The following is a 71,643-nucleotide window of genomic DNA, read 5'->3' as shown; positions in this document are numbered from 1 at the left end:
AGAGAGGCAGAGAGACAGAGACAGAGAGACAGAGACAGACAGACAGAAAGAGACAGTGAGTCAGAGAGACAGAGAGAAAGACACACACAGACAGAGACAGAAAGAGACAGACACACAGAAAGAGAGACAGAGAGGCAGAGAGACAGACAGAGACAGAGAGACAGAGACAGAGAGAGGCAGAGAGACAGAGACAGAGAGAGAGGCAGAGAGAGGCAGAGAGACAGAGACAGAGAAAGACAGAGACAGAGAGGCAGAGAGACAGAGGGAGAGACCGAATGAGAGTGAGAAACAGGCAGAGAGACAGAGACAGAGAGATAGAGACAGAGACAGACAGAAAGAGACAGTGAGTCAGAGAGACAGAGCCAGAGAGAAAGACACACACAGAAAGAGACAGACAGAGAGAGGCAGAGAGACAGACACAGACTGACAGAGAGACAGAGACAGAGGGAGAGACAGAGAGACAGACAGAGACAGACAGAGAGCCAGAGAGCCAGATAGAGAGTGAGACAGAGAGAGATGCAGAGAGACACAGAGAGACATAGAGACAGAGAGACAATCAGAGAGACAGAGAAAGTGAGTCAGAGAGACAGAGAGAGAGGCAGAGAGACAGACATAGAGAAACAGGGAGAGGCAGGGAGACAGACAGAGACAGAGAGACAGACAGAGAAAGTGAGTCAGAGACAGACAGAGAGACAGAGAAAGACACAAACAGGGAGAGGCAGAGAGACAGAGACAGAGACAGAGAAGAGAGACAGACGGAGTGAGACAGAGACAGACACAGAGAGGCAGAGAGAGACAGAGAAAGACAGAGAGGCAGAGAGAGACAGACTGAGAGATGCAGAGAGACAGAGAGACAGAGACAGAGAGAGGCAGAGAGAGAGTAAGACAGACAGAAGAGGCAGAGAGAGAGACAGAGAGAGACAGAGAGAGCCAGACATAGAGTGAGACAGAGAGACAGACACAGAGGCAGAGAGACAGAGACAGAGTGAGACAGAGAGAGATGCAGAGAGACAGAGAGACATAGAGACAGAAGAGAGACAGAGACAGAGAGACAGAGAGAGACAGAGAATGTGAGAAAGAATGCAAGACAGAGACAGTGAGACAGAGAGAGATGCAGAGAGACAGAGAGAATGCAAAATAGAGAAGGCGAGACAGAGAGACAGAGAGACAGAGTGAGAGTGAGACAGACACACAGAGAGGCATCAGAGACAGAGAGAGACAGAGTCAGAGAGACAGGGAGAGACAGAGACAGAGACAGAGTGAGACAGAGAGACAGAGAGACAGAGAAAATGAGACAGAGACAGACACAGAGGCAGAGAGAGACACAGAGGCAGAGAAAGAGAGAGTGAGTCAGAGAGAGACAGAGACTGAGAGAGGCAGGGAGACAGAGACAGAGAGAGACAGACAGAGAGACAGAGAGACAGACACAGAGACAGAGTGAGTCAGAGAGAGACAGAGAGGCAGAGAGAGAGAGTCAGACAGACACAGAGAGAGAGGCAGAGAGAGACAGAGAGTGAGTCAGAGAGACAGACATAGAGAGGCAGAGAGACAGAGACAGAGACAGAGAGAGACAGACAGAGAGACAGAGAGAGACACAGAGACAGAGTGAGTCAGAGAGAGAGACAGAGGCAGAGAGGCAGAGAGAGAGAGTGAGTCAGAGAGACAGACAGAGAGAGAGAGGCAGAGAGAGACAGAGAGTGAGTCAGAGAGACAGACATAGAGAGGCAGAGAGACAGAGACAGAGACAGAGAGACAGAGACAGAGAGAGAGGCAGAGAGAGACAGAGAGACAGAAACACAGAGAGGCAGAGAGACAGAGACAGAGATATACAGAGACAGAGAGAGACAGAGAGACAGAGACAGAGACAGACAGAGTGAGTCAGAGAGACAGACACACAGAGAGAGGCAGAGAGACAGAGAGACAGAGAAACAGAGTGAGAGACAGAGAGACAGAGAGGCAGAGAGACAGAGACAGAGAGAGACAGAGACAGAGAGTGAGACAGAGAGAGACACAGAGAGGCAGAGAGACAGAGAGACAGAGAGAGACAGGGAGAGACAGAGTGCGAGAGACAGAGACAGACAGAGAGAGACAGAGTGAGAGTGAGACAGAGAGACAGACACAGAGAGAGGCAGAGAGACAGAGACAGAGAGAGAGACAGAGAGACAGAAAGACAGGGAGAGAGAGAGAGAGAATGAATACTGGGAAAAAGGGAATTAGTCATTAGTCTCTGGCCACACACTCAGCCTGGACCTGAAGGGGAAGTTGCTCAGCATGCCATGCTCTTCATGAACCACCAGAGGCCGCACTAGGCCAACAATTCCACTTCTTGTCCCCTCCAAGGAGGGCTGCAGGCTAAGTAAGCCCTGGGCTGGGATGTAAAATGGACTTTTGGAAGGTTTTCCAGGGTTTGTTTTTCTTTGGTCCTAGCCCAGGCTGTGAAATTAATCTATGAGAAAGTTTTTTCTTTCTTTTTTTCAGAGCGACTGAAGCCTGCTCAGCCCACATGAGACAGGGCCAGAGGGAGGCTGGGCTCTGGGGAGGGGGCCCAGGAGACCTGAGCTGGTGCCTGTAGGGAAGCTTGGACATCTCCAACCCTTCTCTGCATGGCAGGCATCCCTGTAGATATCCCCCAGGGCAAGGGATATCCCTGCTTCTCACCTTCCTCCACAGAGCAGAGAAGACAAGGGCTGGGCTGCTGACCTCCCTGCTCTGTGATGTAACAAGGTGTGTTGTCACACACCTGTGGAAGTAAATGTGGAGACCAGGCATCCTGGAAATCCTCAGATACACATGCGTGTGTGGAGTGAGGACAAGGGTAAAAGTCTTTTCTGTGGCCCTGGGGCCTGGGGCAATGCTTGCCAAAGCCGGCCCCTCCTTTGCCTTCTTCTCTCTTCTCAGCTCACATTTTCTCATATCGCACAGCAGTTGGCAAGATGAAGGATTTCCTAGAGAGGAAGCTGTGGCTTGGTCCTGCTCCTCCCCTGTGGAACAGCCGTGCTTTAGAGAGAAGGTCACTACACTGCTCAGGTACTTCACTGGATCTGATCGGACAGAGAATCAGAGGACAGGGAAAAAAGAAAGATGGCAGGAGAGAAGAAGGGGTGGCTTAGGAGGCAGAGGAGGAGAGAAGTCTCAGGGCATTCCAGAACTTAGACTCTGGGTAATTAAGAGATAGCCCTCGTATTTAAGAGATATCCCGTGGGGTCCTAAGGCTGAGGGTGTGACTAGCAGCATGAAAGTGGAGGTGAGAGGTTCAGCCTGCCTGGCACGCATTAAGGGGAAAAAGATAATACCTGTAAAATTTTATGCTCCATTTGTAGGACTCCACATCTAGACCAGTGCTAATTCTTAGATGAAATGCTGACACACAGAGCAGGGGCTTCATTGTGTTGGGACTGAAGAACTCTTTGGGGAGAAATAAAATCTTGGAAGGAATGCTAGACTACGAAGATCATGTGACTTGGTGCCTTCCCACCATTTTGTTGAAGCACTGCCTGTTGGTGACCTCTGCGTTCTCAGTTCACTGATCTCTTCTCAGTCCTCCACATGTCCTCTTGCTTGGCAGAGTTCGTTTTCTGTTGAAACACTTTCTCCTCTTGGTTTTCAACATAATGTATCTTCCTACCTTTCACCTCATTAACCATTCCTCAGCCTTCTTTGCTGTTCCTGCCTGTCTCTTGAGCTCTAACCATTGGAGCACTGTAGGCTCTGTCCTTGGGCCTCTGTTCCACGTATGCCTACTCCTTCATAGGAATCTTATGTTTTTAAATAGTATCTGATGAAGCCCAAATTTCTGTCTCCAGCCTGAACCCCTTCCTCAAAACCCAGACTCCTATATTCAACAGCCTACTCAACATCTCCATGGGATGACTGATAGGCTTCTAAACTTAACATGCCTGAACTGTCCCGATTCCTGCCCTCCAACCTTTCCTTGTTCCTTCCCTCCTTCTCCCAGTCTCAGCAAATGACAGTGCAAGTTTTCCAGTTGCTCAGGGCAACAACTTGAAGTCTTTACTGACTCCTCTTTCCCATTCCCTTTCCACAGCAGATACTGTTGGCTCTATCTTCAAAACAGATCCACAAATTTAATAATTTCATCATTAGACCCCTTCTCCCACTTTCACCCCAGCTATCACTGGGTTCAAGCTAACGCCATCCCTTGCCTGGATCATTGCAAGGAACTCCTTAACTGGTTTTCCTGCTCCAGCTCTTGCTCCCTTACAATTTATTCTTCAGATAGTAGGCAGGATGATCTATATAAAAATATAAACCAAATCGTGTAATTCTTCTGCTCAAAATCCTCCAATGGATACATTTCAGAGTAAAAGCCAATAACCCTACAATGAACTTCAAGACCTCTACCTGTCTCTATGACCTCACAGCCGGTCACTCTCCTGCGTGTTCTACTTCAGTCTCTTAGTTGGCTTCTTAGTTGAGCAAGTAAATCTATTTCTACTTCAAAGAGTTTCCTTCTGCTTGAAATGCTGTTCCTTCCAAATATCCACATTCCTCTCCTTACTTCTTTTATGTCTCTAATGAAATGCCACTTTCTTAGACATTATTTAACCAGCATATTTAAAATCATTTTTCTTCCTTACCTCTGACACTATCACCTTTATTCTCCTTTACTTTTATGCCACTTATTATCATCTGATATGTTTTTTATATATATATATATATATTTACCTGTTTACTTGCTTATTGTCTGTCTTCCCTCACTAGAATGCAAACTCCATAAGAATGGACTTTATCTGCTTTGTTCATGGTTTTACTCCTGAATTTTAGAAGAGTGCCTTCATTTTGTAGATTTCCAATTAGCATTATTGAATAAATGAAAGAATGACGGTTAAGAGTGCAAGCGCTGTGCAGCTTTTTATGGTGTTTAATCTGATACACGTAGGCCCATAGTTGGGGTCCTTCAGTCTTGGAGACTATGAGGGAGACCTTGCACCCAGGGATAGTGACACCCTGTACAGGGGGGAAGGGCAAACCAGTAGGGAATACAATACAATCCAACCCTACTGGGAGGGGCGGTAGGGGGGAGGTATTGCCGTCACTGTACTGTTGATGCTGGGAAACGTTTTAACATCCGGAGCCTTTGTGGGTGCACATCTGTCTACAGTTACAACTCTGCACTGGATATGAAGGAAAAAAAGTATTTCAGTCTAATCACAAAACAGTACATTCTGAAATATTAAGGCACAATTCCCCACATAAATGATGCATAGGGATAAGAAAGGGGAAAAATTCTGTAGTGTACAATAAAGGAAACCTAACAATGGGGGTTACAAACAGTAAAGATGCATTTTTTTACATTTGAAAGTTTTTAAGTAAGTCTTCCCACTTGATGGGACCTTGTTTTGCATGCTGATGAAGAATCACATAAATGAAACTAATAGAGTTAAAATCAGCTTGCCTACCCACAATAGAAGCAGATTTGTGGAAGTTACAATTTAAGGTACCCCAAAATAAGTTAGAAACAAAGTGAAACAAATTTAAACAATTAAACGCCTCTGAAATGCCAAATGAGTCACTGCTTTTACCTTTGTGGGGTAAGCAGAGAGGGAATGATAAATGGAATTGCTCATATCAAACTGAAGATTGACACCTAAAATTTGCATTAATTCCTAAATGTAGAGGGTATAATTTGATGGCTTACTTCATTATATTTAATTTCTAGGCCAAGACCGTTGTTCTTAATTTGCATTTTAAGGTTCTGGCAGACATTATTCTTAATGTGCGCTTTAAGGTTCTGGCAGGCATTCTGGCTCCTGGTGACTGGAAGTAATTTAAATTAGTGGGAGAGTAGCTTGCATGGCATAGAGTGAGACAGGTATTCATGTACCTATGCTGTGCTAGTTTGTGTTGCAGTTTACCAGTTTGGTATTGCCCTGCACTTAAAATTCCTTTTTAGAGGAATATGGAAGAAGATTTGTGGATATCAATTTTAGGAATATATCTTAGTTTATAGCTAGGCCCTGAAATATATTTTTAGGATCTGCTAGGAGTAAGATTGATGTTGTGTGTAACCTGCACAATGTGGACAGCTGATATACCTGTGCAAACTCTTCGCCTCTGTGCTGTCAGTGTGCTTTCTGCAGGGTTATAAACTACTAGTGATTTTATCAAAACTTCTAGAACTTAAATGGTAAAAAATCTGTAAAAGACTGCTTAAATGTTAGTCAGCACGTAAAAACAATTGAGGAAGTCGAAGACATGATTGCTTTATTTCAATGTTTATTCCCACTCAACATATTACTTTCTAAGATTTCTTTTTTTAATTCAACGCATGATCTTAAAGATATGTTTAAGTTAGTGGATGTAAATGCAGGGTTCCTACACTGTACTGGCTCATGTTGGTGGCCGTTTTTGCCCTAGATACATGCACACAGGCTGCAAGATAAAAGCTACAGAGTGAAAGTTGGTTTGGATCCTCTTCATTTCATTGTTTAACTTTTCTGTTATTTTTCTCTACTTGTATGTATTCCTGTGAATAAATCCTTGTTAAGTTAACCCTTTACTTTTCTTTCCATGTGTATTTTCTTTTTTAAAGTCAATCAATTTGGTTGATACATATAAATAAAATATACAAAGTATGTAGTCAGTGGTATTTGGTATAATCACATAGTTGTGCATTCATCACTGCAATCATTATAGAGCATTATCATTATTTCAATAATAATAAAGACACAACAGATACACAAACAAGAAAATTCTATACTCTCTATCTTTGTGCTTCTCCTGATGTGTACATAGCTGCTATTTCTGGCTGTTCTTGCACGTTATTTATTTATTAAGCAGTTTTACTGAAATATATTCATACACCATATGATATATCCAAAGTGTATAATCAATGGCTTTTAGTATAATCACAATGTTGTGGAGTCACCACCAAAAAACATTTTAGAACAATTTCATTACTCCAAAAAGAAAAACTCCACACCCCTTAGCAGTCCTTCCCTAGCCCTACATAATCACCAATCTAATTTCATATATCTAAATTGATTGATATTTACATTTTATATAAATGGAATCATACAATATGTAGTATTTTGTGTCTGGTTTCTTTCATTTAGCATAATGTTTTTCTTTGGTCTGATATTAATATCTTGAAGTATTAACATACATTTGTTCAGTTTCAAAGAAAAACGGTCTTATGCAATTTTATCCATATTCATATTTCACATGTGGTTTTACTATGCTATACAGTTCCATGTTACAGTTAAAAAATATGCATATTATTGTTTTCTCCCCACATACCCCCCCACCTGAGATGGCTCCCTCATCTGTTTGCTAACTGTTTTGCTTGTTGTCTGCTTGTTGTTTTTGCTTGATGTCTACTCGTTGTTTGCCTGTCTTCTTTAGAGGGCACTGGGAATTAAACCCGGGACCTCCCATGTGGGAGTCAGGCACCCAACTGCCTGAGCCACATCTGCTCCTATATTATATTTTTAAGCTTTCCTTTAAATTTTATACATGACTTTAGACTTTCCCTTTAAACCACTGTCATGCCTACATAATAGTGCTGCTAGTTACAAATATTCTGTTGGTTTTCAACTTTCCAAAGATTAACAACCTCTTTTTCACTAATTCTGCACAAGTTAACCCTTAGCTTTCCATTCTCTAACCTCATTCTATTTTCTGGTGACCCATATTCAAGTTATTAACTCCATGAGATTACACAATATATTTAGCTCACAGTAGCACAATCATACAGTATTTGTCCTTATGTGTCTGGCTTGCTTCATTCAACATAATGTCCTTCAGGACCATCCATGATGTTATATGCTTTACAACTGCATTTCTTCTTACAGCTGCATAATATTCCATCATGTGAATACACCACAGTTTGTTTATCCAGTCATCAGTTGATGGACACCTGCGTTGTTTCTAGCTTTTGGCAATTGTGAATAACGCCGCTATGAACATTGGTGTGCAGATGTCTGTTCGTGTCACTGTTCTCAGTTCTTCTAGGTATATACCAAGTAGTGGTATTACTGGTCACATGGCAAATCTATATTCAACTTCTTTAGGAACTGCCAGACAGTACTCCACAGTGGCTCTACCATTCTGCATTCCCACCAACAGTGGGAATACCAATCAAAATTTCAACAACCTAGTTGTTGAAAAGCATTCCTATCTCTCCACATCCTCTCCAACACTTGTAGTTCTCTATCTTTTTAATAGTGGTCATACTAATAGGTATGAAATGATATCTCATTGTAGCTTTGATTTGTATTTCCCTAATTTTTAGTGATGTTGAACAGTTTTTCATGTTTTTTTTTTTTAAGCCATTTATATTTCTTCTTTGGAGAAATGTCTATTCAAGTCTTTTGTCTATTTTTAAATTGGCTAATTTGTTCTTTTACTGTAGAGTTGTAGCATCTCTTTATATATCATGTATGTTAATTCTTATCAGATATGTGATTTCTAAATATTTTCTCACTTTAAGTTGGCTGCCTTTTCACCCTTTTGACAAAGTCCTGTGAAGAGCAAAAGTGTTTAAGTTTGAGGAGGTCCCATTTATCTATTTTTTTCTTTTGTTGCTTGTACTTTGGGTATAAGATCCAAGATACCTCCACTTACCACTAGGTCTTGAATATATTTCCTACATTTTCTCCTAGTAGTTTTATGGTCCTGGCTTTTATATTTAGGTCTTTGATCCATTTTGAGTTGATTCTTCTGCAGGGAGTGAGATAGGGGTCCTCTTTAATTTTTGATTATGGATATCCAATTCTCCCAGCACTATTTATTGAAGAGACTATTTTGAGTTGATAAGTTAGTCAGGGTTCTCTAGGGAAACAGAATCAGCAAGAGATATCTGTCGATAGTAAGAGATTTTATCAGGGTTTCTCACGTGACCATGAGGATGAACAAGTCCAGGTTCTGCAGGCAGGCTGCAACCAGGGACTCAAATGAAAGTCCAATGAAGGTCCTTGATGAGACCTGGGAGACAATAACTGTCCAAAGATGAGCTGGGAAGTTCTCACTCAATGCTGGAATCACTTCCTCTTTTAAGGCATTCAACTGATTGGATAAAGCATCACTCATTGCTGATGGCAATCTCCCTGACTGATGTAATTGTAATCAGCTATCTATGATTTACCACTGCCGTAAAGTCAATGGTGACTAAAGTCCATAAATGCCCTTATATTACAATTAGCCCAGTACTTGCTTGACCAAACAACTGGGCACGATTAGCTGGCCAAGTTGACACATTAGCCTAACCATTACAGTTGGTAACTTGGATTTGGTAGGTTTATAAAAAATCAATTGGCCATAGAGGTTTTACTTCTGAATTCTCAATTCTATTCCACTGATAGATTTGTCTATCTTTATGCCAATACCATGCTGTTTTGACCACTGTAGCCTTGTAATATGTTTCAAGGTCAGGCAGTGAAATTTTTCCCACATTGTCTTCTTTTTTAGAATGCTTTTGGCTATCCGTGTGCACTTTCCTTTCCAAAAATTTGGTAACTGCCTTTTCTATTTCTGTAAACTAGGTTGTTGAAATTTTGATTGGTATTGCATTGAATCTATAGATCAGTTTGGGTAGGATTGACACTTTCACAATGTTTAGTCTTCCAATCCATGAACACAGAATGTCTTTCCATTTGTTTAGGTCTTCACTGATTTCTTTTAGCATTGTTTTGTAGCTTTCTGCATATAGGTCCTGTACTTCTTTGGTTAAATTGATTTCTAGATTGCCATTGTAAATAGAATTTTCCCCCTGATTTCTTCCTCAGATGTTCAATACTAGTTTACAGAAACATTACTGATTTCTGCTTGCTGATATTGTGTTCTGCCACTTTGCTGAACTTGTTTATTAACTCAAGTAGCCTTGTTACAGACATTCCAGAATTTTCTAAATATAGGATCATGTTTTCTGTAAATAGTGAGATTTTACTTCCTCTTTTCTTATATGGATATCTTTAATTTTTTTCTTGTCTAATTGCTCTAGCTAGAACTTTCAGCACAATGTTGAACAGCAATGGTTAAAGTGGGCATTCTTGTCTTGTTTTCTGATCTTAGAAGGAAAGATTTCAACTATTCTCCATTGAGTATGATGTTGGCTGAGGGTTTTTCATATGGCCCTTTATCGTATGGAGGAATTTTCCTTCAATTTCTGTTTCAAAGTGTTTTTATCAAGAAAGGATGCTAGATTTTGTTGAATGCCTTTTCTGCATTGATTGAGATGATCATGTGGTTTTTTCCCCTTAAAGTTGTTAATGTGGTATTTATGTTGATTGATTTTCTTATGTTGAACTACCCTTTCATACCAGGAATAAATTCCACATGGTCAAGATGTATAAGTCTTTTGATATGCTGTTGGATTCTATCTGCAAGTATTTTGTTGAGAATTTTTGTCTTGATGTTCATTAGAGAGATTGATCTGTAATTTTCCTTTTTTGTAGTATCTTTATCTGACTTTGATGTTGGCTTCATAACATGTGTTTGGTAATTTTCCCTCCTCTTCAATTTTTTGGAAGAGTTTAAACAGGATTTGTGTTAATTATTCCTAAAATGCATGGTAGAATTCACCTATGAAGGCATCTGGTCCTGGATTTTTATTTGTTGGGAGATTTTTTTTGAGGTACTGGGGGCCCAAGATTAAACCTGGGACCTTGTATGTGGGAAGCCCACACTCAACCATGGAGCCACATTGGCTCATCTGAGTTGGTTCCCTCATTTGTTTTGCTTGTTTTTATCTATCTATCTATCTATCTATCTATCTATCTATCTATCTATCTATCTATCTATCTATCTATCTATTCATTTTCAGGATGCACTGGGAACTGAACCTGGGACCTCCCATGTGAGAGGCAGGAGTTCAACTGCTTGAACCACATCTGTTCCCTGTAGGGAGATTTTTGATGACTGATTCAGTCTCTTCAACTGTGATTGGTTTGTTAAGTCCTTGTATTTTTTTGTAGGTCAATATAGGTCGTTTGTGCATTTCTATGACTTTGTCCATTTTATCTAGGTTGTCTAGTTTGTTGGCATACAGTGACTTATAATATTCTCTTCTGAAATTTTTAATTTCTGTGGGATCAGTTGTAACTTCCCCCCTTTCATTTCTTATTTATTTGCATTTCTTCTCTTTTTTTTTTCTTTGTCAGTCTAGCTAAGGTTTTGCCAATTTTATTTATCTTCTCAAAGATAAAAAAAAGCTTCTCAGCTTTTGGTTTAGTTGATTTTCTCTATTTTTGTTCTCAATTTCACTTATTTCTGCTCTAATTCTTACTATTTTTTTCCTTCTGCTTGCTTTGTGAATGATTTGCTGTTCTCTTTCTAGTTTCTCTAGTTCAATTTGATCTTTGATTTTAGCTCTATCTTCTTTTTTAATACAGGCCTTTAGTGCTTTAAATTTCCCTCTTAGCCCTAAATTTGCTGTATTCCATAAGTTTTGATAAGTTGTGTTCTTGTTTTTATTTGTCTTAATATATTTACTAATTTCACTTACAATTTATTCTTTGACAAACTGATTATTTAGGAGTGTGTTGGTTAGCATCCACACATTTGTGATTTTACTTCTTTCCCTCCTATTATTGATTTCCAGTTTCATTCTGTTATGATCTAAGAAGGGGCTTTGTATAATTTCAACTTTTTATATTTATTGAGACTGCCTTGTGACCTAACATATGGTCTATCCTTTAGAAAGATCCATGAACACTTGAGAAGAATGCATAACATGCTGAATTTGGGTGCAGCGTTCTATATATGTCTGTTAGGTCTAACTCGTTTATCGTATTGTTCAAGTTCTCTGTTTTCTTAATATTCTCTCTAGTTGTTCTATCTAATGATGTGAGTGGTGTGTTGACGTCTTCAACTATTATTGTAGAGATATCTATTTCTCCTTTCAGTTTTGCCAGAGTTTGCCTCATGTATTTTGGGACACTCTGGTTAGGTGCATAGATATTTATGAGTGTTATTTCTTCTTGGTAGATTGTCCCTTTTATTATTATGTTATGGCCTTCTTAGAACTTTTTTTGCATTTAAAATCTGCTTTGTCCAATATTAGTATATCTACCCCTACTCTTTTTTGGTTAGTTTGCATGGAGTATCTTTTTCCAACCTTTCACTTTCAACTTGTACTCCTGGGTCTAAGGTAAATCTCTTCTGGGCAGCATATGGATGGCTTAGGTTATTTTGTCCATTCCGTAAGCCTGTATCTTTTGATTGGGGAGTTTAATCCACTTACAGTCAATGATATTACTGTAAATGCATTATTTATTTCCACCATTTTCTTCTTTGGTCTTCATATGTCATATCTTATTTTTGTCTGTTTCTTATTCTTTTGGTTATCCTTTCTGCTATTCTTTCTTCTTTACTCTCCTTCAAGCCTCTCTCTCCTGTTTTTTTCTTACAGGCTGTAAGGCTACCTTTAATATATCCTGAAAAAGTGGATTCTTTTTTATGAATTCTCTTAGTTTCTATTTGTGAGTATTTTAAACTCACTTTCATAGTTGAAGGTCAATTTTGCTGAATAAAGAATTCTTGCCGGCAGTTTTTCCTCTCTCAGTATCCTAATTTTATTATACCTCTAGTTTCTTGCCTCCTTGGTTTCTGATGAGAAACCCACACTACATCTTACTGGGTGTCCCTTTATTAATGGTTTGCTTTTCCCTTGCTGCTTTCAGAATTTTCTCTTTATCTTTGATGTTTGATATTTTGAGTAGTATGTGTCTTGGGGTAGGTCTATTCACATTTATTCTGATAGGATATACTGCACTTCATGGACATGTAAGTTCATTTATTTTTAAAAATTTATTTATTTCTCTCTCCTTCCCCACCTCTCCCCCCCTCACCCCCCAGTTGTCTGCTCTGTGTCCATTTGCTGAGTGTTCTTTGTCTGCTTGTATTCTTGTCAGTGGCACTGGGAAGCTGTGTCTCGTTTTGTTTTTTGTTGCGTCATCTTGCTGCGTCAGCTCTCCATGCGTGGCACCATTCCTGAGCAGGCTGCACTTTTATCATGCTGGGAGGCTCTCCTTATGGCGCATACTCCTTGTGTGTGGGGCTCCTCTATGCGGGGGATACCCCTGCATTGCATGGTACTCCTTGCGTGCATCAGCACTGTGCGTGGGCCAGCTCATCACATGGGTCAGGAGGCTTTGGGTTTGAATCTTGGACCTCCCATGTGGTAGGTGGACACCCTATCCATTGTGCGAAATCAGCTTCCCATAAGTTCATTTCTTTCATGAGAGTTGGGAAATTTTCAGCTATTATTTCCTCAGATATGCTTTCTGCCCCTTTTCCCTTCTGTTCTCTTTCTGGAACTCCTATGACACATATATTGTTGTGCTTTATGTTATCATTCATCTCGCTGGTCCTCTGCTCAAATTTTCCCATTCTTTTCTCTCTTTAAATTCAGCTGTTCTGTCTTCTGTATCACTCACTTATTCTTTCTTCTATCATTTTGAGTCTGCTGATGTATGCTGCTAATGTGTTTTTTTGTTTGTTTTCCCCTCTTTCTGAGATGGCTCTCTTGTCTGTTTTCTTGTTATTTTTGTTAGGTGTTTATGCCCATTGTTTTTGCTTGTTGTTTTTGCTCATTGTTTTCTTTTTCTTCCTTTAGGAGGCACTGGGAACTGAACTTAGGACTTCCCATGTAGGAGGCAGGTGCTCAACTGCCTGAGACACATTTGTTCTCCTCTTGTTTGTTTTTGCTCAATGTCTGCTCATTGTTTGTTTGTCTTCTTTAGGAGGCACTGGGAACCGAAGCCAGGACCTCCCATGTGGGGGTTGGGTGCTCAATTACTTGAGCCACGTCCATTCCCTCTAATGTGGTTTTGATCTCACCTATTGTGTTTTTCATTCCCATGAACTGTTACTTTTCTATTCGGGTTTTCAAATTCTTCTTTGTGCTCACTCATTGTCTTCTTGATGTCCTTTATATCTTAGCCATTTTATCTTTCAATTATTTTGTTTTTGAAAATTAGTGTGAATCTCATTGATTAGTTGTCTTGAATCCTGTGTCTCATCTGGGACTTTGATATATTCCTCTTCCTGGACCATTTCTTCCATTTTCTTAGTATGGCCTGTAATTGTTTGCTGATGTCTAGGCATCTTATTAGATGAATTTACTCATGTTCACTTTCTCTCTCTTTCATAGGGATTTAGTGGCAGGAGCCTGTGTGTTACTGCTGTTCTTTGATTCTTGGTTCAAACTGTTCTTTTTAAAAAAATATTTATTTTTTATTTATTTCTCTCCCCTTCCCCATCCCCCCACTCCTGCCAGTTGTCTACTCTCTGTGTCCATTCGCTGTGTGTTCTTCTGTGTCTGCTTTTGTATTCTTGTCAGTGGCATCCGGAACCTGTGTCTCTTTTTGTTGCATCACCTTGCTGCGTCAGCTCACCATGTGTGTGGCGCCATTCCTGGGCAGGCTGCACTTTTTTCATGCTGGGTGGCTCTCCTTACAGGGTGCACTCCTTGCGTGTGGGGCTCCCCTATGTGGGGGACATCCCTGCATGGCACGGCACTCCTTGTGCGCATCAGCACTGTGCATGGGTCAGCTCACCACATGTGTGAGGAGGCCCTGGCTTTGAACCTTGGACCTCCCATGTGGTAGGTGGATGCCCTATCCATTGGGCCAAGTCCACTTTCCTCAGACTGTTTGTTGTCTTTAGGATTGCCCATGTTAGTTGCTCAGATCTGGGCCCTGGACCCAGCAATGGGTTGCAGACCTGCTTCCAAGGGCTTTGAGGAGGAGGCTGTAAAGGCCAGAAAAAGTGTCTATTTACTTTTAATTTCCTCACATGCACTTCCTTGCCAGCAGATGGTGCTCTTTGGCAGCCCTCTCAGTTCAAAGCCTGGTCAGAGTGTGTTTGCTGCAACATGGACTGGATAATGTGGTGGAGGATCTTGCCTGGAGGCTAAGAGCCTTGTAATATAAACTTTCTCCACGGAATTTCTCCAACCTTTGCTGGCAGCTCCCTTCCTTTTCCCGGGTAGAAGCTAATTCCATTATGCTCTGTGTCCTCAACAACAAGTCCTCTTCAGTAGGGAGGGAGATTGAGGGGGTTGGATCTCTTTAGCCCCTGCTGGCCCCCAAGGCCAACAATGGCACAGTCCCACCTGGCCCGGAAGGGCTCCTGGGACACAGCAGACCAAACCTATGGGCCAAGAGTGGAGTCAACCTTAGACTGTGCCCTTCTCTCCCCTTTCCTGGATCCCTGGGACCCCCTTTGTCTGTAGCCACCGGCCCCTGAGGCCTGAGATCTCAAATTTGTCTGTAGGGTGGGGATGGTGCCAGCAGTTGCAGCTGCTGCTTTTAACTCACCATTTTGCTGTCACGGTTCTTTTCTTGTGTGCCCCTCTCTCTTCTGGATGGTGTCCAGCCTTCCCCTGGTGTCCTAAACTCGAGAACGTTTTTTTCCCACACCGTTTCTGCCTGCCCTCTACTTTTCTGTGAGAGAAGAGAGTCCTGTGTCTTTCTAGTCTGCCATCTTCCTGGAAATTGTATTTTCTCATACGGTGAACGTGAAAACTTTACTGGTACACTTGATCAAGTGTCCATATGAAAGTGCAAGCCTGTATTAATTTGGATTGCCTGAACAGTGTATCCCACAATGGTGAAGGAAAATGCAGAGATTTTTCTTTTTAACTCTACTGGTTAGAGATGATGCCCGCCATTCCACTTTTCAGTGCAGCATGTTTAATATGCAACAGAAATGTTAAGCCATGACAACCTGTTTATATTTTAGTTTGTCACCTTTGTATTGCAGAATAAATACTGAATAAAAATAAAAAAGAGTGCAAGGAGATTGCCTGGACTCAACTCCGCATCTTCTCTTTAACAGTTGTATGACCTTGTGCAAGTTCTTAGCCTCTCTTAGTTTCCTTATCTGTAAAATGAATATAATATTATCTGCTTCATAGGATTGTGATGAAGATGAATAAATTATATTTAAATATCTTAGAGCAGTTCATAGTACATAGATTTGATATATGTCAACTACTATGATGATGATGAAGAGCACAAGATGAGATTACCGGCTGGGGTGCTAGAAATATAAAGGAGGCAGAGTTTGGGAAATCTGGCAGAAGCTGGAGAATGCAGAACATGAGAATGGGATTGGTAAAATCTTAGTGTTGTGGATTGTATTTTCCAAAGCCAGCTACAACAGTTTATAACCTTAACACACTATTCTGGATCCTTTACAGTCCTGTCATGAGATGGGGTGCATGTCCCCTCCCTTTGACCCCAGGTGGACCTTTATGATTGCCTCAAGCAATATGATGATTTCCAAGGCTAGGTTGTAAAAATGCCATGTACTTCCACCTTATTCTCTTGGGATGTTTGTTCTTAGAATGCACCCAACATGCTTTGAGGAAGTCCAAATTATCCATGCAGGGAGACAACATGGAGAGGTGACTCATAGATGTTCCTGCTGACAGCCCAGCTGAGGCCTAGCCACAACCAACAGATGTATGAATGAAGATGCCTCTAGATGACTCCAGCTCCTGTTGAGCCACCCTCCCCCTCCAGGTGAGGCACCAGACTTCATGGTGCAGAGACTAGGTGTCCCTGCTATAACCTAACTGAGTTCCTTACCCATAGAATCTATGGGCATAGTACCATGGTGATTTTATGCCCCTAAATTTTGGGACCATTTGTGGTGCAGCAGTAGCAACTGGAGTACTAAGGTTCAGTGGTCAAGAGACCAACAATGGTGGTGTGGAGTTAAGCACCCCAGAAAAACATGTTCTTAAACTTAATCCATTCCTGTGGGTGTGACCACATGGTAAGTAGGACCTTTTGATGAGGTTACTTCAGTTAAGATGTGGTCCAACTCAATCAGGATGGGGCTTAATCCTATTATTGGAGTCCCTTTATAGGCAGAGTGAAATTCAGATGGGTGAAGGGAAAGTCACAGGAAGCAAGAGCTGAAGGTCAACAGAACATGGAAGAGAAGGGAGAGGCCAGGAAAGGCTGCCAATGTTGCCAAGTGACAGTGGAGCCAAGGACCAAGGATTGCAGCCAACCCCAGAATGCCCATTTTTGGGAAGAAAGCATTGCCTTGATAATGTATTGATTTAGACTTCTCTTTGCTTCAAAGCCATAAACCAATAAAATCCCACTGCTTAAGCTACTACATGGTATTTGCTTGAGTAGGCCAAGGGAACTAAAATACCAGCCAAGAGTGTGGCAATTGATATAGGCAAGAAAAACTAAATCAAGCCAGGTGAGAGAAATCATGTGGGTTGTGAATTATAAAACAGAAGATTTGATACCCTTAGTAGTATATGAAGCCTTAACTGATCAGCAGGGATTTATTGGGAAAATGATGAACGGGACAAATTCTGTAGTAAAGGAAGGATACAGATTGGCAGATGAGAGTGAAGTTGCTCTATATGTAAGGAAGATGTCAATAACCTTAAGTAAAATGTGTAAAATCCCTATGGGAGGAAATCACATTGTCGTGTAATAAAATGTTTGCTGGTTTTATGACAGTATAAACTCATGGAAATTGTCTTAGAAGACCATTTAGACTATCATTGCTAGATGAATAAAACTCATCTATTCATTTTCTTTTAGAATATAGTTGGCATCCTTTATGGAAAGTGTTGAGTGAGTGGATGAGGTGATGAGAAACGAAGCATATTTTTATTATTCAAAATCGAATGAACAAAACAGTGAAATATGAACAAAAAAAATTGGAGACTTGTCTCTACTGTGGATTATGTGACTAATCTGCAAAGTCTGAGTCAGATATGAGATGGGAGAAACTGTGACTTTAATCCAAATAGTACTACTTGAGGAAACAAAGGGTGGAAAATGCTTCATTAGAATGTAAATCAGAGGTGACATTTTTCCCTAAGATTTTGAGATATGAAAATAGATGAGAATAAAAACCAGACCAGATGTTAGCTGTAATTCCTTTAGTAATAGTGTTTACACCCAATTAAATTCAACATCCTTGTGGATAAATGGAGATAACAGATAAAATATGAAAATTGGTTAATGAAAATTTGAAATACTAAAAGGCAATGACCCATAAGAACCCTGGATATTATTTAAAAATTCAAAGGAAGTTCAAGAAATTTGTTCTGGATCAATGCTTCCAGGTACTTAAAATATCCTCCTTGATGATTAACTAGCATAGTCAGAAAGTCTGCTACAGGTTAAATGCATCTTTTAAAACAGATGTTAAGATTGCCTGCATGAAAGAAAAAAGAGAAGTTGTAGAGTAACAAGAGTACAGTGTGAATTAGAAATTAGGTAACTGGAAATACTTAGGGCCACTTAAAATTAACTAAAAAACAAAACAACAACAAAACACCAAACTTTTAATTGCCATGTATCACTAACATGAAAGTGCAGAATTTCTATGTTTATGAAAGATTCCCAGCCCTCCAAGAGTCCCCCATGTGCCTCTTCTTACTCCTCCTACCTGTGGTGGTTTGAAACTATGCAACCCAGAAAGTCACGTTCTGAAAGCTAATCCATTCTTGTACATAAGACCTTTCGATGAGGTTACTTCATTTAAGGGGTGGCTCAAGGTGTATCTTAATCCTTTTACTGGCATCCTTTATAAACAGGATGAATATGGAGAGGAAGAGGGAGAGGCAGAGGGAAGAGAGAGAAGAGAGAAAAAGTCGGGGAAGCGAGAAGCTGAAACCAAGGAAACCTGGAAGAGAAGGGAGAACCAGCAGGCTTTGTGCTTTGTCATGTGCTTTGTCATGTGGCAGAGGAGCCCTGCATTGCCACAGCTGGTTTTCAGGAAGAAAGCTGCCTGATAATGCCTTGATGTAGACATTTTTCTCAGCCTCAAAACTGCATGCTTGTACACCAATAAATTCCCATTGTTAATAGCCAATGCATTTTATGGTATCTGCTTTGAGCAGCTTAGTAAACTAAAATACCACCTCCTCCATCATTATCAAAGGCAACAGCTTTCTTTTTTTTTTTTAAAGATTTATTTTTATTTATTCAATCCCCCCCCCCTTCCCTGGTTGTCTGTTCTCTGTGTTTATTTGCTGCGTCTTGTTTCTTTGTCCGCTTCTGTTGTCGTCAGCGGCACGGGAAGTGTGGGCGGCGCCATTCCTGGGCAGGCTGCACCTTCTTTCGCGCTGGGCGGCTCTTGGGCGGCTCTCCTTACGGGTGCACTCCTTGCGCATGGGGCTCCCCTACGCGGGGGACACCCCTGTGTGGCAGGGCACTCCTTGCGCGCATCAGCACTGCGCATGGACCAGCTCCACACGGGTCAAGGAGGCCCGGGGTTTGAACCGCGGACCTCCCATGTGGTAGACGGACGCCCTAACCACTGGGCCAAGTCCGTTTCCCTTTTAACACTCTAGATTAGTTTTGTCTGTTTCTGAATTTTATGTAAGTGGATTGACAGAACAGATCTTTTAAGTCTGGCTTTTTTCCTCCTCTCAATATTATGTTTCTGCCATTCATCCATGTTATTGTATGTAAAAGTAGTTAATTTTTATTTTTGGGCAGTATCCTTTTATGTGACTATACCACAGTAGGATTTATCCATTCTACTCTTGATAGACATTTGTGTTGTTTCCAAATACCATGTTGCTATGAACATTCTTGTTCATCTTTTAAGATGTAGACATTTTTCTTGGGTGTATTTCTCACAGTGGAATTGAAGGGTCATAGGAAATGTACATTTTCAGTTTCTCAATTGATAGTTAAAGTTGTTGTAGTAACTTACACTCCCTTTAGCAGTGTATGAAAATTCCTGTTGCTCTCCTTGCCAATACTTGGTTTTGTCAATCTTCTTAATTTTGACCATTCTGGTAAGTGTAGTGGTATTGCACTGTGGTTTTAATTATTATTTCCCTGATTACTAATGAAGGTGATTACCTGTCAAGTGTTTATTGGCTATTTGGCTATCTTCTTTTGAGGGTTTCATGTTCAAGTCTATTGTTTGTGTTTTATGGGTTGTTTGGTTTTTAAAATTGATGAACTTGACAATATTTATATATTCTGAATGGGAGTCCTTTGTTGGTACATGTGTTGCAAGGATCTTCTCCCACACTCTGGCTTGTGTTGCCCTTTTCTTTAAGGTATCTATTGATGACTAGAAGTCCTTCTTGTACTCCAATTCATCAATCATTTTTCTTTTAAGGCAACAGTTCCCAATTGGAAATTATTTTGACATCCAGTTAGGGTTGTCAGATAAAATAGAGGATACCCAGTTAAATTTGAATTTGAACAGCAACAATTTTTTTTAGTATAGGTATGTTTCAAATCTTGCATTAAAATTCTATTAATAAATCTGGCAATTTTATCTCCAGGGGTCTTTAGCAATTCTGGAGACAATTTTGGTTGCCACAACTTGCTGAGGGAATTGCTACGACATCTAGTTGGGGAGAGACCAAGGATAATGCCAAACAACCCACAATGCACAGGACAACCCCCCCACAACAAAAGTTTTTCCAGGTTAAAATGTCATTAGTGTGAGGCTGAGAAACTTTGCTTTAAGGTTAGTGCTTTTTTTTTTTTAAAATACTGATGTGTGTATATGTGTGTATGTATATATATATATATTCTTCCATTTTAATCATTTTTAAGTGTGTAATTCAATGGAATTAATTACATTCACAATGTTGTGCCACCATCACCAGCATCAATTAACAAGGCTTTTACCCCAAACAGAAACTCTGTACTCATTAAGCAATAACTCCCCATTCCCCCTTGCCCCAGACCCCTGGTAAACTCTAATCTACTTTCTGCCTCTATGAATTGCTTATTCTAGATATTTCATGTAATTAGAATCATAAAATAGTTGTCCTTTTGTATTTAGCTTATTACATTCAACAATGCTTTCAGGATTCATCCATGTTGTAGCATGTATCAGCTATCATTACTTTTTACAGTGCAATAACCTATTAATGTATATACTAGGTTTCATTTATCCATTCATCTATTGATAGACCCTTGGGTTTCCACTTTTGGCTATTGTGAATAATGTGGCTCTGAACACCAGTGTGTAAGTACCTGAATTCCTACTTTCAGTCCTTTTGGGTATATAAAAGATTAGTGCTTTTTGTGTCCCTTGAACAAACCTTTCTAAACCCCAAGGTAATACAGACATTCTCCTATTACATCATCTAGAAGATATATTGTTTTGCCTTTCACGTGTGGATTGCCTGGAATTGAATTTTGTGTGTATTATGAAAATGGGGTCAAGTTTCATTTTTCCCCATGGATATTCATTTGGCCCAGGAGTACTTATTGAAATGACTGCTCTGCAGTACTTCTTTGCCATAAACCAAGAGTCCATGAATGGATGTATCTGTCCCTGGACTCTGTTCTGTTCCATTGCTCTAACTGATTGTCTTTGTGTGAACACTACACTATACTAATTAAAATAGTTTTAAATACATCTTGAAGTCTGGAAGCATCTTATGTTGGGTCCCTCCAGAAACAGATCCAGAGGCAAAGATTTGAGTTTGTTGGGGATGTGAATCCTGGAAGTATCAAAAGGGGAATGGTGAAGTGAAACGGAAGGAAAGAAGGAAAGAAAACCAGTATACGGTGTATTAATGAGCAGATTGTGCTTGTGGGTAATTGGAGCTCCAACTCACCTGAGCCTTTTGGGAGACCATGCCTAAGAGCTGTTGCACTAGATGGGTGATGAAACTGGGCTATTTATCCAATTCCCCACCCATCATTGTTTGAGGTTACTTGTAGGGGTGTTCACTTCCTAGCACTTCTGGTCTGCCCTGTGTACTGGCAGAGCATGCTCCTGCACCGTGAGCAAGCTCTTTGTGAGAGAATTGTATAGTAGGTGATTGGAATGAGAAATGTTTGGTAGAGGCTTTGATGAGTGCTGAAGGAATATGGGCAGGACTCCAATGGTATCAGCGACTCTCTATCCTTTGAGAGGGCCTGATCCACTCATGCCTCATTAATTTCATTTAATTTTGTTGCTGATTCTTCAAGGCAGTGGTCATTCCAAATTATTATTATTATTATTATTATTTGAGGTACTGGGGCCAGGAATTAAACCTGGAACCTCATGTGTGAGAAGCTGGTGCTCATCCACTGAGCTGCATTGGCTCCCCTGAGTTGTTTTTTTCATTTGTTTGCTTGTTGTTTGTTTTTAGCAGCCATGAGGGACCGAACCTGGGACCTCCCATGTGGGAAGCAGGTGCTCAACTGCTTGAGCCTCATCCCCTCCCTTATTTCAGTATATATTTAAAAAATATACCTCGGAGTGAGGGTTAGTGGAACAAGTCATAGTCCCTGCTGTTACAGTTGGTCCTGAGGTCATTATTGATAGTCACCTTCTTTTATGGCCTATTCTACCTGACCCCACCCCTGCTCCTTGGCAAGCACTTCTGTTGGTGTAGGTTGCTGACACAGTGAGGTAACCCAGACCTTTATCTCTGAGGTTACTGTGCCTTTCTTAGGGTAGGATGGCTGCGATTGCAAATTCATAGTTACCATAGTTACACCTTCCTCCTTGCTCTTATGTGACAACGACTTAGGATAATCAGGGTCAGTTATCCGCGAGGATGGTTACTTTATTGTTGCCTACAGATGTACTGGCGTGACAAGCTTGAAACAACAGCTGGCAGCCATACCTAGGTTCAGTGTAACCCTAACTGTATCCCTGGTCTTGTGAAAGCGCATTCCCCAACTTTGTGCTTGGGAACTAGGACTTTTAATTTAGTAGTCCCTAAAGTTGTGGGGGCAGAAATACCACTCTCCAAATGGATCATTAGGAGTGCCTGCCTTACACTATGACTTGGTGGCTCCTCTGATATTATGCAGCTCATGATGGGCAGCTCTGATCATATAGACACTTGATGTCCCATTGTCAGACATTTAGGGTCTACTAGGACATAGTTGTATCCTTGGAACTGTTTTTTTTATGGTAAATAGTTCTCTGCTGCAGATGGCGTGGACTCACTTAGAAGTCTGTGCTGTAATTTACCAACCAGGGTTTGTCAGACTCTTCACATGGTGTCTGCCCTTTCCATCATGATATACCTCTAGCCTATTGAGATCTGCTGGGTTATATGACCAAGTGCCAGGGTTGCTTGTACTATAGCTTGCACCTCCTGCAGAGCCCTCTTTTGCTTTGGGAGACTTCCTCTCCAAACTGGCAGCCTTCTTTAAAATAAAAAAAAATTTTTATTAGAAAAGTTGTGGGTTAACAGAAAAATCATGCATCAAATACAGGGGTCCCATATTCCACTCTATTATTAATGTCTTGCATTAGTGTGGTACATTTGTTACAATTGATGAACACACATTTTAATAACTGTACTATTAACTATAGTCCGTGGTTTACTTTTGGGTTCACTGTGCTGTACAGTTCCATGATGTTTTAATTTGCTAAAGGCTTCCAATGCAATATACAAGAAATGGGCTGGCTTTTATAATAAGAATTTATTAGGGTAAAAGCTTACAGTTTTGAGGCTGTGAAAAATGTCCATATCAAGGCATGATCAGAGATACTGTCTTGCTGGACTTCAGCTAAGGGCGATCAGGCACATGGCAGCCTTGTCTAAAGACGTTTTCTCTCGGAGCTCAGGAGTGGGAAATCAAGCACATGGCAGGCCGTAATGGCAGCCTGGTTCTCTCTCCCCTCTCCTTCAGGTCTGTCTGACTGCTCCATGGGCCTAGCCTCTTGGGGACCTTGTTGCTTCAGTTCCAGATTGCTCTGCTGATTCCAGACTCTGGCCTCTCTCTCAGCCTCTCAGGGTTTCTCGGTCTTTCTGTGGCTGTAGGCAGTCCTGAGTCCTCTCTCACATGACAGGGTAAAATGGCAACTCTCTTTCTTTGTGTCTCCTCTATTTATATATGACTCCAGCAAGACTCACTGAAGTCATCCAATCAAAGGCCTCCAACTGAAGCATCTAATTAAAAGTGATCTAATCAAAAGGTCCCATATAAATAGGTTTACATGAACAGGAATGGGTGAGCTTAAGAAGGTAATTTTCTGGAGTCCACAAAAGACTCAACACGGACACATGGTTTAAAAAGAAATTTATTCATGTATAATATATATAACCTAAAATCTCCCCTTTTGACCATATTTGAATATATAATTCAGTGCTGTTAATTACATTTACAATGTTGTGCTACCATCACCACCATCCTGAACCCAAACTTTCCCATCATCTCAAATAGAAACTCTGTACAATGTAAGCATTAACTCCCCATACCCTACCCCACTCCTACCTCTGGTAAACTACATTCTAGATTCTGACCCTATGAGTTTGCTTATTCTGTTTCTTATACATGAGATCATACAATATTTATCCTTTTGTGTCTGGCTTATTTCACTAAACAAAATATCTTCAAGGTTCATCCAGATTGTCACAGGTATCAGAAGTGCATTCCTTTTTATGGCTGAATAATATTCCATTGTATGTATATACTACACTTAGTTTATTCATTTATCAGATGATGGAAGTTTGGACTTTTATCATCTTTTAGCAATTGTGAATAATGCCACTATGAACATCAGTGTGCAAATATCTGTTTGAGGCCCTGCTTTCAATTCTATTGGATGTATACTTTGAAGTGGGATTGTGGAGTCATATGGTAATTCTATAATTCTGAGAAACTGCCGAACTGTCTTCTGCAGTGGCTGCACCATTTTACATTCCTACCAACAATGAATGAGTGTTTGTATTTCTCCACATCCTTTCCAACACTTGTTATTTTCCATTAAAAAAAAAGTTTCTATCCTAGTGTTTTGGAATGGTATCTCACTGTGGTTTTGCTTTGTATTTCCCTAATGGCTAATGATGTTAAGCATCTTTTCATGTCCTTTCTGGCCATTTGTATATCTTCTTTGGAGAGGTATCTGTTCAAATCTTTTTCCCATTTTAAAATTGGGTTGTTTATCTTTTTGTTGTGGAATTGTAGGATTTTTTTACATATTGTGGATATTAAACCTTTATCGATAATGTGGTTTCCAGATATTTTTTTCCCTTATGTAGGTTGTCATTTTACTTTCCTGATAAAATTCTTTGATGCACAAACATTCTAAATTTTGTTGAAGTCCCATTTATCTATTTTTTTCTTTTGTTGCTTTTGCTTTGGGTTTAAAGTCTAAGAAACTGATACCTAACATGAGGTGTTGAGGATGCTTCCCTACATTTTATTCTAGGAGTTTTATAGTTCTGACTTTCATATTTAAGTTTTTGATCCATTTGGAATAGATTTTTTTAATATGGTGTGAGATAGAGGTCCAACATCTTTCCTTTGCATAAGGAGATTCAGTTTTCCCAGCACCATTTGTTTCTTTCCCTATTGAGTGGTCTTTGCTCCCTTATAAAAAATCAGTTGACCGTAAATGTGAGGATTGATTTCTAATTCTCAATTCAATTCCATTGTTCTACATGTTTGTCCTCATACCAGAATCATTGCTACTTTGATTACTGTGGATTTGTAGTAAGTTTTAAGATTGGGAAGTGTGAGTCCTCCAACTTTGTTTTTCTTTCTCAACATGGTTTTGGCTATATGGGGACTGTTATCCTTTCATATAAAATTGGTGATTGGCTTTTCCATTTCTGCAAAGAAGTTATTAGAATTTTGATTGGGATTGCATTGAATTAGTAAATCACTTTGGGTAGAACTGACATCTTAATAATATTTAGTCTTCTAATCCACGAACACAGAATATCCTTCCATTCATTTTGGTCTTCTTTATTTCTTTTAGCAATGTTTTATAGTTTTCTGTGTATGTCCTTTACATCTTTGGTTAGATTTATTTCTCGATATTTGATTCTTTTAGTTGCTGTTGTAAATGGATTTTTTTCTTGATTTCTTCTTCTGATTATTTATTACTGGTGTTAGAAACACTACTGATTTTTGGATGTTGATCTTGTAGGCTGCCACTTTGCTGAATTATTTAACTCAAGGAACTTTGTTGTGGGGTTTTCAGGATTTTTTTGTATATAGGATCATACCAGCTGCAAAATGGCAAAATTTTACTCTTTTCTTTCCAATTTGGATATATTTTATTTCTTTTTTTACCTAATTGCTCTGGCTAGAACTTCTAGTACAGTGTTGAATAGCAGTGGTTAACAGTAGACATCCTTATTCCTGGTCTTAGAGGGAAAGCTTTCAGTCTTTCACCACTAAATGGAACGTTAGCTATATGTGGGTTTTTCATATATGTGGGTTAGCTATATGTGGGTTTTTCATATATGACCTTTATCATGTTGAAGAAGTTTCCTTCTATTCCTAGTTTTCCAAGTGCTTTTGTCAAGAAGGGATGCTATTTTATCAGATGCCTTATCTGTATTAATTGATATAATCATGGTTTTTCCCCTTCATTTTGTTAATGTAGTGTATTACATTAATTTTCCTATGTTGAGCCAACCTTGCATACCTGGGATGAATCCTACTTGAACATGGTGTACAATTCTTTCAGTATGCTGTTGGATTCATTTTGCTAGTATTTTTTTTTTTTTAATTTTTTTATTTTTTATTGACTTTGTAATAATATTACATTAAAAATATATATGTGAGGTCCCATTCAACCCCACCCCCCCACCCCCCCTCTCCCCCCCCCCAACAACACTCGTTCCCATCATCATGACACATCCATTGGATTTGGTAAGTACATCTTTGGGCACCTCTGCACCTCATATACATTGGTTCACATCATGGCCCATACTCTCCTCTATTCCATCAAGTGGGCCCTGTGAGGATTTACAATGTCCGGTGATTACCTCTGAAGCACCATCCAGGGCAGCTCCATGTCCCGAAGACGCCTCCACCTCTCATCTCTTCCTGCCTTTCCCCATACCCTTTGTCCATTATGTCCACTTTTCCCAATCCAATGCCACCTCTTCTATGTGGTTTGCTAGTATTTTGTTGACAATTTTTGCACCTATATTCGTAGGAGATATTGGTCCCTTCATTTCTTGTGGTGTCTTAATCTGGCTTTGGTGTGGGGTGGTGTTGTCCTCATAGAATGAATTAGGAAGTGTTTCCTCCTCTTCATATTTTGGAAGAGTTTGAGCAGGATTGGTGTTAATTATTCCTGGAATGTTTGGTAAAATGCCTCTGTGAAGCCTTCTGGTCCTGGGTTTTTCCTGGTTGGGAGGTTTTAGATTACTGATGTAATCTGTTTGCTAGTTATTGGTTTGTTGAAACCTTCTATTTCTTATTTAATCAGTGTAGGTAATGTGTGTATTTGTTTGCTAAAAGATGCTGGGAGCAATATACCAGAAATGGGTTGGCTATTATAATGGGAATTTATTAGGCTAAAAGCTTATACTTCTGAGGCTGTGAAAATGTCCAAATCACGGCATCGTCAGAGATGCTGTCTCATTGAAGGTTGGCTGCAGGAATCCTGGACTCCTTCCACATGGCAAGGAACATGGCGGCATCTGCTTCTCTTCTGGGTCCCATTGCTTGAGCTTCTGGCTGCACTCTCTGTGGCTTTCTCTTTCCTGGGTTCCCTGGGCTCCTTGATTCCTTCTCTCCATCTCTGTAACTTTTTCTGTGTCTCTGCATGTTTCTCTCATTTATAAAGGACTTCACCAAGAGGGCCAAGACCCACCCTGGGTCACGAGTCACTGAAGTAATCCAATCAAAGTCCTTCCCCCTCCCCCAACTTGATCCAATACAGAGTCTGACACCAACAGAAGAAGATTAGCCACAAGACAAAAAGCCTCAACTGTCACAATGTGCTTCTAGGAATTTGTTCATTTCATCTAGATTATCTAATTTGTTGGTATACGGTTGTTCACTAGTGTCCTCTTAAAGTCTTTTTTAGTTCAGTGGGGTCAGTAGCAATGTCCCCTTTTTCTTTTCTCTTTTTAGTTATTTTTCATTTCCATCTTTTTTCTTCATCAGTCTAGCTAAAGGTTTGTCAATTTTATTGATCATTTTAAAGAACCAACTTTGGTTTTGATGATTCTATTGTTTTTTATTTTCTATTTTATTGATTTCTATTTTAATCTTTGTTACTTCCTTCTTCTGATCACTTTGGATTTAGTTTCCCCTTCTTTTTCTAGTTCTTCCAGTTTTGAAGTTGGGTCTCTGATTTGAAATCTTTCTTCCTTTTAAGTATAAACATTTACAGCTAGAAAATTCCCTCTCAGCCCTGCCTTTGCTGCATCCCATACGTTTTGGTATGTTTTATTTTAATTTTCATTCACCTCAAGATATTTCCTAATTTTCCTTGTGATTTCCTCTTTAACCCAATGGTTATTTAAGAGTACATTGTTTAATTTCTAAACATTTGTGAATTTTCCATTTCTCTCTCTGATATTGTGTCTAGTTTCATTCCATTGTGGTCAGAGAAGATATGTTGTGTGATTTCATTATTTTTGAATTCCAACTGGTGGCCTTCTGAGACACTTAATAAATGGGCCAGAACATTATTTCCAACTGTTACTTGCTATCTCCAAAATCCAAAAAGGCCTGCCAACCACACTTAGTGGTTGATGTCTTCAGTGTAGTGGGCCAGTATGGTGTTCTGTGGAATGTTCAGACAAAAAAGATCCCTTTGAACTCTTGTGAAAGAGCAGGAGATTAACAGTCCTGAGGCAAGATGGTGAATGTGTACTGCATTCCATTCTGGTTGAATGCACACTGCCTTGATCCTTCTTCCTGATGGGAATTTTTTTTTTAAGGATTTATTTTATTTATTTCTCTCCCCTCCCCCCCCATTGTCTGTTCTCTGTGTCCATTTGCTGTATGTTCTTCTGTGTCCACTTGCATTATCTGGCGGCACTGGGAAACTGCATCTCTTTTTTTTGAATCATCTTGCTGAATCAGCTCTTCATGTGTGCGGGCATGTCCTGGGCAGGCTAGACTTTTTTCACACGGAGTGGCTCTCCTTGTGGGGTGCACTCCTTGTGCATGGGGCACCCCTATGTGGGGGCGCCCCTGTGTGGCATGGCACTCCTTGTGTGTGGCAGCACTGTGCGTGGGCAGGCTTGCCACATGGGTCAGGAGGTCCTGGGATTGAACCCTGGACCCTCCATATGGTAGATGGATGCTCTATCAGTTGAGCCACATCTGCTTCCCTCTGAAGGGAACTGAAAAAAGACATTTGCCTGATCAAAAGTCACGTATCAAATACTAGGGGTTTGTTGATCTATTCTAGTGTAGAAATTACATGCAAAGTAGTAGCGGAAATTTGGGCTACCATTTGCTTAAGTTTATGGAAGTACATTGTCATTTGCCATGATACATCTGTTTTTCAGGGGACCATCCTGTACATCCTTGAGACCTTTGGGGAGGACATTAAAATATGACATGTCACTTGAAATGCTCTCTTGCTTCTGATTTACCATTCTGGCTAAGGGCAGGAGTGCAGTTACACTAGCTTTTCTTACCGTAATAGCTTTCACTTTATAAATTGGGAAACCATTATGAGGGTTCTGTCAGCTTCTAAGTATGCACTCAGGAACCATGGAACTGATCACAAGTGGATTCAATGACCCAGTGTACAAACTGTGAATTGGACTTAGGCTAAGACTCCATTCATCACTCAATCTCTGTCTCAACTCTTTTTAAAAAAAAAATTTTTATTTTATTTTTTATTTATTTCTTTCCCCTCCCTCTACTCCCCAAGTTGTCTGCTGTCTCTGTCCATTCACTGTGTGTTCTTCTATGTCTGCTTGTATTCTTGTCAGTAGCACCGGGAATCTCTCTTTTTGTTGTGTCACCTTGTGTCAGTTCTCTGTGTGTGTGGCGCCACTTCAGGGCAGGCTGCACTTTTTTCATGTGGGGCAGCTGTCCGTATGGGGTGCACTCCTTGTGCATGGGGCTCTCCTACACAGGGGACACCCCTGAGTGGCATGGCACTCCTTGCGTGCATCAGCACTGTGTGTGGGCCAGCTAACCACACAGGTCAGGAGGCCCTGGGTTTGAACCCTAGACTTCCCATTTGGTAGGCAGACGCTTTATCATTTGAGCCAAATCTGCTTCCCTCTCAACTCTTATAGAGTGGCCATGATTGTATTTTGGGTTCTCTAGTATTAGCATCAGCTCAGATCCTGTACCCAAGAGCACTTAAAAGTGCTGGGTATTTTTTAGGTCCCTTAGGCACAGAAGTGTATATGTATGGGGCATCTCCTTGTAGGTCAAAGTGTAGTGGGGGAGTACCTGAGATCAGCATTTCTCTTACATGCAATTGGGATGGTGAGGGGCAAGAGAAAATGTTCATAAAATGCAGACCAAAAAGGGAAAAACACAATGTAAAAGAGGTCTCAAACACTTTGTTCATCTGAAGATTTTAGCTGGAATATCACTCCATATTTCCCACCATGGGTCAGTGTTCCCTCTCTGTGGTGAGATGGTGGAATCTGGGTTAAATTATTGCTTGTAGGAGCAGTTGTTAGGAGTTAATTGTTATATAGTGATCAAAAGAACTCTCTCTGGCTCCTACAATAGCACCGACACCTTTGATGGCCTCTGTCACCTACAGACCAAAAGTATCTCGATGGGTTTGGCTTCAAAAAGAAACATTTCCTGCATCCCATGTAGATGTGAGTCACAACAGCATATCCTTCTTGGATCTGCTACCTTTCCTGCATCAAAGACTACTCTAGCATGGGCTTGAGAACATCTAAGTGTCGGTGATATGACTTTTCCTTTTTTCTTCTGCCCCTAAAAAGGAATTGTTGGCTGGGGTTAGGGGTGGAGGTAGGTAGAAAGGCTTATTTTATTACATTAAATCAAAAACATGGGAAAGAGAACAGGCCAAAGAACTCTGGAAGATTCTTTTAGGGATTGGGCTGAAGGAAGAAATTTTCCATTTAGCCACTCTCCAACCTGTGCCGGGGGCCACCTTTGTGGCTGTTTCGAAAGCCTCCCTTGTCTTCATGATTTTAGCTGGAGTTGACCAATGGGAGGCACTGGTAGGAGTTGTGGGGAGGAGGAGAGTGAGGTCAGGAAATTTATTCACACAGTTCCTTTCTGCCAGACCACCAGTTGGAGTTGGTCCTTCCTCTACCAGAGCCCACACCTCCTGTCCTGCAGCTATTACCAGAGCTAATAGAGATGGAGCTTCAACTCTCTTTCAGGGTTCCAATATCCATTCCTTATTTGGACCTTTTAGTGCTTAAGGGGCCATGTGGCTTCTTATTCTTGCAAGCTCCAGGGTGCATCCCCGTTGGTGTCCCTAAACCCTGTGCCCTTTGTAAACAGAGCCTCAATTCAACTCCCCCTAAATTACCTTTTTTTGATTGTGCTGTCATTGCTGGGAACTGATAGAAAGGTCTTTTGAGGCTAAAGACCCAAAGAACAGGTCAATGTGATTGTTTTACAGCCCAGAGGTGCGGCTGGTAATGGAAAATGTGCAGTGGTCATAGTGTACTTTTCAGAGTCAGCAGGCCCAGCACAGATAAGGTTACATGCTAGATGAAAATGAGATTTTCATCAGTAAAACCATCAGGAAATCAACAAAGAGTTTAGCTTCCTGGCTACTGCTGCCCAAAGATGCAATGATTGGCTGCCCAAAGATGCAATGATTGATGAAGATATGAACCCTAAATCACACAGCCATCTCCTTTTCTGGTGAGACATTGGTCAGGGGGATTGTGTTCCCCTGGCTTTAGTTGGACAGGCCTAGAGCCATTTAACAGATTTTCTCCAAAAAGAAATCAAAACATACAAAACACTTAAATTGTAACAAATAAGTTGAAAGTACTGAAAAGTTGAGTAAAGACAGAAACCTCTCATTTTTAATAAAAAATATAGACTCAGCTAATAATGGCTGAACCACAAATAACACAATCTGGGATGGAATCTGCTTGCTTCTTCTCCATCTTTCTCTGGCCTGACTGACTGACAAACCTGATGCACAGAGGCACAGCCTCAGATGGTTTTTGTGACATTTGTAACATTCAGCCACAGGATATTTTCCAGTGAAAGTCCAGGGTCTTTCCAAGAAAAACAAATCCTGCCTTAGAACCCATTCACTAACAGAAGCCTGAGCTTTATAATTACATGCTTTATAATTACACTGTCCTGGCACATAGTCAGTACTCAGAAAATGTGTATGTTTAAAAACTTTTGTTGTGATAGTATAAATACAACAAAACATTTCCCATTTTAACCACTTCAAGTACAATGTTGTGTTACCATCACCACCATCCTTTACCAAAACTTTTTCATCACTCCATACTGAAACTGTACCCATTAAGCATTAACTCCCCATTCCCTAACCACAACCCTGGCCCCTGGTATTCTAATTTCTGACTCTATGGACTTGCTTATTCTACTTATTTCATGTAAGTGAGATCATAAGATATTTGTCCTTTTATGTCTGGCTTATTTCACTCAACAGTAGATCTTCAAGGTTCATCCATGTTGTAGCATGTATCAGAATGTTATTTCTGGGAGCAGATGTGGTTCAAGCAGTTGAGTGGACCACATATGAGGTCCAGATTCAATCCCTGGCCCCAGTACCTGCCTCCCCCCCACCAAAAAAAAAATGTCTTTCCCTTTTCCTGAATAATATATCACATTTTGTTTATCCATTCATCTGTTGATGGACATTTGATTTGCTTCCATCTTTGGCAATTGTGAATAATGCCAGTATGGCCATTGGTGTACAAATATCTGAGTCCTTGCTTTCAATTCTTTTGGACATACACCTAGAAGTGGGATTGCTGGGTCTTACAGTAGTTTTGTATATAACTTTCTGAAGGGCCACCAAACTATTTTCCTTGGAGCTGCACAAAAACTTTCCCACCAAGAAAAAACAAGTGTTACTATTTCTCCACATCCTAACCCCCAACATGTGTTTTAAAAAAATAGTAGCCTGTCTAATGGATGTGAAATGGTATCTCACTGAGGTTTTGATTTGCATTTCCCTAAAGGCTTTGATGTTGAGCATCTTTTCATGTGCTTACTGACTATTTATATAACCATCTTTAGAGAAAGGTCTATTCAGGTCTTTTGTTCATTTTTTAAAAAAGATTTATTCCCCTCCATCCCCTCCAATTTGTCTGCTCTCTATGTCCATTTGCTGTGTGTTCTTCTGTGTCTGCTTGTATTCTGATTATGTACCACCTCAGCTCCCTGGTCTGCTGTGTCTCTTATTGTCTCTCTTCTGTGTCTCTTTTTGTTGCGTTGTCTTGCTGTGCCAGCTCTCCATGTGGGCCAGCACTCCTGCATGGGGCAGCACTCTGAATGGGCCAGCACTCTTCCTGGACCAGCTTACCACAGGGGCCAACTTGCCTTCACCAGGAGGCCCCAGGTATTGAACCCTGGACCTTGTATGTGATAGACAGGAGTCCAATTGCTTGAGCCACATCCATTTCCCACTTTTGACCATTTAAAAATTTTGTTGTTTGTCCTTTTAATGATGAGTTGTAGGAGTTCGTTATGTAGTCTGAATATTAAGTCCTTATAAGATATGTGTTTTCCAAATATTTTCTTCCATTCTATGGATCATCTTTTTCCTTTCTTGATAATGTCTCTTGATGCAAAAAGTTAACATTGATGAAGTCCAATTTATCTGTTTTTTCATTTGTTGCTCATACTTTTGCTGTAAAGTCTAAGGAACCATTGCCCAATACAATATTCTGAAGATATTCCTTGGTATTTTCTTCTAGGAGTTCCATAATTTTAGTTCTTATATTTAGATCTTTGATCCATTTTGAATTAATTTTTGTAATGGTGTGAGGTAGGGGTCCACTTTCATTTCTTTACATATGGATATCCAATTGTCCCAACACCATTTGTTGAAGAGATTATTCTTTCCCCATTGATTGGACTTGGCACTCTTATCAAAATGCAACTGGCTGTAGATATGATGGTTTATTGCTGAACTGTCAGTTCTTTTCCATGTTCTATATGTCTGTCCCTATGCCAGTACAACTCTTTTGATTACTATAGCTTTGTAATAATTTTTGGCTTTGTAATAATTTTTGGCCTTTCTCTTCCATAGGAGTTATGATTGGCTTTTCCATTTCTGCAAAAAAGGTTGTTGGAATTTTGATTGGGATTGCATGTTATAGGTAAATAGTTTTGGGTAGTAGTGACATCTTCACAATATTTAGTTTCCAACCCATGAACATAGGATGGCTTTCCATTTAGGTCTTTTTAAATTTCTTTCAACAATATTTTTTTCTTAGCAAATTTTTTAGTTGTCTTTTTAAAAAGACACATAGATCACACAAAATGTTACATTAAAAAATATGATGTTCCCATATACCTCACTCCCTCCCACCTCCCACCCAACTCCTTCCATATCAACAACCTCTTTCATCAGTGTGGCACATTCAATGCATTCGGTGAATACATTTTGGAGCACTGCTACACTGCATGGATTTTAGTTTACACTGTAGTTTACACTCTCCCCCAGTCCATTCAGTGGGTTATGGCAGAATATATAAAGTCCTGCGTCTGTCCCTGCAATATCATTCAGGACAACTCCAAGTGCCAAAAATTGCCCCATATCCCACCTCTTCTTCCCTCTTCCTGCCCTCAGCAACTCCCATGGCCACTCTCTCCACATCAGTGCTACAATTTCTTCCATTGCTTGAGTCACAATAGTTCTATAGTAGAATGCCAGTAAGTCCACTCTAATCCATATTTTATTCCTCCATCCTGTGGACCCTGGGATGGCGATGTCCACTCCACCTCTAAATCGAGACGGGCTTAGATCCCACATGGCTGATGGATAGGATTCTCCTGCTTGCAGTTGTAAACTGCAGTTGTAAACTCTCAGTTCCCTGGTATGGTGGTTGACCATCCTCACATCCCTGTTACCTGACCTAGGTAAGTCCAATGAACTGGAGAGTAGATGTTGCAACTCTGCTAAGGCTTAGGGCCCAGACGGCACATGGACAGTCCAGAGATTCAAGTTTCCTAAGCATACACCAACCCCAGCACCAACCACAGGCTCAGTAAAAGTGACAGAAAAGGCATGTGTAGAGAGGTCACATCTGAGTTCAACTCCATCACACTCAGGAACACAAATTCTAAAGTAGGGCCCACTGGCAAGGCACTGAACTCCAGAGTCGTCTGCCATGACCATTGAACCTGTGTATCTCTGTAGCCCTCAGGAGTACCAGTACCTGCGGTTGTATCTACTTAAGCTGTCTCTGGGATCCTGCTGAGATGTACATAAGTGTGACCCTTCTGATGACCTCGTGACTCATTTTGAAGTCTCTTAGTCATATAAACTCATTTGTCTTTACCATTTCCCCCTGTTATTAAAGGTCTTTTTCTAGTTACATCACCAGCTGGTGATTGGTAGTAATTCCTCGGCACCAGGGAGGCTTATCCCTGGGAGTCATGCCTCATGCTGGGGGGAAGGTAATGCATTTATGTGATGAGTTTGGCTGAGAGTGGCCGCATTTGAGCAACATGGAAGCTTTCAGGAGGTAACTCTTAGGCACCCTGCAGTTCTAGGCCTAGTTGAAATTTCAAGCACAGGCTCATAAGCATAGTCATCAGTATCAACATCCTTGGTTAAATTTATTCCTAGATTTTTTATTCTTTCAGTTGCTATCGTAAGTGGAAGTTTTTTTTAATTTCCTTTTCGGATTGTTCCTTACTAGTGTAGAAACACTATTGATTTTTGCATGTTGATCTTGTATCCTGTCACTTTTCTGAATTCATTTATTCTAGGAGCTTTGTTGTGGACTTTTCAGGAATTTTTGTATATAGGATCTTGCCATCTGCAAATAGAGAAAGTTTTGCTTCTTCCTTTCCAATTTGGGTGACTTTTCTTTTTCCTGCCTAAGTGCTCTGGTTAGAACATCTTCTTCATATTTCTGGAAACAGAACATCCATCCTGGTCTTTTTAATTTCTAAGAAAGGAAGAAGGATAATGATGGGAGTTTGGGGAATGGTTGATAACTAAGGTCTTGGTTTGCCAAATGGCTGCCAATGCAAAGTACCAGAAATCTATTGGTTTTTATATAGGGGATTTATTTGGGGTAAAGTCTTACAGTTCCAAGGCTATGAAAAGTCCAGCTCACGTCACCATAAAAGGTGCTTTCTCACAAAAGTCAGCTGCAACATGTTGAAGCAAGATGGCAGGCAATCTATGCCTGGTCTCTGCCTTCTCCTCTGAGCTTCCTCTCTCAGGCTCAGCTGTTCTGCCTTCCCCCAATTTCAGCTGCAAGCTGGCGTAGGACTTTTCTCTTTCCTGGCCTCCTTTATCAGTCTCCGTTGTTCCACTGGTTGTTCCCAATTTCAGCTGTAAGCTATCAGGCAAATGGCTCATCTCTCCCTGGGGCCTCAGATGTTTGAGCCTTCTCCTTTCTGTCACATGGTAGGATAAAAAATGACAGAGGTCTCTCTTCTTGTGTCTGAGTGTTCATTTATATCAAACTCAGCAAGGGGGCAGGGACTCAACCCTGAGTCACACCTTATTAAGGGAGTTCAATAAAAGCCCTACAGGAATCTTATCAAGTAATCTGATCAAAGTCCCCTCAAATGAATTTAATACAATCAAAGTGTATCAACCCAGAGGAATAGATTAGTTTACAAACATAATCTCTCTCTTTTTGGGATTCATAAAGCAATCTCAAACTGCTACACTAGTTGTATTCTTTGGTCACTTTACCATCTACCATTTTATGCTGGTTATCTACCACACAGTTATTTCCAAGTTTCCCCTCTGTTCTTATAGATAATGAAGCTGGAATCAGAAACCAGGAATTCTGGAGCCATGATCAAGCTTGCATCATTATGAGCCCTGACCAACCCAGTGAAACAAGCTGGTTAAAGCAGGAACAGGAGCACCACCTTTGATAAAGAACAAGGAGTCCCCGTGAATGGTGACAACAGACAAGAGGAGACCCTCATGCCTGTGTCCTAACTTGAAGGAATCCATGGAGGCACAGTGTCTGTAGTATCTTTCTGGATGGACTGGGTCATGCAATCTGGAAGTGCAGGAATGTTGACACTTCCTATGCAGTAAACCTTAACCAATGGAAGACCAGTGGCGGGTACACATACAAATCCTGGCTGCTCAGTATATGGTGCTGAGTCCCTAATAACTAGACTACAGGGAACTTGGAGGCAGCCTAGAAGGAAAATAACTATCAATCTCAGCTTACAAATAACTATCATAGTTATTTTGATGTAACTACTTCCAGTTTTTCCTGTGCACATGTAATATATATCATTACAAAAGTGAGATTCTACTACATGGAGATTTCTTTATATTGCTCTTTAAAGATGTTACATTATACTGAATTTTCTCAAGTCATTAAATTCTTTTGAAAACAAATTTTTAATGAATTCAAAATGTTCAATCATATGAATTTACCATTAAAATTTTGTTCCATGGTTGAGTTTCCAACTTCTTTTATTAAAAATGCTGGGATAAAATCTTTATACATGTAACTTTGTGTTTAGCTCTAAGACAAATTCCTGGAAATATTCAATCTGGTCAAAGGGATCTTCCACATCTTTGTGTTTAGCTCTAAGACAAATTCCTGGAAATATTCAGTCTGGTCAAAGGGATCTTCCACATCCTCAGAAGCGGCGAGTGTTATCAGTCATAGTCTCCAATCTGTCTGTCCCTGTCTCACCCTGTTTTCTCTCTCCAGGTAACCCCTCGGCTGGCAAGAGTTTGTGCTGGGCATGTCTGTGTGTTGCTGGTTTTAGGGAAGCCCTTTGTGGCTTGGTACTCTCGTGCAGATCTTGTGATGCCATCACTCCTCTAATCTGCTCCCAGTATCTGTTTTACAGCAGTGAGATGCCATCTTCTCTGCATCTCTGATTCAAACCCTAACAGATAGTAGGTCCTCTCTTATCTAGATGCACTGTGAGGGGGGATCCCTGTGTGTCACCAACCGACTTTTCTGTATCATGTGTCTAGAACAGTGGTTTTCAACTGAGAGCAATTTTGCCCTCAAAGGGGAATATTTAACAATGCCTGGAGACATTTTTCATTGTCACAAGTGGAGGTTGGGGGTATCACTGGCTTCTAGGGGGGAAGCCAGTGATGCTGCTCACCATCCCACACCTGGACAGCCCCCCAGGACAAAAAACTATCTGACCCACAATGTCAGTAGTGCCAAGGTTGAGAATCCTTGTCCAATTAAGCTCGTTTCCCCCGGGGTCTCCACCAGAGGTAGGCACGATTCTGATGCTTTTGCAGGCCCCACCCTCAGAGCTCTCTTAAGGACGGGTCCCCTGCTGTGTGGATTATCCTGGGCTACTCAGCCTGGCCAGCTGTGTCATGGACTCACATTCTCTAGTCCCTGGAAGGACTCTTCTGCTGAACTGTACAAGTGGACGTGGGGATGGGGAAGTTGGCTGAATTTCTATTTGTGTCTTTCCTAAAAAGACACTTCAGAAAGGTCTTCAGCTCTTATTTTATTTTATGATCTTTTTCAATTTGTTAAAATAACCTAAGAATACTTGTTATAGAAGCTCATTTCAAACCAGCATGGTATCAGCTTTCTAAAACACATCTTAATTTTGATTGACTCCATCTAATCTGCACCTAGCGCATAAGAGATTTTCAACAATCATTGCCATAGAGCATGTAGAATTTTTGTACCCTCCTTTTACTTTTTTTATAAACAAATAATTTTATTGATACATGTTAAAAAAGTGTACAATTCATCCAAAGTGCCCAATCAATGGTGTTTGGTATAATCACATAATTGTGCATTCATCACTTCAATTATTAGAGGATTTTCATTATTTCAATAATAATAATTACAAAAACAGACACACAAACAAGAAAATTCTTCACCTCTCAATCTCTCTATGCTTCCCCTGCTGTACATAGCTGCTATTTCTGGCTATTTTTGCTCATTTATTTATTTATTAAACAGTTTTATTGAAATATGTTCACATACTATACAATCTGTCCGAAATGTATAACAATGGCTTTTATTACAATCACGATGTTGTACATTCATCACTACAAAGTATCTAAAACAATTTTATTACTCCAAAAAAAACCACCTCTGCATCCCTTAGCATGCCTTCCCTAGCCATATATAACCACTAATCTAATTTTAGTGTTTATATATGGGTTTAATAAATCTTTATAAATTGATTTATAGTTATATTTTATATAAATGGAATTATACAATATATAGTACTTTGTGTCTGGTTTCTTTCACTTAGCATAAATTTGTCTGATATTAACATCTTGTAGTATTAACATACCTTTGTTCAGTTTCGAAGATGGTCTTAGTATGCAATTTTACCCATATTCATATTTCACATGTGGTTTTACTATGCTATATTGTCCCATGTTACATTTTTTAGCTCTCCTTTTAGTAACATACATGCATTTAGACTTTCCCTTTAAACCACTTTCATACTCATATAATAATACTGCTAGTTACAGCATTATGTTGGGCTTTCACCTCTTCTATTCATTTACAAAGATTAAGACATCCTTTTTACCAATTCTGCACAAGTCAACCCTCAGCTTTCCATTTTCTAACCTCATTCTATTTTCTGGTGACCCATATTCAAGTTATTAACTCTATGAGATTATATAATATGTTTAGTTCATAATAGCACAGTCATACAGCATTTGTCCTTTTGCGTCTGGCTTGTTTCATTCAACATAATGTCCTCCAGGTTCATCCATGTTGTCATATGCTTTACAATTTCATTTCTTCTTACAGATGCATAATATTCCATCTTGTGAATATACTGTACTTTGTTTATCCATTCATCGATTGATGGACACCTGGATTGTCTCTAACTTGGCAATTGTGAATAATGCCACTGTGAACATCGTTGTGCAGATGTCTGTGTGTGTTACTGCTCTCAGTACTTCCGGGTATATACCCAGTAGTGACGTTACCTCTCCTTTTACTTTTGGAATAGTTGAAACCTCAGACAAAACAGGGACTCTGAGGTTTGGGGAAGGGAGGTTGGGAGAGGTATTCTGAAAGCTCTTGAGAGATGTGGTGAGGCAATTTTCCCTGGGGCATCTATAGCCAGTTCAATTCGGATCTTCTATAGACCTTGGGGAGATCCATGTGGTCACCTCTAAAATGTAGACTACAGACAGTCACCCTGAGTTTATTCCTTAGTCCCTTGGGATTGGGAAGTATCAACTCTAGATTCCTTTCATCCCAGTTTTAGATTTTTAGAGGATGTGGGCATAGGGGAATGTCACAGGTCCGTTGGGAGACTATATTTTTTAAGAGGCCTGGCCTAGTGTTAATCTCTCCTTGTGTGATACACTTGGAGACAGTGGTTTGTTTCTGGTGAGGAAGACAGTAAGGTTTTTGAGTATGAGCTGAGGTGGCTCTGAGTCCATATCCAATATGTCCCTGCTGCTCCCAGACTAGAGTCATGCTGTCCTTTCTGCCCCCCAGCTCCCCCATTAGCTGTTGTCTGTATTCTATCATCACTCTTCACCTCGTGCTGGGGAGACTATCTTTGTTTCTTGTAAGGCAGATGATGTCTAGAATGCAGTGAAGGTACTATTGGGGCAGGGGTTTTAGAAGACATTGGGAATCAACTACCAGGGTTCTTACATAATCTCTAGGAGTCATTGGCAGGGGTGTTTCTGGGCCTAGCCTTGGGATATGTAGGGGAGGAAGGGACTGAAGAGGAAGGGAGCATGTCAGGAGAAGAAACAACTTTCAAGTTATCTATTTTTTTCTGGAAATTTGGTTTGAGGTAGGAAGGGTCAAAGGCAGACTATTCAGGGAGAATAAAATTGCAGTTGGGGGTGGGAAGACGTTGGGATTTAGCTTCAGAATAAATGTGGCATGTGGACAACACATAGACAAACTTGGGACTCAAATTTTATTTTGATATCAGTTGCTGTTGGGATATTCGTGTCTTTTTTCCTCTGGTGGTGATATTAGTGTATGTGTGTGTGTGTGTGTGAGAGAGAGAGAGATAGAGAGGGAGGGAGGGAGGGAGAAGTGGGGGGAGAGAGATTCTCATTTGCAATTTGAAATGTTTTTAGTGATTCTGAATATAAGTAAAGATATATCAGACTTGTTATAGGGTTGATGATTAAGGCAGGGAAGGATCTGGTATAATTTCTGGAAATGTGGATCCTGCCTCTCCAGGGAAACCCTTTTCTTTCTTTCCTTATGTTATCTTCTTTGCTTCCTTTCTTTCCTTCCCTTTCTCCCCCCCCATTTCCTCTCTCTGGTTTACATGCATTCTCTCTCTCTCTCCACACACACACACCCCACAATCCTCACAATCCTTCCATATCCTACAGGCTGCCTGGGCTGGGAATCAGGTTGCAATGTGCAGGGAGAAGAGAGCAGCAGAGAGAGCAGACACACACTCAAACTTGGAAGCTGGGTATTTATTGAGATTTGTGGAAATTTCTGTGACCTGTAGGAAATTTTGGGAGGCTCATGGATATGGCAGGATTTTAGCAGCAACCAGAGGCAGCCCCAGACTGAGTGGCACAGAGAGCTGGCTCAGGTCTGGTTCTGGGTCCCTCTCAGGCTGGCCCAGGCCACTGGAGTTAATTCTTCTTCAGGACCTGATTGATCCAGGGCCGGTAAAAGGAGATTCGGGTGAAGACAGCAGGGGGCTTGGCGTCTGGCCGTCCATAGGAGACAATGCCCTGGGCCACCCCAGCACACAGAAGAGGCCCCCCAGAGTCTCCCTGTGGGGCAAAGAGAGAAACAGAGCCGAAGGTGAGCGAGCAGAGTCTTCTACTCCTGCCTGCGGGTCCCTACTCTGAGCCTGCCAGCCCTGGCGTCAGGCCCAGGGGCCCTGACCCTCATGGGCTTATAGGTTCTACGTCTGAAGCCCTCTTGCTTTCCCCAGGGCAGCCACGGCCTTCTTCAGCTCACTGCACATGCCCTGGGCAGTGGACTGGGAGGGAAGGTCTGAAGCTGTACTGGGCCATGGGAGAGGTAAGTACAGAGGGACAAATCCAATTTCCTCTGTCCTGTTATCCCAAAGACTGTCACTAAGTGGCAATCTTCCAACCCCATCTTCCCCTAGGAGAATTCTAGTCCCTGAACAGTGACTTCTGGAGAAGAACCCTAGTTTGAAAGCAGGCATTCTTAACCTTTTTTGTTCCACAGACCCCTTTGCTAGTCAGGTGAAAACCATGGACCCCTTACTAAGTTTGCTTTATACTGTGTATTATTTAATAAATGTATTACACCAGTACCAACACGTCCCTACAAGAATAATGTTTCTTAGAATTTCAATTCAAGCTCAAGGATCCCTTATTAAGAACCCTTGTTTGAGAGTCACCTTAAATGCAGATTTTGTCTTCTTGGGATTGCCCACGCACAGCTGCTGATTGTGGTTAAAGTATTTAAAGTGGCTGCAGGCCTGGGGAGCCATGAGTCTCAGCTTCACCTCTTGCAGAGTGTCTGATCCTGGTTCGTCTAGTCCTGTCTTTCCCCAGCCGGCCACCCGGCACATTCTTCCAGGTGGGACAAAGTTGAATCGAGACGGAAGGGGGAGCACGCCCACAGCCGGGGTCAGGCTGGCTCTCTTCTCCAACTGCGAAGGGAATGAGGGGCACTCAGTGGTAGAAATGGGTTTTGGGTGGCTGGAGGCCACCAGGGAGGACAGGGCAAATAGCTTCATCCCAAAGCTAAGTCCAGATGGGTGACGTGGAAGGAGATGCAGTCGGGGAAATTTCAGGGCAATGGGGACCTGAAGGAGAAAGCCCAAGAGGACAGGAGGTAGAGACAGCGAAGCAAGATGGTCTCACCTTTAGTAACATGATGTCGTTGTCAATGGTCAAAGAATTATACTTTCGATGAGGAAACTGTTTCACGACTTTGTACTTCTGCCACGTGTCTTCCTCCTCGTTTATGTTGTGGGCTCCAAGGATGACCGTAATAGAGCTATTGTGAAGGAGATGGGACAAGGAGACACAATGAAGGTTTAGGTTTTCTCCTAGGATATGCGCATTCAGAGAAAAGGGGATTAGAGTGGCTCACTGGGTCCCTGGACTCTTACTGCCCCTCTCCCACTTTTCTGGGCCACTTGTGGCATTTGGGGTTTTGTGCAGGGAAGTGCTTTCCCAGGGAACAAAGACAACTTAGGACCCTCAGGAGTTCCTGGGAACTGAGCAGGTCCTGGAGGACCTGGGGGAACAGGGTCAGCATTTCCTAATGCAGGGTACCCTAGATGAGGGCCAGCCCTCTGGAGCAGGAGGTATTAGAGGAGAGGGGGGAAGCAGTAGGTCCCATGTGAGCCCTACTCTCTGTCTCCCATAAAAACGATGGGTCCAGGTCCCTGAGAACCAAAGGCAGGTGTTCTTGAAAAGAGAATAGAGGAAGTGGCCCAGGAAACCTGGTCCCTGAAAAGTGAGTCCCATATCTTATGTGCTGGGAGGGGGTGAGAAGGAGCTGCTTTTACAAGAGGAACCATTGGAAAGACATCTTTCTCCTCTGTGAGGGAGCTGGACTCACAGTGACCAAGGCTTAGGGCATCTACCCAAGTCTGAGACCAATTTCTTCAAATTCGTCTCTTCCCTCTCCTTGAAGTTGATCAAGGCCCAGAAGCCCCCCAGTCGCCCCGCAGGCACGTCCTTATTCCTCCCATTTGGAGATAAACAGGACCCTGTTTTCTTACCTTCCTGCACAGTGAGCAGCCGTCAGAACGAAGTCCCGTCTTATCAGAAAGCCCCCGCAATGTGCCAGGTGACCCTCGGGAGTGACAATCTCCAGGTGGGCCATGTAGGGGCGGGAGTGTGGCCTGCACTCTGTGCCGGCGATGATCTCCCCTGCAAGAGAGAAGCCCATGTTCTGAGCATAGGTGTCCGTCCTCACTCTGGAGCGCGCACAGGATGGGTAAGCGTTGCGAATCTCATTCGCATCCTGCTTTCTGTCCATCCTCCCCTCATTTGTCTCATGTATCTGCTTTCTCCATTCACAACCCCCTACATAAATTCTCATTCCTTCTTTCAGTACCTGACAGCCAACCCTGTCTTAGATGCCATTCAGGCAGTCTTGCCCACAGAGCCTCCGTCCCCACCCCTCCCTTGCCATGGTGCTGGATAGTTCTCCAGTCTCCTGTCTTCGCAGGGAGCAGTGTTGCAGAACAACCAAATCACAACCAAATCACAAGATAATGAGTAGTGCTGAGGCTCAGAAGATGAGCAGGACATGCCCGTTTCCCTGGGGATGCCTTGCTTCCCACGTGCTGTGGCCACCTGCCTGTTCAGCAAGGAATTCCTTGTGCATGAGAACTACAACAGGCTGCAGAGAATAGATGGGTGGGTGTATCCCAAGTGGAAACTTCACTCTGAGATCCTTGCAGAGAGAACCTGAGGCTCTGCTTAAGAGTCAGCTACATTCAAACTAAGCTTCTTTGATTTAGGAGCCAATCCTTCAAACTGCAGAGGGACGGGCCCCAAGACTCACCAGCTTCGGCCAGGGGGGATAGGAGAATGACCAGCAGGAGAAGAGGAAAAGGATGCATCTTCTCAGAGAAGCAGCCCATGGCAGAGGCTGGTTTTATTTTCTGGTCTCAGGCTTTATAACTCCCAGCAAGCGAGGGAGGAACAGGCCCGGTTACCACAGGAACTCTCTGGTCACATTTTCTTCTCTTATTCTAAGTCGGTTATCTTTCTGATCAGAATTTCTGTCTGCATTGCCATCTGTTCTGCTAGAGGTGAAGCTGAGGCCTGAACTCCCATGTCCTGGCTCCCAGAGGAGCCCTGGACCATGGTGCCCCACCCGAGGGAGGGGGATGCCTTGCCCAGTTAGGGCTGTTGGGTAAAAGCCCGGTAGAAACATGGGTGGGAGGAGAGCCTGTACACTGAGCATTCAGAAGGATATGAACTTTAAAGCTACAGTCCAAGTAAGAAATGCCTTTTCCAAAAAAACCCAATATACATATGTGAGCACATGAGCACAAACATACATTCAAAGGAATAAAAAGTTTTAGGAAACACTATTTATTCTTGCCATGTGCAATGATCTTTGTTAGTGTCCATCCCATCCCCTCCCATCCCATCCCCTCCCATCCCATCCCTTACTATGTAAAAATATGAGCAGTAACTCATTTTAAGAAAACATTGACCTGGATCTTTCTCTTCCTTTGAACCAAAAGTTTGTTGGTAGTAAAGGGAGACATCCGAGGAGAGTGGACGGTGGAGGGGACAAGGCACTGTGACGGGACTTGTCGTTCATTATCACAAGAGCAAATGGGATTGGGATTAGCATTTTTGGGGAGCCTTTTGTATGTGTATCATTTATTGCCACAACTTTTAGATATATTATCATTTCCATAACAGCCCTGTGAAGTAGGTATTATCTACTTATCCAGGGTTATGGTTCAGAATTAGATTTTCCTAAACCCAAATCAAGTGTCCGTTCAGCTCTACCACCAAAGAGAGCAATAGAGTCTCACCAGCAGGGAGGGGAAAGCATACATGTAGAAGCGTGGTTTCCTCCAGCAGGGTTGGGGTTTCTTATTTTCACATTATGAGTCATGCTTGGTTTTGCTGATATAGAGACAGGCAATTGTTAGTATCTTGAGATGTGACTCTTTTTCACAACACTGGGAAATACTAATACTGTCATTTTACAGATATAGAATTGAGACTCACAGGAATTAACAGGACCAAGATAAAAAACTTCGTAACAATCAGAACCAGATTTTAAACACATATCTGTTGTTTTCTCTGGATGTGGAGAAGCAAAATGTCCAGAGAAAAGTAGGGTAACAAGGTGGAGAGTCCCCTCTCTTGGAGATTTATAAGACCTTTAGTTCAGGGGCATCATAGAAGGTAAATACTGGCCCCACTCATTCCACCATACCCTTGCTTACAGGCTGTGAAGGAATGACCTGTTCTGGGTCCTTTGCTGCCCTTAGCCTAATTTCCTTAGCCTCATCCACAACCCTGACCTTCCTAGAATAAGACTTTTAAACATATTCCTGATGTCTTCCCACATCTGGGCACTCTAGGAAGCTCTGTACCACTTTTTTTCACTCTCTACTGTTGTCAGATAAAATACAGGATGCCCATTTAAATTTGGATTTCAGATGAATAACAAATCATATTTCAGTATAAGTATGCCCCAAATTGTACATGGGGCATACTTATACTGAATTTGTCATTCATTTGAAATTTGAATTTAACTGGGAGTCCTGTATTATTTTAATTAGAGGGAGAGTCCTGTATTTTTTTTTTTTTTTAGGTACTGGGGCTGGGGATTGAACCTGGGACCTCATATGTGAGAGGCCAGTCCTCAACCTGTGAGCCACATTGGCTCCCCTAAATTGGTTTTTTCATTTGTTTGCTTGTTGTTTTTCTTTTTTTTTTGTTTTGTTTGTTTTTAGGAGGTACAGTGTACTGAACCCAGGACCTCCCATGGGGGAAGCAGGTGCTCAACTACTTAAGCCACACCCTCTCCCCCCTGTATTTTTATTTGCTAAATCTCACAACCCTATTCTGGCCATTCTGCTATCGGCAGAACAGAGGGGATTTTGGAGCTGGAGAAGTCCTGACTATCCTGCATCAGTTAGATAAAAAAGCAGAGGCTTAAACAAATGAAGGGTTTCTGTTATTCACTCATGTAATGAGGAGTTGAGAGGTAGGTATTCCAGGGCTAGAATGATAGCCTCAAGCATCAGTAAGGTTCAGACCCATCGAGACTCACATATCAGAATGGATATGGCTCAAATGGTTGGGCACCTGCTTCCCACACAGGAGGTCCTAAGTTCAAGTCCCAGTGTCTCCTAAAAGAAGATGGACAGACAACGAGCAGACAGATGAGGGAAACATCTTGGGGGGCGGGGGTTGTGGGGGGACTCAAGTATCATTTCATCTGCATTAACTGAAAGCAAGAGAATGGAATAGGGACTGATTTCAGAAATGAGGAATGTGATATCAGCCCATATTTTCTTCCTTGTTCTCCCATGTGTGTATTTGCATATTTAAAAAAAACAGAGTTCCTTTTTCTCCTCTTCGCTCCTTCTGTTATTTTATATAGGATGTGTTGTTGCTGGTAAACTTTTCAGATTAGTCTGTAGTTTATAGAACATCAAGTTAAGAGTGTGACTAAACTAGAGGTAGGATGGATATCACCTAGAGATTTTGTTCTTGGAGTTGAAAGCTGTAACTGCTGAGACTTTGGGTTGTTTCCATTCTGGGGATAGTCAAGCCTCATTCTCCTTTGAATAGAAGACAGAATTATGTTTGGTGGGAGCATTGTTGTTAGAAGTTTATGAATGGAAAAAGAGTATGTGTTCATGCTGGGCAGCCAAGTTGTGATTTATAGTAGACACTTCCACATATGTGGTTCTTCAGTGTTTTTCGAACACTCTTCCTGTATTAGGGGAATTCTCAATTATAAGTCTTGCCTTCCTTAGGCAGAAGTCACAGACTTGTTTTCCCTTGTTTCTCTTGCATGCTAGGTTCCAACCATGTGATCTATATTGTGCCAATCAGGCGAAATGATGTGAAATTTGATTTAGAAGGGAGTAACTTGAAGGAAAAGGCATTGTGTGGAATTTTTTTTTTTTTTTTTTTTTTGTGAGGGTAGGTGGTAGAGGGGTCTGGCTTTGGGTGAAGGCATTGCTGGTGATTTAGGCATCTAGTGTCTTGTCAGAGCCAAGACAAGGGGAAGTGGGACCTTTGCTGAATAGTCCTGTGGTGTAGTTTGGGGATTGTATGTGGCTAGGTAGTCACCAGATCTGATTCTCTGACATCTTGGGAAACAGATATTGATTTTATATTGGGAAGAAATGACCAAAAAACCATTGTTATAACATGAATGTGTGATATGGGAGGTATTCCTCATTATCGGAGATACTCTAGTGGAAGTTGGATGGAGACTTAAGATTCATGCTTAAGTGGGACAGAAAGGATTGGATGTGATGCTGCAGCTCTGGTATTTTTTATAGTACTAGTGGTTTCTTAGCCACTATAATGCAGAAGATTCATCCTTTCTCTGATTTCCTGAAACATTTATTTTCTGTGCCATTCACTTTGACATTTAAGGTATGCAACAGCCTTTACAGTTAGATGAGACTGAGATTGACTCCTGGTTCTGCCACTTAACTACCTGTCTGAACTTGAGAAAGTTCCTTAAATTCTTAGTCACGCTTAGATACTGCATCTATAAAATGTAAACAATTATTCATAGTTTTAAAAACAAACCAACTATATTGATACATATTAATAAAGCATAAATCAATCTAAAGTGTACAATCAGTGGTATGTTATAATACCTTTCATCACTTCAATCATTATTAGAGCATTTTCATTATTCCAATAATAATACTGATACAACCTCTTTCATTGCTAGAGTCTCAAGAACTGTACAGTAGAATACCAGTAAGTCCACTCCAATCCACATTCTGCTCCTCCGTCCTGAGGACCCCGGGACAGCAATGTCCACTCCACCCCCAAATTGAGAGGGGGGGTCTAGCTCCCACTGGAATTCTCCTGCTTGCAGCTGTAGACTCTCTTGGTTCCCTGGTGTGGTGGTTGACCATCCCCATCACCCTGTTAGCTGACCTGGGCAAGTCCAATGAACCAGAGAGTAGGTGTTGCAACTCTTCTGAGACTCAGGGCCCAGCTGGCACACAGACAGTCCAGAGATTCAAGTCTCCTGAATATACACCAACCCCAGTGCCAACCACAGGCTCAGTAAAAGTGACAAAGAAGTATTTATAGAGAGGCCACACCTGAGTCCAGGTCCACCACACTCAGGAGCACTAATTCCAAAGCAGGGGCCACTGACAAGTCACCAAATCCCAGAGCCATCTGTCATGACTGTGGGACCTGGGTGTCTCCATAGCCCCCAGGAGCTCCACCCTGACTGTCTCTGAAACCCTGCTGAGACATGAGCAAGCGTGACCCCTCTGATGCCCTCCCAACTCATTTTGAAGTCTCTTAGCCATATAAACTCATTTATCTTTACCATTTCCCCCTTTTATTCAAGGTCTTTTTCTAGTTGCATCACAAGCTGGTGCTTGGTAGTAAACTCTTGGCGCCAGGGAGGCCCATCCCTGGGAGCCATGCCCCACACTGCAGGGAAGGTAATGCATTTATATGCTGAGTTTGGCCCAGGGGCGGCCACATCTGAGCAATATGGAAGTCCTCAGGAGGCAACTCTCAGGTACCCTACAGCTCCAAGTAGGGAGGGGGAGAGAGAGACGGAGGTGTGATATTGGGGAGTTTTCAGGACTTGGAGTTGTCCTAAATGATATTGCAGGGACAGATGCAGGACATTGTATGTCTTGCATGGCCTGCTGGATGGACTGGGAGAGAGAGTAGACTATAACATGGACTATGGTCCATGCTGTGTAGCAGTGCTCCAAAGTGTACTTGTTGGGTGTGGTGAATATACCACACTGATGGGGGGAGTTGTTGGTGTGGGAAGAGTGGGGAGTGTGGGAAATGGAATATGTGGGAGCTTCTTCTATTTTTTTTTTAAAGATTTATTTTATTTATTTCTCTCCCCTTCACTCCCCCCCGCCTGCCCCAGTTGTCTGTTCTCTGTGTCTATTTGCTGCGTGTTATTCTTTTGTCTGCTTCTGTTGTCAGTGGCACGGGAATCTGTGTTTCTTTTTGTTGCATCATCTTGCTGTGTCAGCTTTCCATGTGTGTGGCACCATTCCTGGGCAGGTTGTACTTTCTTTTGTGTTGGGCGGCTCTCCTTATGGGGTGCACTCCTTGCGTGTGGGGCTCCCCTATGTGGGGGACACCCCTGCATGGCATGGCACTCCTTGCGTGCATCAGCACTGCACGTGGGCCAGCTCCACACACACAGGTCAAGGAGGCCTGGGGTTTGAACCGCGGACCTCCCATGTAGTAGACGGACACCCTAACCACTGGGCCAAATCCACTTCCCCTCTTTTACTTTTTGATGTGACATTTTGTGTAAACTATGTATCTTAAAAAAAAAAGATATTAAAAAATGAAAACAAAAACAAAAACAAAACAAAATAAACAAAAACAGGCAGACAAAAAACCTCATCACCTCTCAAACTTGCTGCGCTTCCCTTGCTGTACATAGCTATTATTCTGTTTCTGTCTCTCTATTTGTATTGATATTTTATAAAAAGTCTTATATATGCAGTATTACCATATTTGTATTTCACGTGAGGTTTCACTATGTTATACAGTCCCATGTTCCATTTTTTTTAGCTTTCCTTCTAGTAATATACATGTCCTTAGACTTTCACTTTCAACCACTGTCATATATAATAGCTCTGCTGGTTACAAACACTATGATGTGCTCTCACCATTTCTATTCATTTCCAAAGATTTACAAACTTTACCAATCCTGCACAGATTTAACCCTCAGTTTTCCATTCTCTAACCTCATTCTATTTTCTGTTTAACTATATTCTAATTATTAACTCCATGAGTTTCACAATATATTTAGTTCATAATAGCACAGTCATTCAGTATTGATCCTTTTGTGTCTGGCTTGCTTTATTCATCATAATGTCCTCTAGGTTCATTCATGTTGTCATATGCTTTATGACTTCATTTCTTCTTAGAGCTGCATAATATTCCATCGTGTATATATACCACAGTTTTTAATACATTCATCAGTTGATGAACACCGGGGTTGTTTCTGTCTTTTGGTAGTTGTGAATAATGCTTTTGTAAACTTCATATGTCTGTTTGTGCCACTGCTCTTTGTTCTTCTGGACATAACATAGTGGTATTGTTGGGTCACATGACAAGTCTATATTCTACTTCCTTAGGAACTACCAGTCTTCCACAGTGACTGTACCATTCTACATTCCCAGTGAATAAATGTTCCTGTCTTTCCACATCCTCTTCAACACTTGTAGTTTTCTGACTGTTTAATAGTGGATATTCTAATAGGTGTGAAATGATACCGCATTGTAGTTTGGATTTGCTTTTCCCTAATCACTGGTGATGTTGAACATTTTTTCATGTTTTTTCCCCCCATTTATACTTCTTCTTTGGACAAATGTCTATTAAAATATTTTGCCCATTTTTTAATGTGGTCAATTTTCTTTTTATTGTTGCATTATAGTATCTGTTTATATATCATGGATATTAAACCCTTATTGGATGTGATTTCCAGATATTTTCTCCCACTGAGTCAACTGCCTTTTCACCCTTTTGACAAAGTCCTTTAAGGTGAAAAAGTGTTTAATTTTGAGGAGGTCCTATATATCTATTTTTTCTTTTGTTGCTTGTGCTTTATGTGTAAAATCCAAGAACACACAACTTACCACAAGGTCTCTAAGATGTTTCCCTACATTTTCTTCTAGTAGTTTTATGGTCCTGGCTTTTATATTGAGGTCTTTGATCCATTATGAGTTGATTCTTGTATAGGGAGTAAGGTAGGGGTCCTCTTTCATTCTTTTGGTTATGGATATCCAGTTCTCCCAGCACCATTTTTTGAAGAGACTATTTTGCAGGACTTGGTAGATTTGCCAAAAACCAGTTGGCCATAGAGATGAGGGTTTATTTCTGGACTCTCAATTCTATTCCACTGATTGATATCTCTATCTTTATGCCAATACCATGCTGTTTTGACCTCTGTAGTCTTGTAGTATATTTCAAGTTCAGGCAGTGAAAGTCCTCTCACATTGCTTTTCTTTTTGGAATGCTTTTGGCTATTTGGGAGCATTTCCCCCTCCAAATAAATTTGGTAACTGCCTTTTCTATTTCTGTAAAGTAGGTTGTTGGAATTTTAATTAGTAATCCATTGAATCTATAGATCTTTGTGGGTAGGATTGACATCTTCATGATATTTAGTTTTCCAATTAGTGAACATCAATTGTCTTTCCATCTGTTTAGGTCTTCTTTGATTTCTTTTAGAATTTTTTTTCAGGTTTCTGCATATAGGTCCTGTACTTCTTTAGTTAAATTGATTCCTAAGTATTTGAGTCTTTTTGTTGCTATTGTAAATGGAATTTTTTCCTGATTGCCTTCTCAAGTTGTTCAGTATGGTGTACAGAAATATTACTGCTTTTTGCATGTTGATCTTGTATCCTGCCATTTTGCCAAACTTGTTTATCAGTTCAAGTAGCTTTGTTGTAGACATTCCAGAATTTTCTAAATACAGGATCATGTCATCTGCAAATATTGAGAGTTTTACTTTCACTTTTCCTGTTTGGATATCTTTTATTTTTCTTGTCTAATTGCTCTAGCTAGAACTTCTAGCACAACATGAATAACAGTGGGCATCCTTGTCTTGTTTCCGATCATAGAGGGAAAGGTTTCAACCTTTCCATTGAGTACGATGTTGGCTGTGGGTTTTTCATATATGTCCTTTATCATATTGAGGAATATTCCTATCTTTTGAAGTGTTTTTTATCAAGAAAGCATGCTGGATTTTGTCAAATGTCTTTTCTGCATTGATTGAGAGGATCATGTGGTTTTCTTTTTTTCTCTTCAATTTGTTAATGTTTTGTATTATGTTAATTTATTTTCTTATGTTCAACCACCCTTGCATACCAGGAATAAATCCTACTTGTTCATGGTGTATAATTCTCTTGATATACTATTGGGTTCTCCTTGCAAGTATTTTGTTAAGAATTTTTGCATCTATGTTCATTAGTGAGATTGGTTTGTAACTTTCTTTTTTATTTATTTATTTATTCCCCCCCCTTCCCCTGGTTGTCTGTTCTCTGTGTCCATTTGCTGTCTTGTTTCTTTGTCCGCTTCTGTTGTCGTCAGCGGCACGGGAAGTGTGGGTGGCGCCATTCCTGGGCAGGCTGCACCTTCTTTCATGCTGGGCAGCTCTCCTTACGGGGCGCACTCCTTGCGCGTGGGGCTCCCCTACGCGGGGGACACCCCTGCGTGGCACGGCACTCCTTGTGTGCATCAGCACTGTGCATGGGCCAGCTCCACACGGGTCAAGGAGGCCCGCAGTTTGAACCTCGGACCTCCCATGTGGTAGACGGACGCCCTAACCACTGGGCCAAGTCTGTTTCCCTGTAATTTTCTTGTAGTATCTTATTCTGGCTTTGGTATTAGGGTGATGTTAGCGTCATAAAATGTGCTGGGTAATTTTCCTTCCTCTTCAATATTTTGGAAGAGTTTAAACAGGCTTGGTGTTATTTCTTGAAATACTTGGTAGAATTCACCTATGAAGCCATCTGATCCTAGACTTTTTTCTTGGGAGATTTTTGATGACTGATTCACTCTTTTTAGATGTAATTGGTTTGTTAAGTTTGTGTATTTCTTGTAGAGTCAATGTTTGTGTGTTTCTAGGAATTTGTCCATTTCATCTAGGTCATCTCATTTGTTGGCATACTATTTCTCCTAATATTCTCTTACAATCCTCTTTATTTCTGTAGAGTCAGTCATAACTTCCCCCATTCCTTATTTTATTTATTTGCATCATCTCTCTTTTTTTCCCCCTTTGTTTTCTAGCTAAGGGTTTGTCAATTTTATTGATCTTCTCAAAGAACCCGCTTTCAGTTTTGTTGATTTTCTCTATTATTTTTTGTTCTCAATTTCATTTATTTCTGCTCTAATCATTATTATTTCTTTCCTTCTGCTTGCTTTGAGAATGTTTTGCTGTTCTTTCTCTAGTTTCTCCAGTTGTTTAGTTAGATCTTTGATTTTAGCTCTTTCTTCTTTTTTTAGTATAGGTATTTAGGGCTCTAAATTTCCCTTTCAGCACTGCTTTTGCTCTATCCCATAAGTTTTTTTTTTAAAAATTTTATTTATTTCTCTCCCCTTCCTCACTGCCCCCCACCCCCAGTTGTCTGCTCTCTGTGTTCATTTGCTGTGTGTTCTTCAGTGTCTGCTTCTATTCTTGTCAGCAGCTGGGGAATCTGTGTCTCTTTTTGTTGCATCATCTTACTGCATCAGCTCTCCATGTGTGCGGTGCCACTCCTGGGCAGGCTGGACTTTCTTTCGTGCTGGGTGGCTCTCCTTATGGGGCGCACTCCTTGTGCATAGGACTCCCCTACACTGGGGATACCCCTGCGTGGCACAGCACTCCTTGCGTGCATCAGCACTGCACATGGGTCAGCTCCACATGGGTCTAGGAGGTCCTGGGTTTGAACCAGGGACCTCCCATGTGGTAGGTAGTTGCTCTATCTGTTGAGCCAAGTTTTCTTCCTACCATAAGTTTTGATAAGTTGTGTTTTCATTTTCACTTGTCTCAATATATTTAGTAATTACTTACAATTACTTCTTTGACACACTGATTATTTAGGACTATGTTTTTAGCCTTCACACATTTGCTAAATTTTCCCTTTTTGTTTATTATTGATTTCCAGTTTCATTGCATTATGATCTGAGAAGGTGGTTTGTATAATTTCAATCTTTTTATATTTATTGAGACTGCCTTGTGACCTAATACATGGTTTATCCTTTAGAAAGATCAATGAGCACTTGAGAAGAATGTATAACCCCCTAATTTTGGATGTAACCTCTGTGTATGTCAGTTAGGTCTAACTCATTTATCATATTGTTCAAGTTCTCTGCTTCCTTATTGATCTTCTGTTTACTTCTATCTAATGATGTGAGTGGTCTGTTGAAGTCTCCAACTATTATTGTAGATATGTCTATTTCTCCCTTCAGTTTTGCCAGAATTTGCCTTATGTATTTTGGGGCTCCCTGGTTGGTGCATAGATATTTATGATTTATTTCTTTCTGGTGGATTGTCCCTTTTATTAATATATAATATCCTTCTGTATCTCTTGTAACATTTTTACATTTAAAGTCTGTCTTGTTCAATATTAGTAAAGCTACCCCTGCTTTTTTTTGGGTATGAATTGCATGGAGTATCTTTTTCCAACCTTTCACTTTCAGCCGATTTGTATCCCTGGGTCTAAAGTGAGTCTCTTGAAAGCAGCATATGGATGGTTCATTTTTAAAAAAATCCATTCTGTCAGCCTGTATCTTTTGATTGGGGAGTTTAACCCATTCACATTCAATGATATTACTGTAAATGCATTATCTACTTCTACCTTTTTATTCTTTGGTTTTCATATGTCATATCTTATTTTCATCTGTCTTTTTGCTCTTTTGGTTATCCTTTCTGCTAGTCTTGCCTTCTACACTCTCCTCCAACCTTCTCTCTCTCCTGTCTTTTTTTTGGGGGGGGGGCTATAAAGCTCCCTTTAATACATCCTGTGAAGGCAGATTCTCTCTCTCTCTCTCTTTTTTTTTGTGATCTCTTTTAGTTTCTGTATATTTGTGAATATTTTAAATTCTGTTTATTTGTGAATATTTTAAACTCATATTCATACTTGGCGTTTTTTCTCTTTTAGTATCCTAATTATATCATTCCATTGTATTCTCACCTCCATGTTTTCTGATGAGAAATCTGCACTGTCTTACTGGGTGTCCCTTGTATGTGATGGTTTGCTTCTTCCTTGCGGCTCTCAGAATTTTCTCTTTATCTTTGATGTTTGACATTCTGAATAGTATATGTCTTGGAGTGGTCTTTTCAGATTCATTATGGTTTGGCTATGCTGCGCTTCTTGGATATGTAAAGTATTTCACAAGAGGGAAATTTTCAGCTGTTATTTCCTTGAATACTTTTTCTTCCCCCTTTTCCTTCTTTTCTCCTTCTGGAATTCCCACGACATATGTGTTGTTGCATTTCATGTTATCATTCAATTCCTTGATCCCTGGCTCAATTTTTCTCATTCTTTTCTCTCTTTAATTTCAACTGTTATGTCTTCTATATCACTTATTCCTTCTTCTATCATTTCAAGTTTGCTGCTGTATACCTCTACTGTGTTTGATCTCGCTTATCATGTCTTTACTCCCATGAGCACTGTTATTTTTCTATTCAGGTGGTCAAATTCTTCTTTGAGTTCACTCAGTGTCCTCTTTATGTCCTTTATCTCTTTAACCATATTGTCTTTCAATTCATTAATTTGATTTTGGAAATTTCCATGAATCTCATTGATTAGCTTTCTCAAGTCCTGTGTCTCATCTAGAGCTTTGATATATTCCTTTGCTTGGGCCATTTCTTCCTTTTTCTTAGTATGGCTTGTAGTTTTGTGCTTATGTTTAGGCATCTGATTATGATGGTGAATTTTCCCTTTCTCTTTTGTAGGGATTTATTCACAAGAAGCTGTGTGTTACTGACATTCTTCGATTCTTGGTTCAACCTGTTCTGGGTCTGTAGGATTGTTTCTGTTAGTTGCTCAAATCTGGGCCACAGACCCAGTAATGGGTTGCAGACCTGCTTCCAAGGGCTTTGGGGAGGACGGTTGTAAAGGCTGGTGAGGTGAGGCAGGCTGAAGTCTGGCTGGCAAGCATAGCCGCGCCCAGTGGGGGATATGCGCAGCCCACCACTCGGGTGTAGGGTGTAGGGCGGCTGGAACGGGTGAACTGCCCTCAGCCATGGAACGGGCGCACTGCCCTCGGCCCCGCCCAGGCAACCGACACCGGCTTGCTGATAGCCAGCAGAAGCTGCCTACACTCACATCCCCCCTCCCGCACTGTCAAGCCGCAGCACAAGCCACACCATAAAAGGCGAGGAACTAGTCCCTACCAATCACTCCCAGCCCTGTTCCCCTTTCCCGCCGGTGCCACCCCTTCACCAACCTAGAATCTGCCTCTTCCCCCCACCAACTGCTCGCCACCGCCAATCCAATCCCCCTTTGGCCACAGCCAATCAGTCCCCTGCTCACTCCCCCATAACCCTATATAAACACATGTACTTCCCTTAATAAATTAGACCTGCGTGCTCACCTCGTCTCCATGGCGGTTTCTTCGCCGCGCGCCCTCCACGCCTGCGAGCCCCCGCAGGAGCCTAGGCCTCTCCTGCCCGGTCGTCCACCGGACAGGACGTACCGACCGCAGGCTGGAATAAGCCTCTTTTACTTACTTTTAATTTCCTCCCATGCACTTCCTTGGCTCACCAGCAGATAGCGCTCTTTGGCAGCCCTCTCATTTCAAAGCCTTATGGGAGTGTGCTTGCTGCCACACCGACCAGATCAATGTTATAGAGGATGCTGCTTCAAGGTTATTAAGAGCCTTGTAATTCAAACTTTCTCAGAAGCTGTTCTCCAATCGTTGCTGATTGCCCCCTCACTTTTCTGGAGTTTGAAATAATCCCCACCCCTCCTTGTCTTCAACAACCAGTCCCTCAACCAGGAAGGAGGGTGCTTGAGAGGGTGAGATCTCTTTAGTCCTGTGCCAGCTCCCAGGCTCACAGTGCATTGCCCCACCCAGCCTGGAAGTGCTCGTGGGACAGCAGACCAAACTTGCCTGCCCAAAGCTGAAACAGCCTTAGGATGCATCCCTTTCTCTCCCATTTCCTGGGGAGGTGGATCCCTGCAGCTTCCTCTGTCTGAAGCCACTGGTGCGAGGCCATATAATTCAAAATTGCCTTCTCGTAGAGTGAGGGAAAGACACCTGCACCTACTGCTGTAACTTCTGTTAACAGTCTGTCCTTTGAGATTCTTTCCCCTCTCTCATCTGGGTGGTGCCCAGCCTTCCCCTGGTGTCCTAAACCCTAGAACATTTTTTCCCAGGCCATTTCTGTCTGTTCTCTGGCTATTTTTCTGGGAGAGAAGAGAGTCCTGGGTCTTTCTAATCTGCCATAGTCAATGCCTATTTTTTTTTTTTTTAGAAGATCTTAAATCCTAAAACTCTGCCTTAACTACACATGCCAAGCCACTACACAGTGCATGAATCTGTGAGAGTAGAAGTTGCTGGGGTGAGGGGAGGGGGGGACTGTCATTGCAGGAGAGACAATCTCCAGTTACCCCGGAAGGGGTGGGCTGGGAGGAATAGAAATTTTCCCGTTGAGCTTTTTGATCTGGATCCCAACAAGAGTGACTATCCCTTTCTTAGTTTGCGGGTGCTACCGTAATGAAGCACCACACACTATTGGCCTAAACAACAGAAACTGTTCTTGAGGCTAGATGTCCAAAACCAAGGTGCTGGCAGGGAGAATCCACGCCATGCCTCTCCCCTGGATCTCCCGCAGTCCATGGTGTTCCTGGGCTTGTGGAGGCAGAACTCACTCTCTGCTCTGTCACACGGCTGTCTCCCTGTCTCTCTAATGGCTGTGCCCAAGTTTCCTCTACGTATAAGGATGCTAGTCATACTGGATTAAGGCCGTCTAATGCAGGAAGGCCTCATCTTAACCAGTAACATTTACAAGTAAGTTCATGTTCACAGGACCAGGGGTTAGAATTTGAACAAGTCTTTTCAAATGGTTCAACAAGTTAATTCAACCATAATGACTCCAGGAGGACCTGGCTCTTGTATGTTTCTCTCTGAGTCTCTCAGTTGTCCAGAGACTGTGTTCCCATGAGTCTGGGCAAAGCCTTTTTATCTGGACGGTTTCTCCTGCAGACTCTGTGTTGCCGTCACTCTCTTATCATTCTGGCATTAGTTGGGCTGACACACTCCTTGGGCCCCTTCCCCTGCATCTCAGAATTACCACTGCAGCATGATGATCTTATCTTCCCTGGGTGGGCTGGGGCTCCCACTGCTCTGCCACGTCAGGGGTTCATGTGATGTCCGTAGAGGTGGCTGTGTAGGGTCAGTGCCTGTGGGACTCTGGGGGTCCAATTCAGCCTGCAGCTCAGCCCAGCTCCCCATAGTCTCCTCTTTTTATGGGCCAGGCTGGCAGAGTAGGCTGATCCCTGCCTCCACATCCCTAATTGCTCAGTTTCTTGGGAAGAAGGATGGCTGTGTTTGTGCTGTCTATGGGATCTGGGGTGCATGGGGTTTTACCTGTATTTCAGTATGTATTGTGTTTGTTTTCCTAGGCAAATATAGTACACATAATATCACTGCTTCTTGCATTTCCTACTTTAAAACATTATTTTAATTATGACTAGCAAGCAAGGGTTAGAAAAAGGAGAGAAAAATCCTTTTAATTACCATTCTGACATAAATTTTTGTTTGTTTCTGAGATCTTTCCAGTTTTTTAAAGCATATATAGAGTAAGAGTATGTAATCAGTTTTGTGTATTACATGTTCTTTATTTTGCATCTATACTGATCAGTGGCAAAGCTGGACACCAGGATTTGTGGGCTGGCAGGCAGTGGGGAAGGTGGAGGTGGTGGGTCCCTGGTCTGGATTAATCGCGGCAGCTATTTCCTGCAGGTCCAGTGGTCATGCGGACAGGCCTGGCTTCATTGGCTTTCTAGGGACCTGGAGGAAACTTTTATGGGGGTCCTTTCATTGCAGGGCCCTGTGAGTTCCCTGGAGTTCATGCCCTGTTTTTCTTGGGTTAGGGCATGTAGGGCTGGTGAATGTGACTTTTAGAGTGTTGTGGGAGACCTGGCAGAGAGAATTTTGGAAAACTTGGTCTAATTTAGGTATTCCTCTTCTGGAAGACTTGGAGAGGCAGTGCCATTTCTGGAGAAAGTCCAGTTGAATTTGCATGGCTCTGCTGTGGTTTCGGGACCAGGTCCACACAGATGTTCCTGGGGACCCCTTTCCTGGCCTGAATGGCCCTGGATTGTACATGACTCCAGAAAGGCCTGATCCCTCCTTCTGTTAGGACTGATGCAAAAGACAGACCCCTCCTGAGGACTTCTAAGAGTCATCTCCCCCACCCCCATCTGTGATCTTGTGCTTGGGAAAGTTCCTTATTTCTCCCTTGGCAGTTGCTCCTTTGGCTGCAGGCAGGGCACTGAGGAGGAGGGTGGGCAGGTGGGTATAAGGCCTGGAGCTATCTCTGGAATAGTCATGGGAAGTTTGCTATGGTATAATGGCCAGAATTAGAGTGGCTGAGGCACAGGCTTATGGGAGGTGGAGATGTGAGAGAAGGAGAAGGAGAAGCATGAGGAGGCAGTGGAGGAAGAGTAAATCAGTACCAATATTACTGTGCATGTTAAGTCCTATTGTGCAGATCAAAATATTTTCTTTAATAATCCATAATAGCACATAAGGTACAAGGAGATCAGTATTCAGGATTATTGATTTGGTAAGAAAGAGGTCCAGTGCAAATCTTCATTCAAGCTACAGAGGCGGAAGTAGACCCCTTTCTGAGAAGCAAAACAGATGGGGAAGTGGGTGCAGAGAGAGGAGTCACACACACAATGGATGCTGCATCTTTTTAAAATTGGGGATGCAACCAGCAGGGGCTTTGTGTGTCTCTGAGAGCCTCCCTGGCCTTGGGCAGGAGCCAGGCTCCTATAGAGCCCCAGGGCTACCCAGGCAGAGCTCTGGCTTTGGGACTATCCCTCAGACTAGCCATTCAATGACTGGTTATCCTTTTTTAAGACTTCATTAATCCAGGGCACATATGGGGAGATTCGAGTGAAGACAGCAGGAGGCTTTGCATCACGACTCACGTAAGACGTGACTCCCTGGGCCACCCCAGCACACAGAAGGGGGCCCCCAGAGTCTCCCTGTGGGTTAGAGAAAGCAGGTCATGAGCAGAGGCAGTGCTCCCCTCCCTACAATGACCTCATCCTGGTTCTTTCAGTGCTCCTTCTAGCCCTAAAATACTCCAGACTTATGCCAGGAATTCCGGTTCCTCATGGGGCCCTAAATTATGGGATAAATGCCTTTTTTTCTTCTCTCTCTGGAATAGAACCACAATTCTAGATCCTGACCTTGACTTTCTTACTTTCTCTCCTAGAACCTTGTATGGCAGACTGGATGGGAAGGCTAGAGCCATGATTGGGAATGGGAGGTTGGACTTCAAAAGGGGAATTCTAGTTCCCACAGTCCTAGAAACACATGAACTTAGACACCCATCTCTCTACTAGGAAACTTCCTGATCCACCCTCTCCCAGGAAGATGTTGTCTTCCAGGGACTGCTATGTGGGGAGGAAGTATAGGTAGATGTTTACCTTGTATATTGATCTTATATTCCTGGGATTGCCTGCACAGATTTGGAAGTTATTGTTGTAAAACAGAAAGTGGTCACAGGCCTTGGCACCCATGAGCTTCAGCTTCACCTCTCTCAGCGTAGGTGACCCTGGCTGATTCACCCCCGTTCTCCCCCAGCCAGTGGCCCAGCACATTCTCCCAGGTGGAAGAAAAGTAGACTTGGGGGGTAGGGGAATGGTCCCCACAGCATGTGTCAGATTGGCTTTATTTTGTAGCTGTGAAGGGAAGGAGAACAGATGAATTATCAGTCTCAGGGAAAGTAGGGGGTGGAGAGGGAATGGTAGATGCTCCCAGGGGCAGGGCCAAGAGTTTCTCCTCAAAGGGATGATATGGTGATATGACGATATGGAGTGGGAGGGTGGGGCCCAAGGAGTTGGGTCAGAAGAGAGAGAAGGAGAATGACATATGTCAGTGTTGAGAAATAAAAAGCATAACCTTACAAAAATATCTAACAAGTCACTCCTGCCCCCGCTTCTGTAAATCAGCCTGTGAAAACATGGCTGAGCAGAAAGATAGCTAACAAGTAACTCCTGCCCCCATGCCTGTAAATCAGCCTGCAGAAGCACAGCCTTGCAGCTGCATTCTGCTTCTGTAACCCTGCTTGCAAATTTTCACCTAGCAACACATTAGCCAATGAGCAAAAGTTATGCTGATCCCACCTGAAATCCTATATAAACCTATGAAAACTGAAAAATGGGGCTCAGAATTTAGAGATTGACTCTCCTCTGGGCCTGTGTGTAATAAAACTGTTCCTCCATCTCTCTGGAGTGCCAGACTTGGGTTTCTTCTATGGTTCAGTACTCCTGGTTTTGCTGCAACATCAGGAGAAGAGTTAAAGAAGAGGGGGATTTAGAATTGCAAGAAAATGATGGCACCTTCAGTAACATGATGTCATTGAGATTGGTTATAAAGTTGTATCCTGGGTGAATGACTTGTTCTTTGACCAATAGCTTCTGCCATGTGGATTCTTCCTGGCTCATGTTATGAACTCCAAGTATGACAGTAATATTCCTGCAGAGAGGGAAAAGAGAGGCAGGAGAAGAGCCCGTTCTTAGCAAAGGGACACCAGGACCTTCTCTTTCCCCTGAGGGGCTCAGATCTTACCCAGTATGGAGGATACCTCCAAGAATTACAGCCAACTCAGCCAACTCCCAGCCTTCTCAGGGAGGGTAGGGCCCTGGTAGATACATGGGACTGAGATAACTCTGCTGGCACTAGAAAGAGAAGGGCTGTGTTGGCCTTCCTTGATTGGGTTGTCCTGTCTAAGGCCCTGGTGAATGACAAATGAAGATAGTCCAGTTCCTCCCAATATATGTCTCTTATCATCTAGAGATGGGCAGGGCACAAAAACCTCTCCTCAGGCTACTTCAAAGTTGTGTACAGTTCAGGTTCCTACAGTTCCTGGCATGGAAAGAGGTCAAGTCAAAGGCTTCTTACCTTCCTTTGCAATGAGCAGCTGTTATCACAAATTCTTGACTTATGAGAAACCCACCACATCTGGCAAATTTACCCTTGTTAGTGATGATTTCCAGCTGGGCCATGTAGGGGCGGGAGTGTGGCTTGGACTCAATACCGCCAATAATTTCTCCTGAAAGAGAGAACCCGAGTCCCTAAACAACAGGCTCACAGAGTCTTCAGACAGTGCACTGGGAGAGGAAAATAGGCTTAGAGCTGAGAGAATCCACCTGAGCCACATACTCACCTCTTTTGTAGCTCGGCCCCTTCCTGTGTCTATCCTTTTTCCTAGCTTTCTCTATCCCAATCCACCCTGTCATTCCTCATCTTACTTTTCAGAATGTAATGGCCAAAACAATTCTGAGTTGTCACTTGGACATGTTTTCATGTCCTTATCTTGACTTCCTCAACATAGGATTAAGGCCAGAGAAGGACTACAAATCAGAATCATTGGGTATTTTAAGGACAAGTTAAGGGAAACGGTTGTGGCTCAGCTGATAGAGCATCCACCTACCATATAGGAGGTCCGGGGTTCAATACCCAGGGCCTCCTGACCCATGTGGTAAGCTGGCCCACGTGCAGTGCTGCTGCTTGCAAGGAATGCTGTGCCATGTAGGGATGTCCCCTGCATAGGGGAGCCCCATGCTCAAGGAGTGTGCCCTGCAAGGAGAGCTGCCTGTGCAAAAGAAGTGCAGCCTGCCCAGGCATGGCGCCGCACACATGGAGAGCTGACCCAGCAAGATGACGCAACAACAACAACAACAAAGCGACACAGTTTCTGGATGCTGTATGACAAGAATGGAAGTGGACACAGAAGACTGCACAGCAAATGGACACAGAGAGCAAACAATGGGGGGTAGGGAGAGAAATAAAATAAATCTTTAAAAAAAAAAAAAGGACAAGTTATGGGGAACTTCCAAAGCCAGTTATGATTCTTTCTCCACCTGAGATATTTTTGTCCCTAGAGACTGCCATCAAATTTAAGGAAAGAGTATGACTCTTCCAGGTAGAAGTTACCCCCCGGAATAATTGCAAAAGCATCTTGCAAACCTTATTTTCAGATCTTCTCTGGCCCAGGTCATCAAGTTTGGAATAGGAGCTGAGCCCCAGAGGGCAGGTGATTACAGCCTAGACTCACCAGCTCCAGCTTCAGGAGGCAAGAGAATGACCAACAGAAGGAGTAAGGCCTGCATATTCTCAGCGACGCCACCCATGGAGAGCTTCTTCTGCAAACCCTCTCCTTTGCCCCTGCTTTTATAACCCCAGAAGCAGAAGAGAGCATGACTGGAAATAACAGAAACCATTGGTTAGTCACAGTCTCGCCTTTCACTCTGATCTGGTTATCTCCCTGATTAGAAGTTCTCACAAGTCTACTTTCTGCTCTGCTGGTGTTGAAGCTGTGGTCCTGTCACAAGAGTTCTTGTTTCACTCCTAGGAGAAGGCATGTACCTTTCTCATCTAGTTTTATTTGTATTTATATTTTGTATAGACGGAATCAAACAATATGTAGTAACTTTCATCTAGTTCTCTGACAGCAAATACTTGGTCACGCAAAGCCTTACCTTTGATTACAAGTATCTATAGGTGATCATTTCAGTAAGAGTTTTGCTACTGCATGCTGTAAGTGACCACTTATAACTACTACCCTTCACGACATACAACAGTCATTAATACCTTTGAATATATGCAGATTAGAGAATCAATAGCAGATTACCCAGAACCAACTCACAGAACTTACATTAGGTTCCCCCAGACCTACTTTCAGTGCCAATATCTCTACCACTTAGGGATCAGTCAGGGAGGCAGAACTACTACAAGTGATATAAAATAAGGAATTTATTATAACGATTGGAATTCTTATATTGTGGGAGCTGGTAAAGAAGTCCTTTAGTTGTTTTTGTTATTGTTTTTTTCTGTTTTTTTATTTTTTATATAGTCCAGGAAAACAGGGTGATAATAAGGAAAAGTCATGAAATTGGAGTCAAACAGACATAAGTTTAACATACAATTTTGATATTTATAGATTGTATCTTGTCTGGTGACTCAAATTCTCTATGCTTCAGATTGCTCATGTGTAAAATGGGAGCAATAATACTTCTCAAGATTGATGGGAGGATGAATGAGATAAAATACATACCTGGAATATACTATATTTCATTGATTCCAAGATGCAAAAAAATTCACCTTTCAGCATCTTTAGGACAGGAATGAACCTATTAATCAATGGCAACTCATTGTTTAATTGACAACACTTTTTTTCTCTCTCGGTTGCACATATAGTAATGAGGTTCCAGAGTAACACCTCAAATGGTGAAAAAATTATTTTGGCTATTTTAAGTTCATTGTATTTCCATATACATTTAAAAATAAGTGTGTCTATTTCTACAAAAATCCTGCAGGATTTTGATTGGTACTGCGTTGGATCTAGAGATCAATAGTTAGAAGTGATGTCTTAACATTATCGAATCCTTTGATTCATAAACATGGTATATCTTTCCATTTATTGCAATGTTTTGTAATTTTCAGTTTTGCACATTTGAGAAGATTTTGCACTTCTTTTGTCAAGTTTATGTAGAAGTATTTAATATTTTTGATGCTATCGTGTTTTAAAATTAAATTTCAGAATTTTAATTGTATGTAGAAATTCCATTGAGGTAGTAATATGAACCTGGCTAGCCTCACTTATTCCTTTCAGTAGCTTTTTTTTGTAGCTTCCTTAGGATTTTCTACATAAGATGATCATGTCACTTATGAATGAAGACAGTTTTACTTCTTTTCTTTCTAATTTATGTACGTTTCATTTCTTCTTCTTCCCTCCTTGAACTTGCTAGGTCCTGTAATATAACGTTATATAAGAACTGTAAGAGTGCACATTCTTGCTTCATTCCCAAACTTATGGGAAAAGCATTCAGTCTTTCACCATTATGTTTGAAGTTAGGTATAGAGATTTGTAGATACCCTTTATCAGATTGAGGAAGTTCACTTCTGATCTTAATACGGTAAAATCATAAATGGATATTGGGTTATGTTAAAAACTTTTCCTGCCTTGATTGAGATGATCATATGGTTTTTCAATCTTAATCTGTTAATAGGGTGAATTACACTGTCTATCCCTTCTTAAGGGATGCCATATGGGGAGGGAGAAGTCTTGTCCTGAGGGGCTCAAGGACAGAACCAGCAGTGGAAAGTACAGGGTTTTCTCTCCATTCAAGGATGAGTTAGTGATCAGCAGCCTCATTGGTGATAGGTTGCTTAAGAGTATAATAAATTAGCCATAATGATGGTTAAGAAGAGTCTGCCTGTACTCTTTTGCTGAATTCTTTAAAAGATTCTCTGAGGCTTGGGTTAGAGGAAAGGCAGTGAGGCTTGACCTCGAAAGTCCCATCCATGTTGGAGTTTCCATGATCATAAATCTTCCTTGGCCATTACAGGATGAAATGACCATTCTCTTTCCAGAAATCCTGGGTTGTTGTCTATATAGTTATTTTGCCACTTAATAATGGCACTTTGTCCAGTTGAACACTAGACAACTTATGCTTGTTTCATGTGTGAAGAGAGCTTCCCCAATGAGATTGTACATTTCCAAGGATAAGGACTGGTTCGTTTGTTTCTTCTGTGCATTAGCACGAGTCCATTTATAGTTTCATACTTAGCTTTACTCAGAAGGCCTGCTTTGCTTCTGATCGTCATTGTTCTTCAATACACCTGATGGCATCTCTGTCTTTTTTTGTTTTATTGTGCTGGTACTTGAAGGTGTTAGCAAGTGAAGCAGCCAGGGAAGTAAAGGAGGCAGATTCCAATGTTTCAGGGGTGAGAGATGGTGGAGAGAGTGGCCTGTTTTGCCCTCTCACTTTTGTCAAAGGCTCACTGCAGTCCTGAGAACAGTTGCCTTTGCGTTGTTCCCTGCTTTGCCTTCCCTCCTTCTACCATTTATCCAGTATTCCTGCCAGGCAGTCTCCAAGTCATCTCTTTCCCATGGTTTTGAGTCAACCCTTGAAATCTGGGCTGCTTCTCTGGCAAACCTTGTAATGCTGCCTGTCCCTCTATCGGCTCTGAGCATCAGCCAGGCCAGCAACAGACAATTCTCTGCATCTCAGAATCAAATCTATCACTGGGATCTTCTCATATCTGTGGGCTGTTTGATGAAGGCTGTACAGCACCAACTGTCCTTTTCACAAGCTAACATGAGACTTGTTTGATTTGTGATTGCTGAAAGGAATGGAGTCGGCCAGCTGCTCTGAGCAGCAAGGCAGGAGCCAGAGGGCCGGGTCTCAAAATCTCCTCTCTGCTCTGCCCAGCTGTGGTTTCAGCCCTTCAGTTGAGGAGACAGTGCTCAGGACTCTTCATTTAGCTGTCTAGGACTTGAAATCAATTTTTTCCAAGTAAAGATTCTTCCTATTTAGTTGTTCCTTATTCCTGCATTTCGTTATCTATTAACATCACCATCTAGGAATGACTTTCTCTCTTTCTGTCTTAGAGTTTTCTCCTTCCCCTAGATGCTATGGAGGAATGATGGGATTCTGAACATTTGGCTGGTCTATTGATGCTACCATGGTGGAGGGATCTAAGCACCAAGATCTCTTTGGAAGGATGGATCTTTCAGTGCTTGTAAGAGCAATTGCCAGTCAGGTGAAAAACGGACCCCTTACTAAGTCCAGCTATACTGTGTATTATTTAATAAATATATCACACCCACACCAGCATGTCTCCACAAGAATAATATTTTTTTAAAATTTTAATTGAAGCTCTTGTTAAGAACCCCTGCTCTCAGGAGAAGAGAGGAGTGGATTTCCCAGAGCAAATATCTCTGAGTTAAGACAAGGATCATATCGTCAAGATATGGGAAAGGGTTGATTCCTTTCTTACACAAGCCCTATTCAGATGGTGTATTTGGGAGGTGGGTAGATTAAGTACATTGGTTGAGTGCTCTGGAATCTGACTGGGTTGGAATCCTGGTAGCATCCCTCCCTGTCTTTTTGATGTTGGGCAAGTTTCTTTACCTCTCTTAACTCCCCCTTTCATCTGCAAAATAGGCTTAACAGTGGCGAAGATTAAATAAGAGCTTTTTTTGGTAAAGTATCAGGAATAATGAGTACTCAATAAGAGTTAGTTTTTATTAGTAATAATATTTATTAGCCTCCAGGATCCTTAATGTCTTCCAAAAGTCTGTGAACTAGAATTACCTTCTTTTAGGTTACCTGAGGATTCTGAAAGGCCAGAGGAAATAAAAAGTACATTTCCACAGTTGGAGAGGTCTCTCACCTGCCCCTTCCTATGGCAATATCTGAGGAATCCTGGGACCCTGCATTCTGCTTCCAGCCCCTGCCCCATGGAGCTATGGTTCTGTGCCCTGGGTTTCCCCAGCCCTTTGATACTGGCTAATTTTGCTGACTGTGCCATGCTCAGGATGCCAAGGACTGAGGTTGTTAGGTGCCTCTTAATTTTGTGTTCTGGGACCGCAAGTTCCACTATTTCTGTGCCTTTTTCTAGTTGTTCAACTCCCTTCTGACTTGATGGGTTTTCCTATCCTGTGTGGATTCCTTGGTAATCACAGGACACATGACTGGCACTATTTTCCCCAGCCTTAACGTCCTAACCCTTTCCTCTACCACCGTATGTGTCCTTTCAATGCCAATGTTTATGGTGGTCTGGTTGTTGAAATTCTCCATACCTCCCAGGTTCAGTGTTTCTGGATAAAATGCCACTGAGTTCACTCACTCATCAATCTGAAATAGTTTGATGGGCACTTACTGGATGTCAGGCACTGGTGATACAAAGGAGATCATAGTTTGCAAGCCCATAATTACAGCACAAATAGGAAAGGGTGGCAATGGAGAGATGTATAAAGTGCTATGGGATGACAGACTTCTCAAATCTATCTGAGAAGGCACTGGTGGTTTCATTTGGGCTGAGATTGCAAGGACAGGCTAGATTTCTGTCACAGGACAAATTGAGGCAGGGTTTTCCAGGCAGAAGTAGCAACATAGCAAAGAGGGCAAGAGAAAAGTTGGGTGGCTGGGGAACTACAAGTCATTCAGTATTACTGAAGTGTAAAATTGAGGGAAAAAGGGCAGGAATGGTAGAGGACGAGGGAGGGTAGGGGCGAGTTTTTGAAGGATTTGTCTGAATTATTAAAGAGTGGAGTTGGCTCTATAGGTCAGTGCTGTTGTGTGTGTGTGTGTGAAATAAGTAGATCACTGGCACAGAAAAAGAGATTAGAAATCACATGTACAGTTTAATAAATGGAGAGCAGATGCTTGTCTAACCATCACCCAGGTTAAGAGCTAGAACATGGCCAAGCACCCAGAAGCTCCTGTGCCACGCCCTGGTCATGACCTTCTTCCTCCATCAGAGGTAAGGTCCTGACCTCTGTTTAATCATTCCCTTACTTTGCTCAATCGCCTTGGTTGTTGAGCTTGGGTAAGAGAAATAACTGGAGTTTTACTACCTCTGAACAGCATACTTTAGTCTATTTTTGAACTTTATATAAATGGGATGGTATGTATGTATTTTATTGTAACTTGCTTTTTTCACTCAAAATTACGTTTGTGGTGGGGTCAAATGGGACCTCATATTTTTTTTAATGTAATATTTTTACAAAATCAATAAAAAAAAAAGAAAAAAAATTACATTTGTGGGGAGCAGATGTAGCTCAGAGGTTGAGCGCCTGCAGCTCATTGGTTGAAAGACTGCTTCTCATGTATGAGGTCCTGGGTTCGATCCCCAGTACCTCCTAAAAAAAATAAAATAGAGCTAGGGTTTAACAAAAATTACGTTTGTGGGATCTATCCATACTGTGTGTAGGTGTTTCCATTGTATAACTATGCCACAATTTATCTATGCATTTTACACATGATGGACATTTGTTTTCTCCCAGTTTTTAGTTATTATGGGTAAGGCCAATAAAAGCATTCTTAAATATGTATCCTGGTGCACATTTGTCTTTATGTGTCTTTATGACCTGTAACCAAGGGCACAATCATTGGGTCAAAGCATATGCATACCTTCAACTTTAATAGGTAATGCCAAACTATTTCCAAAGTAATTGTACCAATTCATGCCCCTGCCAGCAGCTTACAGAATTCTCTTTGCTCCACATCTGCACAAACATTTAAATTTTCGGACATGAAAAGTGAACTTTTTATTGAAAGATGGCACAGACCTACCAAAATATACAAATTTTAAGTATTTTCCTAATAAATTGTATCATAGCAACATACCCATGAAACTCCAACCTAGATCAGAGAATAGACAGTTGCCAGCACCCCAGAAGCCCCTATATGTCCATCCCAGCCATGACCTTCATCTTCCCTAAATGTAACCTCTATCCTGACTTCTATCACTTTAGATTAGTTTTGCCTGTTTGTTTTTAAACTTTACATGAGTAGGCTCAAGCAGTATGTACCCTTTTGTGCTTGGTTTCTTTCTTTTTTTAAGATTTATTTATTTATTTCTCTCCCCTCCCCCCGCCGCAGTTGTCTGTTCTCTGTGTCTATTTGCTGCGTCTTCTTTGTCCTCTTCTGTTGTTGTCAGCGGCATGGGAATCTGCGATGGTTTGCTCGGTCGGTAGAGGTGGGGTCTGGCTGCGGACGAGGGGTCGGTCCAGCTTGGGATGAGGGGTCGGTCCCACTTGGGACGAGGGGTCGGTCCCGCAGCAGACGAGGGGTCGGTCTCACAGGGGCTGCGCGGTTCGGCTGACGGGGTTGCCCGGCGAAGCCGGCAACGAGGGGGTCGCCCGGAGAAGCAGGCGACGAACTGGGGACAAGGGAGGCCAGGCCCTTGTCGGGGGCTCTCAGGACTGGAGGGCGCACGGCAGAAGAACTACCGCGGAGACAAGGTAAACACGCAAGTCCACTTTATTGAGGGAGAGGCAACAGTTTTATAGGGGCTGGAGAAGGCTGATTGGTCGAAGCCACGCCCTGTTCTGATTGGTTGCCGGAGAAAGGTCAGTGGGCGGTACTGGATGGGGGAGGGGTGGTGATTAGGGATTGGCTGTTGCTGTTGCTGGGGGAAGTGGCAGGGCTTAGTGATTGGTGGCTGCTGTTGCTGGGGTAGAGGGCAGACTTGAGTTTCCCGCCCATGCCTGGCTGTTGCTGCTGTCGGGGGGAGGGAAAAGGGCAGACTGGATTTTTCCGCCCTGCGCCTGCGCAGGGAGAAAGAAGAAGAAGGGTGCCGCCCCACAGGCATCGTGTGGCGCCATCCGGGATGAGGGGCGGCCGCGGAAGCATGGCTGCCGAGAAGGGGAGACCCGAGGGCACTCTGCGCCCATGCTGAGCTCCCTTCAGGGGTGGCGGTGAGTCCGACCAGCCACCCTATTATGGGGGCAGCGGCTTGGCCTGCTGTGGCCGCTCCCCCGCCAGGCCAGCAAACCACACTTCAGCCCGAGGGGTGACCGCAGGAATCTATGTTGCTTTTTGCTGCGTCATCTTGTTGTGTCAGCTCTCCGTGTGGGCGGCACCATTCCTGGGCAGGCTGCACTTCCTTTTGCACTGGGCAGCTCTCCTTACAGGACGCAACCCGGGGGACACCCCTGCGTGGCAGGGCACTCCTTGCGCGCATCAGCACTGCGCATGGGCCAGCTGCACACGAGTCAAGGAGGCCCAGGATTTGAACCGCGGACCTCCCATGTGGTAGACGGATGCCCTAACCACTGGGCCAAGTCCGCTTCCCTGTGCTTGGTTCCTTTTGCTCAACATTTTGTTTCTAAAAATTTATCCCTGTGGTTATGTGGTTCATTTACTCTCATTGATGATTAGTACTCCATTAAATGATTATATTATAATTTAGATATCCATTCTACTGAATATTAGAATTTTTGTTTCCAGTTTTTTTTTTTTTTTTTGCTATTGAGAAGATAGTTCTTCTGAAAATTTTTATTCATGTCTTCGGTACACATATGTATGCATTTCTGTTGAGTGTATATTTAGAAATAGAATTGTCATGTTTGACATGAGTATTTTTAAAATTTTTTCCCAATGTGCTTGTACCACTTCCACCAATAATACATGAGAGTTTTGGTATTGCTGGTGTTCCTTGATAATACTTGGTATTGTAGTAACTTTTCATCTTTAGCCTCTCTTTTGGTTGTGTAGTGGTATCTTATTGTGTGTTTTTTAAAATTTGCATTTCCCTGAAGACTAATGCTCTTAAATGTTACATGCTTTTGGCCATTTTGATATCCTATTTTGCAAAATATGTCTTTAAGATTGTGCTCACTTTTTCTATTAGATAGCTCATATTTTTCTTGTTGATTAGCAGAAATTCTTTTTATTTTATGGATATGAGTCTTTCTTCAGATATATGCATTGTAAATGTTTTCTCTTACTTTGTAGTTTACCTTTTCACCCTCTTATTTTTAAACAATAAAAAGTACTTAATTTTAAGCTAGCTATTTTCCTTGATGGCTGGTGGCTTTTCTGTCTTTTTAAAGAAAATTCTTGCCCACTTGAAAGTCATGAAGGAGTGCTCCATGTTAGCTTTTGGAATTCTCTTTATAGGAAGGCTTTAAATTGCAGATTCTATTTTTAAAAAATTAGTTTTTGGGCAACTTGTGTCAGTTTTTATTGAATTGTGTTTTCCTAAGAATTTGTCTATTTTTAT

General features: G+C 41.9%; 2 protein-coding genes and 1 long non-coding RNA gene across 3 annotated transcripts; 1 reads left to right on the top strand and 2 right to left on the bottom strand.

The window, feature by feature from the left end:
- Positions 1-1,310: 1,310 nt before the first annotated feature.
- On the top strand, positions 1,311-18,672 carry LOC131277960 (uncharacterized). Its single transcript, XR_009185037.2, has 4 exons — positions 1,311-2,815; positions 2,923-3,027; positions 16,312-16,490; positions 18,545-18,672. It is a non-coding gene; the product is annotated as an uncharacterized lncRNA (long non-coding RNA).
- A 22,494-nt stretch (positions 18,673-41,166) lies between these two features.
- LOC101423444 (chymase) lies at positions 41,167-44,389 on the bottom strand. The gene is made up of 5 exons (XM_004477480.5): positions 44,222-44,389; positions 43,431-43,581; positions 42,562-42,697; positions 42,093-42,347; positions 41,167-41,490 (listed from the first exon to the last, which is right to left on the bottom strand). The coding sequence occupies exons 1-5, from the start codon at positions 44,298-44,300 to the stop codon at positions 41,347-41,349; spliced, it is 765 nt and encodes a 254-aa protein (XP_004477537.3). The 5' UTR covers positions 44,301-44,389; the 3' UTR covers positions 41,167-41,346.
- Positions 44,390-58,676: 14,287 nt separating this feature from the next.
- LOC105744604 (mast cell protease 4-like) lies at positions 58,677-63,259 on the bottom strand. The gene is made up of 5 exons (XM_012519232.4): positions 63,182-63,259; positions 62,026-62,176; positions 61,464-61,599; positions 60,549-60,803; positions 58,677-60,101 (listed from the first exon to the last, which is right to left on the bottom strand). The coding sequence occupies exons 1-5, from the start codon at positions 63,255-63,257 to the stop codon at positions 59,940-59,942; spliced, it is 780 nt and encodes a 259-aa protein (XP_012374686.3). The 5' UTR covers positions 63,258-63,259; the 3' UTR covers positions 58,677-59,939.
- Between the last annotated feature and the right edge of the window lie 8,384 nt (positions 63,260-71,643).

The sequence above is a fragment of the Dasypus novemcinctus genome, chromosome 3 (genome assembly GCF_030445035.2).
Source record: "Dasypus novemcinctus isolate mDasNov1 chromosome 3, mDasNov1.1.hap2, whole genome shotgun sequence".
Classification (NCBI taxonomy): Eukaryota; Metazoa; Chordata; class Mammalia; order Cingulata; family Dasypodidae; genus Dasypus; species Dasypus novemcinctus.
This window is presented reverse-complemented; position numbering and strand designations above follow the sequence as displayed.

Coding starts and splice junctions, on each gene's coding strand:
- LOC105744604 (XM_012519232.4), bottom strand. CDS start 63,257: ATGGGTGGCGTCGCTGAGAATATGCAGGCCTTACTCCTTCTGTTGGTC. Junction 62,177..63,181: donor GCCTCCTGAAGCTGGAGCTG/GTGAGTCTAGGC, acceptor TCTCTCTTTCAG/GAGAAATTATTGGCGGTATT. Junction 60,804..61,463: donor ATGACATCATGTTACTGAAG/GTGCCATCATTT, acceptor TTCCCTTCACAG/CTACAAAATAAAGCCAATCT.
- LOC101423444 (XM_004477480.5), bottom strand. CDS start 44,300: ATGGGCTGCTTCTCTGAGAAGATGCATCCTTTTCCTCTTCTCCTGCTG. Junction 42,698..43,430: donor GCTGCTCACTGTGCAGGAAG/GTAAGAAAACAG, acceptor CCTTCACAATAG/CTCTATTACGGTCATCCTTG. Junction 42,348..42,561: donor ACGACATCATGTTACTAAAG/GTGAGACCATCT, acceptor TTCCCTTCGCAG/TTGGAGAAGAGAGCCAGCCT.